The sequence below is a fragment of the Urocampus carinirostris genome, chromosome 3, assembly GCF_059441175.1.
Source record: "Urocampus carinirostris isolate Australia breed hairy pipefish chromosome 3, RoL_Ucar_1.0, whole genome shotgun sequence".
In the NCBI taxonomy this organism is placed as follows: domain Eukaryota; kingdom Metazoa; phylum Chordata; class Actinopteri; order Syngnathiformes; family Syngnathidae; genus Urocampus; species Urocampus carinirostris.
Genome location: NC_142351.1, coordinates 64,179,883 through 64,251,971, shown reverse-complemented (window position 1 = coordinate 64,251,971; position 72,089 = coordinate 64,179,883). Strand labels below are relative to the sequence as shown.

The following is a 72,089-nucleotide window of genomic DNA, read 5'->3' as shown; positions in this document are numbered from 1 at the left end:
CGATCTCACAACCTCAGAACTGTGCCGCACACGCGCTAACCACTGCTCCGCCGTGCTGCCCTTATCAAATTTATATATGGTTTAAGATCAGGCAATGGTGTAATTGTAATCATGTACAGTCCTTTGACACATTTTTGTGATTACAGGCTATATAAATGAATGTGACTTGACTTGACTTAACAAAATTCCGGATAGCGGCTAACCAGAATGTGGAAGCAAAGAAACATGTGAATCTATAAAAAAGAATGATGGTTACGTTACTTTAAAAAAGGAATTAGTTGAAGTTACTCATTCTTCTTTCAAAAAGTAACTATGTTAGTAAGAAGTTAGCCTGAAAATAATCTATTTCTGTTACTTTAAATAATTGTTGTTCTTGTATGTCAAAAAATTTGAAATTTTCTGAGCAAATACAAAACACCGCAGTGGTGTCTTTGACCAGAGTTTACTTATAGAGATTGGATATCTGACTATTTTTAAAGAACCGCCTTTGCTCACCAAAAAGCATGGCTCAGTAATCATAACGGGGTTTTAACGACAAAAAAAATAATTAGATGGCCCTGTTATTGAAAAAAGAAAATAACGCCGTTACGTAACGGTGTTGTTTATGAGGGCGTTATTCCTAACACTGTTCAAAAGTTATCATGCGTTTATTGCTTAATGAAAGCCGTTTTTAGATGATGCTTGATATGACACACTATTCCTGTTTTATGACCTTAGCTTGACCCGCCAATGGACCATGGAGGATGAAGAGGAAGTGGAGAGAGAAAGGAGGAGGAGGGTGAGGAGTGCTTGTGACGTCGACCACGAGTCCGACTCCCCACCTGAGAACTCACCGAGTTCCAGCAGGTTAAAATTTACATTAAAAGATGTTTAGTGTCATTGTTTGTTTTTTTTTGCCCGGGTTTGGAGCCTCCATTGTTTTAGGCTACCACAAATTCTAAACTACAGAGTGTACCTGATTAAAAGCAGGATGTGAAAATTTAAGGAAGAAACTAAACTTTGTTTTGGTACAAGCTGCTTTTTTTTCAGAACAACACAAACTTTCAGTATTTGGCAATATCTACCATAAATATTTCAGGATAATGTAATACTAGTTTAAAAGAAAAAAATGACATATAGGATTATAATGAAGTAGAGACTGGAACTGAACATGAACAGATTGTAAGACAACAACATAAACTGGAAATATGAACTGTTATAAATATGTATAAAAAATTTTGTCTTGCTCTCTCAGTTGTCCAAAAATTGTCAATGTTAGGTTTATTACCTTACACCTCTGAATAAAACACACAATAAAGGACAAGAGACACAAACAATTACTTATGAGGAGCTGGGTTAATTTCTCACCCTTATTCTCATCTGACCAGAACCATAGCAGTGCCTCTATTGTCTTACAAACAATTTATTCACAGAGTTGTTGGGGGAGGAGAGTTTACATATCAAGGGGGCACCATTGTTGAACAAGGAACATCAACCTGACCGGAGTCAAACAAACATGACAGTGCAACTAGTTTAATAGTTTAGTGATTCACAAGGTGAAAAGACTCTTTGAGAACGTAAATACTAAACTGAAAGGGTCTCTGTAATGCTCAATATTTGTAGCTAATTAATTATAGATTTACAATAATCCTATCAGTCAACTACTTTTCACCATGATAAGGCGTTTTATGGGGCTGTGTGGTTAGATAATGAAGCAATTCCTGTAGACAGAGACCCACATCATGCATGGCCTATCAGTACCCCAATTCATTGCCCATTTGACAATCAAAACTAATTAAGTAATATTCAAAGGATTCAAATATTTACTTTTTTATTATTTATATTACAAATAACAAAATATGCTTTACAAAGTGCATTACAGGGCGGCAGTAGCTCAGGAGATAAAGCGCTCGTCTTGGAATCAAGAGGTCGCAGGTTCGATTTCCGGCTCCTCCGAGTTATATGTCGAAGTGTCCTTGGGCAAGACACTGATTCCCTAATGCCCCCGATGAGCAGGTATTTTCCTTGCATAGCTGACGCTGCGATCGATCGGCTAGTGTGTCTCAAAGGGAGAGTGTGAAGCACATTGTAAAGCGCTTTGGGAGGTCTTCATTAACTTGAAAAGCTCTATATAAATGCAGAACATTTACATTGACTTATTATGCCTTGTTTTTTGTCAATTCTTACTTGTGATTAGTCCGTTGCTACACTTGGATGCCTGAAAGATGTCATTGTGGGAAGTTGCTGTCACCTTGTGTGTGTTTTGGAGAACAACTTTGAATGAATTTGACTTTTTTTGTATTGCCGCAAATTCTGTCTTTTTTTTTGCTTAACCCAACGTCGCAGAGCATTGGTAATTTAAATCGCGCTTGTAAAACCGGGGCACCAGCGCCCCCATAGTAATACAAGGGTTAAAATCTCCCATCCTTTGAAATAATGACCAAGTGATAGGAGGAGACCAAGTATTGCTACTAATACAAAAAAAAAATCGTCATAATACACAAATGCTTGGACTCTTAACAAGTAAATTCGGTTGATTGAATATTAAGTGTTGCAGGAGGTGAATAATTATGGGGTCTATTTTTTCAATCCGACGGGAAACTGTAATGTCATGTTAGGCCATTATTATTCCAGTAACTGTCAGTTCGATAATTATTGTGTACCCCTTTAGTTCTATCTATCTATCTACCTTAGTCATATCCCTCAAGAGGGGTGACCGACAGCAAGACACACACATACAATAATAAAGAAAATAAAAGGGAAATAAATAGCAAAAAAAACACACAAAAATTTTTGGACCATGGCCAACCCAATTGCCCAAACACCCAAACAAGTTAGGCAACTCGGCACCCAAGTTGGTCATGAAATGGGACACCAGAAAGCGGCCATGTCACTCGGGTCAGGGTGACACAACACACTCTTTTGTTCAACAGCAGGGCCCGACAGCTTTCACTGGTTTACCCCTGCCGCATCATACGGGTGCCCAGCCCATCCTTAAGAACGCGTCCACAATCCCATTATCCTTTCACAACACCTCCCCACTCCTTTCTATCACCTACCCCCTTAGTAACTAGTGTATAATGTTTTTTTTTAATTGTAATATTGACAATACTTGATTTCTTCTCTACTACTCTGTTATTTGCGCAGGAGTGGGAAAGCTTAAGATCAGTTAAATTTATATATATATATATATATATATATATATATATATATATATATATATATATATATATATACTGCGCCGCCGTGGTTAGCGCTTGTGCGGCACAGTTCATGTCATGGGAACCCGTCGTGGGTTCAAATCCAGCTCCAGACTTCCTGTGCGGAGTTTGTATGTTCTCCCCGTGCTTGCGTGGGTTTCCTCCGGGCACTCCGGTTTCCTCCCACGTTCAAAAAACATGCATTTCAGGTGAATTGGCCGGTCCAAATTGTCCCTAGGTGTGAATGAGCGAATGAGTTGTCTGTCCCTGTGTGCCCTGCGATTGGCTGGCAACCAGTTCAGGGTGTCCCCTGCCCACTGCCCGGAAATGGCTGGGATGGGCTCCAGCCCCCCCCCCGCGACCCTAATGAGGATAAGCGGTACGGCTAATGAGATGAGATGAGATGAGATGAGATATATATATATATATATATATATATATATATATATATATATATATATATATATATATATATAAATATATATAATCGTATCGGTGTGCGTATTGGTTTTTTTCAGTGTGGAGCAGATTCAGACGGAGTTTTTGGAGAAACTACGCATCCGAGAAGAGAAACGAAGATTGAGGCGCGTGGAGTCACTAAGACGTCAAAAGGGGGTCTTCGAAGACAACGAGGAGGAGTTGGAACAAGGAGGAAGATCTGAGGAGGGGCAGGACAATCCCACCACAAAACCTGAACCGCTGCAAAAAGTGAGCCAGTGCCCTCCCAATCTGAATGTGCAGTTTAGAGACAGACATTTATGATGCTTGAACGTATTGAGTTATATTTGTTTAATATTGAGCCATACTAAAAATGAATGTCCAATTGGTAGTTTCTTTTTATTAAACTAAAGTTACTTTTAATTGGCTTTGGCATCGCTTTTTTTCTTAAATAGGATAAATAATTAAGAATGATAGAAAAATATAAATTCTACATTAAATTGTGAAATTAAAATCAATATAATTTACTGTACTCTAAATCTGAGTAAAAATAATAATAATCCTGATAATATTTTCATCTTAGATGGCAATTGACAGAAAAGTTACCAATGCAGATTTTCTTTTTCATTTTTTTCCCCCCTCAAACAAGATAAAGGTATGAAATTAAACAGGACAAACTAGACGGGATCTCTCTCTCTCTCTCTCTCTCTCTCTCTCTCTCTCTCTCTCTCTCTCTCTCTCTCTCTCTCTCTCTCTCTCTATATATATATATATATATATATATATATATATATATATATATAATTAACTGATATTAAGCTTTCCCACTCCTGTGCAAATGACAGAGTAGTAGAGAAGAGACCAAGTATTCTCACTATTACAATTAAAAAAAACATTATACACTAGTTATTATAGAGAAAATAAATTTTATATTAAAATGATATATCAGCAGTTAGCTGTCATACTAAAAGCTTTTCCTCAGACAATATATTTAATATAGGACAAACTATAATGGTTTAAGATAAATACTAATAATTTGCCATATCAAGCAATTATTCTCATTTTAAATGTTGTTTATTTTTTTTCCCCAAAAATGGAAATGATAATATGGAAAAACATATTTAAAGCCTCAACGTGTAAAATTTGACTACCAGATGGCACTGTGTTTTCTGGTACGAGCGAAGGCCAGTGATACAAGGCGCAGTGTGTTGGCAGGATACCAAATAAACAGGGTGCTGACCTAAGTGGGAATTCCACGATGTAAAAGAAATACTCATTTCTCGACCTTTGATTTTTTTTATATAAAAGTTAACATTTTTGAAAATTAACAGTAATAGTTTATGTATTTTCCCCTAGTACTCAAATCAATGTTTTGTTTTTACTGGATGAAAGTTTTTAGTACCATTAGGAGGCAAAAAACTTCACACTGTCTTACACACTGTCCCTTTAAAAAACAAAGAATCTAAACATTTTTTTAAATTGACTGATGAAACGGAATCAGCATTTCATAAAAAGGCATCACTCTATGTTTATTATGTTTTAGCAAGGAAATGGAGAATCATCGGGGAATGAATCTGTTGCCAGGCAACCATCCACCCCTACCCGCAAGTTTGTTAGGTGACTTCTATATTCATGCACCTTTATTTTAGACAACAAGAATTATTTCTTGTTTTTCTTTTGTTGCAGTTCAGTCTCCATCTCCCTGGACAATAGCCCCTCAGTTAGCAGGTGCTCTAGTCCTGTGACCCCCCTTTCGCCGATGAACCCAGGGTCCCCTCAGGGACATTGGCCCTCCCCTTGCTGTAGCCCCGCCCCACAAGGGCCTACCAGCCTCACCCAAAATGCCCATGCTCTTCAGGTAATCACGTTTCACAGGTTTGTCTTGGAAAAGTACAGCCTTGCGCCTCCCATCCCTTTTCAGGCCGTTTTTTTTCTTTTTTGGGTGGGGTTTGCTCCTCCGCATGAAACAGATAAAACTGCTTTCTGTGGTTCCCAGTCGCAGGAGTATTCTTCATATACAGCACCTTTATCATCTGGGTGCTGTTGTTTTTCGGTGTAAAGCAGGGGTCAGGAACCTTTTTGACCCAAAGAGCCATAATATCAAAATATTTTGATTTTTTTAGAGACCCATACCATTTATTTTAAGACAAATTTCAGCAAAACCACCAAACCCTAAATGTTGGGGTCTTATTTAGTGTTCATCGGTTTTAAAGTCACATAACACAAGACAAAAATAATAATAATAAAATAAATTATGTCAAAAAACGTCTTTGGCGCTCAATGAGTGCAGGCTTTCAAATTTTGCTAACAATAATCCGAAAATACATCAGCAATAAATGATATAACTATCCATCCATCCATTATCTGCACTGCTTATCCTCAGTAGGGTCGCGGGGGTGCTGGAGCCCATCGCAGCTATCTTCAGGCAGTGGTCAGGGGACCCCCTGAACTGGTTGCCAGCCAGTCGCACACAGGGACAGACAATTCGCTTGCTCATTCACACCTAGGGACAATTTGGACCGGCCATTTAACCTAACATGCACGTTTTTGGAATGTGGGAGGAAACCGGAGTGCCCGGAGGAAACCCACACAAGCACGGGGAGAGCATGCAAACTCCACACAGGAGGTTCGATCTCATGACCTCAGAACTGTGCCGCACATTTGCTAACCACTGTGCTGCCGTGATGCCTGATATGACAACCATGATATATAAAATATTTCTTTGAATTTAAACCTTAGATGGACAAGTGTGTAAAATTTAGTGCCTTGTAGTAAAAAAACTTTAATTCAGTAAAAAAAAAAACATTGATTGGAATACCATGCAAAAAAAATTAACTATCATACCAATGTTAATTTTTGTTTAAAAACATAAAAATAAATAAATGAAAATCATAGGTCGAGAAATTTATAATTTTTTTACATAGTGGAATCCCTACCTATGGTCATGTTTCTCCTGCAAGTTGCTGCTGCCCTGCGCTCTGTAGCACTGGTTTTCGTTCGCATCAGACAACAACAGTGCCTTCTAGTGGTCAAATATTTCACACTGAATCTTTGAAGTGGCAGTGGGTAATAACTCCCCACTAAAAGTTACTATAACTAAGATTGGAGATGAAGCGTGTGCATGCAAATAAGACACTAGGAAAAATTTAGAAGATTACTCCCATATTTTTTGCGTGAGCAAGGATAATTTGAATCCACTGACAGGACTTGAACACTGTTGTTTAACACTAAGGGATGCTTTATAATACAAACTGTGGCTTTTACACTTTGGATTTCACAAACACAAAAGATATGGGAATAAAACAATAATTTGTTTAACTTATCTTGCTTGCTACCGCGGTCCAATTTGCCAGACCTGTGCGATGAGCTCTTCAAACAACAGTAACTCGGGGGAGACCAGAAAGCCCATCTTCATCAGAAAGAGTGCCAGAACGGTTTCTTTTCGGGTAAATCAATAAGACCATGTGACGTTTAAAAAATGAGCGCCAAGACAAATAACGGCTTCTGCTTGGTCAACAGATGATGAAAAAGAAAGAGGAGGAGAGTTTGCCTTTACAGAGAAGGTCTGGACGGATTTTTAAGAGCAGATTTTGGACTTTGCTGACGGCGAACCATTTTTTTCCCCTATTTTAGCGCAAGTGTCAGGATGGTCTCCAAAATCTCAGAATTCAGCACGGTACATCACTCAGACCACAAACTAAACAATTAGAACAAAGGTATTGCGCCGGATTTCATATGGACGGATCTCAGTAAGACTAGCAGAAATTTGTTTTTCTCTTTGGGATAATAATAATGAAAATAATATGAATACTTAAAAATGCACAATAACTGCGTTTGCCTACTGATCAAATCATGCTTCTGTAGACTGATTATACAAGAATATAAAGTCAAACGTGTCTTGGTTAAAAAAAATCACATCCTGACCCATGTAGTGTTGACTGATAGGATATTCTAGTGTGTAGTCACGTGAATTATTATATTCATATTTGGCCGATATCACTTTGTTAGCGAGCTAATTATTGTGAATCCCTACTTGGTATATAATTATCATCAGGGTTGGGTAGGGTTACTTTAACTTGATTACTTTATAGATTAATAAAATTATGACTCACAACACGTGGTAAGCTTTCTCTCCGGGCTTTGATTTCTTTGATCTCCGGCAAAACTAACATAAAATGCGACAGAAACAAAATGAAAATAAATCCAAACAGCTTGCCAACATCATTTTTGCCGTTCCATGTATTCTGTTACTCCCCAAGCCTGCATAAATTTTAGTAATTTTTTATTCATATTTAGTTTCTTTTGTCTTTTATTAGCATATTTGGTATTGGAGTAATCCAAAAGTAATTGAAAGTAATCAAGTTAAAGTAACCCTACCCAACCCTGATTATCATTTATAGAAAACGATTTTATCATATTCACCTTAATAGCTTTTGAATTTTAACTATTTAGTAGGGTAGACCCGGTACAGTTGTAATACATTTTGCGTTCTCCTTCCCTTTTATATAATCTTTGTGTTAGTCCTCTCAAAATGTTAGACACGGTACCTTAATTTGTCCTTTACCAGTAGACATAAATGGTAAAGTATTATGTATCATATTTTCACGGTCATAAGGCGCACATAAAAGTCTCAGATTTTCTTCAAAATGTTTGACGCGGCCAATTGGGCACTGCCCTTTCGGATTGGACGTCCGCCCCAAGATTAGGAGGTCCCAAGTTCGAGCCTTGGCTGGGTCATATCTAAGACTCATTTTTGAGTGAAATCTGATGTTTTTGTGAGATTGTTGGTTTAAGATCAGGTGATGGTGTAATCATAATTCTGAGCAGTCCTTTGAGACATTTTTGTGATTAAGGGCTATACAAATAAATGTGACTTGACTTAATCTGACTTCACATTTCCAACTAATTGTGACTTGTATGCGATCTCCAGGGACTTTCAAGCAACTCCTGTCTGAATGTGACTATTGTCCTGCTTGTATAGAAGAGGACACACACAATGCAATGGATGCTAACGCCGTAGCGTACCTAGCAATTTAAAAGCTATTGTGCTACTGGAGGCTGGACAGAGTTGTTCCCCAACATATACATTTAATCCAAAACCTACAATGAATGCTATCTGTCTTTTTGTCTGCCATGGTGTGTTGATTTCTATGCTAGATGGAAGAACCTGGAAACCCAGCAACCGCGAGAGAATTAAAGAATAATGAATCGATGGTTTGCAAGTGGAGGAAGCTGAAAAACGAACTCAGACAAGTTTTAGGCAAATATTTTACTTTGTAATCAATACTTAAATAAAATACAACCAAACTCCCGCTATATTTTTTTATAGGCACACTTGTATGCTTGTCTGTGTTGTCTTAAGGTGGCAGCAGAAGAGGTCACCTGCATCCGCTTGTGCGGTGCGCCCTGTGTATGTGTTAAATACAGAAATAGAACTAGCAACGGATACTGCAACTTTTAACACTGTGTGCCCTATGGTCATGAAAATATGGTAATTAAATTACTTTTTATAAACGTTTTGCAGAAAAATTAGGCTAAAAAAAGATGTGGTCATGAAATGTTGCTCCAAACAGAGAATGGCCCTGATGTCATTTGAAGTCCTTGGCTGAAGTCTCAATACCTTTGTCTGCACATTGCAAGTTTCTTGAATCACAGATGTAAAATGGCTTCTAATTATATCTATTGACTGTTCTTTGCTTTGACACAGAGTGAAGGCCTCAATGAAGACAAAACAGAACCTTTCCAGAGGAAGTGAGTCCGAATTGATCCACAGACACTTTCAGGTTCTTCGCTTGACTCACTAAATTAACTTTCGTGTAGTTCTGTGCAACGCGTCTCGTCTCGGTCCATCCAAGAGAAAATGGAGTTGCTGGCTCAGGCCGCTCAGGTTGGTTTCACCATGTTCTGGAATAAACCAGCATATAGTGATTGCATAACGATGGTGATTACACAGAAATCGGATACGGGTCGATTGCCTGACGTGTCGCAACGTAGCTTGTATCTCATGGACGAGGTGGCCAGGAGGAGGGAGATCTTTGAGAAGGAAGCCCAGGCGGCTGGACCTTCCAGACACGTAAGGATGCAGAGCAAAGTTCTTTTAAAGCCCTATTGTGTACTATATAGCAACCTCAAGTAATATAAAAACACTTCATTCATTTTAATTAAACACTATACATTTACTACAGCATAAACATAATTTTAGGTCTAGAAAAGTCTTAATTATATCACACAACTTGAGATGCTCTTTGAAGACGTTAACATGTTGGGAAGCCATCCTACTACTAAGAGAGCCTGAATGACCATTTTGCAAAGCTTGCTGGTCCCCGTGTGCATTAGGCACTTAACAGCCTCCTACTTTTGATGGTCGCTGTATCCCCTCATTCAGGCATAGAACGTTTTTTTTCCCACTGTTTCCTTCTTTAGACACTCATGTTAGCAACTGTGCTGCAGGCAATGCTTCGCCGCTAGCCACTATTGCTTTTGTAACTGCTCCTGCTTTGTAGTTCAAGGTCACTCGCATTCCAAAGCTGGCCATGCAAGCACATGTTGCAGAGTCCCAAGATTGCAGCATCTTTGACTTTTTTCTGCTGTTTTCTTCTCTAGTCAGTCATGTTAGCCACTGGACTGCAGGCTATGACTTGACGTAGACGCTATTGTTATTGTTTGCTGCTCCTGCTTTGCCTTCCACAGCTGGTCATGCGAGTAAATTTCGCAATGTCCCAAGATTGTGGCATCTTTGACTTTTTTTCCTATTTTCCTTCTCTAGCCAATCATGTTAGCCACTTGACAGCAGGCTCTGACTCGGGGGAGACGCTATCGTTATTTTAGCTACTCCTACTCCGTCCTTCAAAGTCACTCGTCTTCCAAACATCATACAAGCGACCATCTCTGAGTTCTGTAATTTACATACGCTCCGACCAACTCCACCTCTTGTCAGACGCTTTGGGTGTTGCTCAATCTTTTTTCGTCGCTGGCAAGGATCAAGATCAGGAAAATGTGCAAGTAGGATTTGGCTTCCTTTATGTGTCTTTTACCAATGCACATGCTTCAGCTCCATTCTAAGGCAAAACAAACTCTAGAGGTGAATTCTTACACACTGTTCATCCATCCATTATCTGCACTGCTTCACCTCAGTAGGGTGGAGGGGGTTCTGGAGCACATCCCAATTATCTTCAGTCAGTGGGCAGTGGAAACCCTGAACTGGTTGCCAGCCAATCGCACAGCACACAGAGACAGACAATTTACTCACTCATTCACACTTAGAGACAATTTGGACAGGCGAATTAACATGCATGTTTTTGGAATATTTTTGGAAATGGAGTGAAAGCCACACAAGCACAAGGAATGGTCTGCATTTATATAATTTTCAAGTCAATGACTTCTCAAAGCGCTTTACAATGTGCTCCACATTTCCCAATAGCGGCCTTGCAGCCATGCTAACCTGCTTATTGGGGGTATTAGGGGTTCAGTGTCTTACCCAAGGACACTTCGACATGTAACACGGACGAGCCGGGATTTGAACTAGGATCCCTTGATCCCAAGACAAGCGCCCTGAGCTACTGCCGCCCTTGAAAACATACAGACTCCACACAGGAAGGCTGGTAGCTGGATTTGAACCCATGACCTCAGAACTGTGCCACAGACCCGCAAAACAATATTGCTGCCTCTTCACTGTCACTTTATTTTATTTTTTGATGCGTCCGTAGGAACACCGAAGCTCCACTTCAGCAGTGTCGGACCGCATCAACCGCTGGCTCGACAAAACCAACCAAAATGGATTGGCTAATCCCCACGGTCAGATCTGCCGCTGTAACAATATTGACAAAAAATATTTCAAGCTGACCCTTATTAAAACACCCAATCCTCAGCAATTAATTAAGTAACTATCAAATAACCGCTGCATTTCCAAAAAGATGTGTCTCCATTTTTTTTGCATCAATGAAAATAAAAGGCAAAAAATTAAAGACTAGCAGTAATTGTTAAAATTAAGTACAAAGATTGGCCACTCTTTGTAGGCTGTCTAAGTTTTTCATCTCATCTCATCAGCTGCACCGCTTATCCTCAGTAGGGTCGCCGGGGTGCTGGAGCCCATCCCCGCAATCTTCGGGCAGTGGGCAGGGGACACCCTTAACTGGTTGCCAGCTAATCGCAGGGCACACAGGGACAGACAACCCGCTCGCTCGTTCACACCTAGGGACAATTTGGACCGGCCAATACACCTGAAATGCATGTCTTTGGAATGTGGGAGGAAACCGGAGTGCCTGGAGGAAATCCACGCAAGCACGGGGAGAACATACAAACTCCGCATAGGAAGTCCGGTAGCTGGATTTGAACCCACACAGGAGGTTCCCAAGACCTTAGAACTGTGCCGCACACGCGCTAACCACTGTGCCTGCCCCTGTCTAAGTTTTTATCATCACTAACATAAAATAAAACAACACAAGGGACGTTTGTTTTTCTATTAAAGTATATTTGATACTCTGACACACTTCAACATTACACATAGAATAATATTTTAAATAAAATCGATGAATGAAAAGGTTAAATTGAAAACTCATTCACGTCATTGACGGCAAAAAACGTCTATTTCTTTTTAAGAACACAGTAAAAAAATAGACATTTTATTGATTAGTTTATATCAAATCCAGCAATAAATACATACAAGTAAAAACATAAAAATATTGAGTCAAGTCAAGTCGTGTTTATTTGTAAAGAAGTCTCAAAGGGCTGCACAGACCAATGACTAGTAGAGACTACAGACTATTATTACCACAACCCCTAATCTAAAACCTACATGGAGTTAGGAAAAACTCAAAACCTCAGCATGAGGAAATCAAGAAACCTTGAGAAGGGGCCGCATAGTTCCCCTTCCAGGATGACCAGGACAAAATGGATGTTGCAATTCACAGACATTGCCAATGAAACATAGGTCATTCATAAGCTATAGAATGTAAGTGTGGTTTAAGCCTACATTTAAACAGTTTCACTGAAGTTCCAGATAAAATATCAGAGGGCAGGGCATTCCGCTGCACTGAAGATACAGTTGAGTGTCATCTGCATAACAATGGAAACTATTATTAGACTTGCGAATAATATCACCTCAGGGCTCAGAGGCCATTTCAGCATATCAATTTCATTTCACCAATCTGAGAGGTAGGATCGGAACTATGGGAGGACAATTTCTGAGAGACTAATCCATTTTTCCAGCCGATCTAGTTAGATATTATTTTCCACAGTTTCGAAGGCAGCACTTAGGTCCAGAAGCAGCAACAGTGATGAAGCGTCCATTGCCAGGAAAAAATCGCTAGATACCTTAATCATGGCTGTCTCAGTAGAGTGATAAGCCTTGAATCCTGATTGCATTGATTCAAAAAGATTATTCTCAGATATAAAATAATTTAGCTACTGTACCACAACTTTTTCAAGTCCTTTAAAAAAACTGTAGGTTTGACACAGGTCTGTAATTACACAGGCTTTCCGAATCGAGGTTGGCTTGCTGGAACATCTTTTGAGGGCAGTGATATGTTGATAATATTTAAAACGGAAAAACCCTAATCAACAATACCTGACAGTTTTATCTAAATATTTCGAAAAAGTAAAATTATCTACTATCATCTGATCTGATGTTTATTCCAATCATTTTTATTGTTTCACTAAAATGATTTTTTTAAAAAGATTGGAATTAATGAAACCTAATCAAATTTTGATTTAACAATACATATCTACCGATACAAATCACAAATGAAAATATAAAAATGATTAAAACCAAAAAGTTCAACATCAATACAGTTATCTGTAGTCGTTCCATATTGCTGGATTATGCAACAGAACCAATATTTATTTATTTTCCCCCCCAAATTCATAAATGCATTAAGATTAAAAAAACAAATAGCAGTAATACTACAAAATACCAGTAGAATGCGCCCTTGTACTGAAATAATCGTTGCACTCTTTTGTTGCAGGTCAATAAAAATGAGGACGTCGCCAGCAACAAGTTTCTTTCAGAAGCAATGAAAACGTCAAGAAGAATATCATTTTTTATTTTGAATCAAGTTTATTTTTGACTAAGGAAAAATATTTGAAGAACTTGGTTTGTAGGTGCCCTGCTTTAGGCATCTATTTTCACCCTCCTGGGCGGACATCTTTGAGAAGAAAAGAACATTAAAAAAAAGAAAGAAAAAAAAAAGAAAAAGTAGAGAACAAATTAATGTGAGGTGCTATTAGTTAATATTGAAGAACTTTGAACAACAACTACAACAAAAATACATTTCAAATGTAAAAAATGAAAGCCTCTATTTGTGAAATCAAACACATACAGTTTTAATTATGTTTACAATCATGATTGTGTGTTTTTAAATCTTTTTAACAGTCTTCATTTGAATGAAGTGACTAAAGGAGTCGAGTTTGCTTATAATTCCTTTCAGGATACAATACAATAACAAAAATAAATCCCATCGAACAGGATTTGATCATTTTGACTGGGAGTTCGTATTGTACATAAAAAATGATTTCTTATGCCTTTACCACCGTAGAACACACTAATACTGCAGTTGTACACATTTAATTAAAGAACATACTCAACTGGTTCATTTCAGGCCTAACAGACATATTGCTATTTGCAATAATAACAATAATGAAAATAATACTTGTTATTTTTGTGATGGGATTCATTTATTTGTTTTTGTTATTTTATTGTGTTATTAATGCGTTAAGTCAAATTGCTTTTTTGTTGACTATACATTGTTTTAGAAACCATGTATGCTAAAAGTGTGAAGCCGCTAAAGTCATTTTTATTTTATATATTTTTGTTCTCAAAAGGTTCGATAATGTTGTTGTTTTTTTCATTGGGATACGCCTATCGCATGAAATCTTTGAAATAGTCAACCAGATTTGTTTGTAAAGGTAGTTATTGGGGGCAGTACGATGGAACAGTGGTTAGCGCGTGTGCGGCACAGTTCTGAGGTCATGAGATCAAACCTCCTGTGTGGAGTTTGCATGTTCTCCCCGTGCTTGCGTGGGTTTCTCCCGGGCATTCCGGTTTCCTCCCACATTCCAAAAACATGCAAGTCAGGTTAATTTACCGTTCCAAATTGTCCCTGGGTGTGAATGCGCGAGCGAATCGTCTGTCTCTGTGTGCCCTGTGTGCTCCAAGACCCCCGCGACCCTCCTGAGGATAAGTGGTGCAGATAATGGATGGTAGTTATTGGGCCGATATTAAAAACAAAAAAAGTACCCAATTATTATTTACTTGATGCAACCCTCTGATAGTCAATCACCAGATTAAAATATGCACCTTCAAAAAATAGTTGTCTGTGAAATATTTTCTTATATATATATATATATATATATATATATATATATATATATATATATATAGGATGTACCGGACTATAAGGTGCATCAAATGAAAACTACTGTAAGGGATAAGCGGTGCGTCAAAAAAAAACAAAAAAAAAAAACATTACATTGCACATACATTTGCTGATTTTAATAAACAGAAAAAGTTTAAACTGGTAAAACATTTTTCGCTCCACTCGTATATATTTTTGGCTTATTTTGAGTATTCTGTTAGCTATTTTTCTAGGGGGAAAAAAACTGGTTAAAAATATTGTAAAATCACTTATTAGAGAAACATTTTTAAAAAACCTTTTTTACTTCCTCAGTTATGGTGACCACAAAAACATTATATTGTCAATTTAACGATAGTTCGAGATTGAAAAACATTAAACTGGTGCCAGGAATACTTTTTTTAAATCATTTTTACAGAAGGTGTGCTTTGGGATTTTTTTGTGAAAAAGTGTGCATTGGTTCAAAAAAGTTTGGAAAACACAGCTCTAAAAATGTTATCAGTTATCTGTATCTGTCCCGAATTTCAGGGGTTATCATTGGGAAAATAAGTTATCGTGCATCATAATTGATAGCAGTGTCGTAACCTGTAACAACACCTGTTTTAACCCTAAAACGTGAATAATAGCAAATTCCTCACATCATGTAAATGTCTCTGTAACAAAATAGCTTAACTTTAGACAAAAATTAAGCAACCTCTTCTCTCTGTAGATTAGAGTCCCATGCCCTGTGTTTTGTCAGCAGACGGTCGCCCTAAACAGACTTCATGTGTGTTGGCATTCACACTCCGCCTTATTTGGCCATGCCGATAAGACAAACGGCCGTTATCTTCAAAGCTATTAATAACTCGACAAAAGCTGGGGCAGTCTTTAGGCCCCTTCATTGGCTTCTCATCCTGAGTTTTGTCCTACTGCATTCAGAGGTGACTCCAAGAGACTTTTATTTTGCCGATATTGCACTTTTAATTGTGACTAATAGAAAAATTCTCAATAAACTGAGGCTTGGTGTTTTTGAAGGTTATTGAGGTCATGTCGGACAATGAGGAGGCCGTGGAGGAGTACGATGAGTGAGTAAACGCCTTCATTATCGATTCCCATGATTCTGTATCGTAACTGTGTGAAAAACGTTTTTTTTCACAGGGAGGTGGAAGGTAAGAAAAGTTGTCATTGCTCTTAAAAATGTAATGCGTCGGCAAAAAAAAAGATGTTGTATATGACTACAAAAACATGAAAAACATTCAGCAGGCTCATTTTTGGGCTGGCATCTGGAAAAACAGTATATTTTTTTTCAGCGAGAGGTAGGACAATGATTTCTAATGCATATTTAACAATTCTATACTAAAAAGAAATTGACTTACCTCAACTTTCTCTTTAAAATCATCACAGCATATAAAGTGCCGTGAAAGGAAAAAAGTGCTTCCAGAATCAGAATCACCTTTATTATCAATGCATTTCTACAATAAAATTATGGTTGCACTCCAGCTGGCAAGAATGTAAAAAATATAAAGATTAATAATTAGAATATAAAGTGTTCACCTCTAATACTAAGTATTCACATCTGTAATAAAAACTATACACAACCAGAATATTGCACTTAAAACTGTAACAATTCAACATGACAACTTCAATACCTTCCATTTGCACAATGTTAGGGGAAATGAAATCAAGTGCAAAAAAAAAGTAAATCAGGGGTCTCAAACATTAAAACTTGAGTTGGGGTCCGCTGAAGCTAGGATGAGGGTGAGGGTGAGGCCAAACGGGGTTTTCCACAAAAACAGTGCTGATGAAAACATTCCGCTCTTCTGAAAGGGACAGTGTTTTATATTTGTCCACCTATTGTTTCTTTAATTTGTAATGCAGATAAAAATGAGTCCAAAGAAGACTACAAACAACGGAGACTAAAAGTGAGCAAAGAGCACCCTTTTTCTTCCAGTTGTTACCCAGCCTTTTTCAAAGATAGACAAAAAGAAGAAAGAAAACGAGTTTTTTTCAAAGGAATAAAAGAATAGGGAAAAAAAAGACAACGGGAATATGAGAAAATGGGAAAAGAAAGCCAAACAAGAAAAATGGAGAAGGAAAAAAAGCAAGAAAGAAAATTAAAATCTAACGGACAAAAAAAACAAAAAAACTATTTTATCTCTTTTTTCTTTTCATTTTTTCTTATTGTTATTTTAATTTTTCTCTTTGTAATTTTTTCATGTATTTTTTTGTTTCCTTTTTCTTTTTGTTCCTTATTTCTCTTCTTTTCAAAACTAATAAGGGGCGTTTTGGTCACTTTGAGTCTCCATATCTTGTTGTCTTTCGTTGTGCTTTTAGCATTCATTTTTGGTGGCACGGCATATTATAGCGACATCTAGTGGGAAAATAATAGACACTGTCCCTTTAACTTTCGTATCAAAGGCGGATGCCTTCAACTGTCATTCTGGGGGGTGCAATTGTCCCACGGGTTGTAAGTTTGAGACCATGGAAGTAAACAGTACAATTTAAAAACATTATGAAAATAAAATAAAGTAAAAATACTTATTTTGCATAAAATATTTCCACTGCAAATAAAATATTCCAACAGCAGAAATGTTTTAGAACCGTTTAAACAAAACATCTAAAATAAAAAGTGTACATAACCGGAATACTGCACTTAACCGGGATATTGCATTTAAAAAACAGGGTATTGCACTTAAAACCAGGGTATTGCACTTAGAAACAGGGACCTGCACTGTGTTTCATCGGTGTGGTTCAGTGTGCTGATAGCTTTGGGGAAGCAGCTATCCCCCAGGCTGTTTCTTCGGGCCCTGTGGGATCTGAACCATCGGCCCAATGGTAGCAGTCCGAAAGAGGGTTGCCAGCGTATGAGTCTTCCAATAAATGTAGGTGAAACAACAATAATGTTTAAAATATAAATACGGTAGACCCCCTTTCTGAGGTGGGGATAACAATCTAATATTGCCGTACAGCGGGGGATTGAAAACCTATGGAAAATGCGTTATGGAACCCCTGCACCTCAGGTAATATGAGCATAACAAAAGCAGTGTATACTAAGCACTACTTAAATGCAATGTACGTGAATATGATCATACATTATAAATAAACTTACATGTAAAAGGAAAAATGACATTTGTTTACCTTTAGTGGTACGTGATTTGAGCCGGTCCAGTGGTGTTAGCGGGTTTAGACAAAAGCAAGGTGAATGAAAACTGATTTTAAACCTTCCACTTGTAATTAGATTTCCTTGATTCAAACGCCTCTTTATTAGCAATAATAGTCCAAAACATCGATTGGTTACAACCATAATTCTTAGCGAGGGCAGCACGCAAAATAATCTGTTGTCGTATGAGGGAAATGCATTAAAGGGGGGCTAAAAAAACGGCAAATTCCACACCATTAATTGAAAATGCTGTAAAGTGGGGTCACCGTATTCTGGGGATCTACTGTTTTTTCCATTTAGGCAAATAGATAATTAAGCTTGGGCAGCACGGCGGATGAGAGGTTAGTGCGTCCACGGCAAAGTTCTGAGGTTATGAGATCAACCCTTCCTGTGTGGAGTTTGCATGTTCTCCGCATGCTTGCGTGGGTTTACTCCGGTTTCCTCCCACATTCTAAAAACATGCATGTCAGGTTCATTGGCCAGTCCGAATTGTCCCTAGGTGTGAATGAGCGAGTCAATGGTTGTCTGTCTCTTTGTGCCCAGACACTGGCTGGCTACCAGTTCAGAGTGTCCTCTGCCCACTGCCCGAAAATGGCTGTAATTGGCTCCAGCACCCTCGCGACCCTACTGAGGATAAGCGGTGCAGATAATGGATGGATGGATGGATAATCAAGCTTTTAAAAAAAGAACAAGAAACTGTTCCCAGGGATTAATTATTTTTAAAAAATACGGACTGTGTGCCTCACGTCAAGTCAAAATCAAGTCATGTTTATTTGTATAGCCCGTAATCACATGTTTATTTCATGAAAAAAAGTTTGCCTTAGTTGGAGGAATGTTGAGAAACACTGTACGAGCTGGGTAGATTTGACAATCTTAGAAATAAAGAAGTTTGAAGTTGACTTATTTTTTGTATGGGTTCTCACTCACATAACATCAGAATGTTCTTCCAGAGGAAGAAGAGGAAGTAGAAGAATTGCAAGAAGAGGAAGGTATGAGAAAAGCTTTTTTTAAAGGGACAGTGTGTCATATCAATTGCCTCCTAGTGGTCCGAAAACTTCCATCCAGTAAAAAAAATACAAAATGCATGGGAGGACACAACTATCATTACCCCCCCAAATGTTTTTACACAGCACCAATGGACGTTAAACATAACCAACAGCACATCCAGCAGCAGCTTACATCAGGTTTCAATTTTTTGAAACAATATACAGCCTGCTCACTTCTAGACCTTTTTTCTCTTGTGATTGGTCAATATGCAATTTTCTATTGATTCTTTGTTTTTGACTTTAAATTTGTTGAGTACATAAAAGGTTAAAAATGTTTTTTGTTTACCGTGTTTTTTATTTATTTATTTTTTTAGATTTGTAAATATATTTTTATGTTTCCAGTGTGTTGGAGGGGTGCGGGGTGTGCTTTTTTGCAAAATTGTATCGTTTATTCTTATATTTCGTAGTTTATTTGTTGTTGTACTGAAGTCAATCTTTTCAATTGACATTTTGTTGTGTCACGCAGGAATTCCAGTTGCTTGATGTAAAAGTTGGTTAATATAAAAAGGTTCAAAATTTAAATGAGTTAAAAGTTCACTAGAGAGTAAAAAAGTGGATGCTATTTTAATTTAGTAGAATTAAAAAATATATATTATAAAAAAATAAAAAGTAAATCATTAATTATTTTTGTGCATAGTATTACAGTACAGGGCGACACGGTGGGATGGGTGGTAAGCACACAGCCGCACGGTGCGGAGGTTTACCGCAGCCTCCCTGTGTGGAGTTTGCATGTTTTCCCCGTGCCTGCATGGGTTTTCTCCGGGCACATTCCAAAAACATGCATGTCAGGTTAATTGGCCGGTCTAAATTGTCCCTAAGTGTGAGTGAGCGAGCAAATTGTCTGTCCCTGTGTGCCCTGCCCACTGCCCGAAGATAGCTGGGATGGGCTCCAGCCCCCCCACGACCCTACTGAGGATAAGTGGCGCAGATAATGGATGGATGGATATTACTGTACATTATCATTGGTAATATACTCATGAAGTGACCCCCAAAATTCTGTTTTTTTTGTTTCTGTTTTTTTTTCCTAGCTTTTAACTTTATTTGCGTTTCCTTCCTCTCTTGTTCTTCATTTTCCCGTTTTCTTTTTTTTTTTCTTTTGTTTCAAGTTTCTTTTGTGGGGTCCATTGTGAATGATAGCTTTTTGGAACAGTAACACACATGAGAAGGGAAGGAGACATGAAGAGCATGCTGGGATTGATGCATACGCAGCGGTACACCTCTGGGAGCGCATATGGCAGCGTGTAATGTACAGTTTGACTTTGTATCCTGGAATGCCTTTGTAACTAGAGGCAATATTTTTCCGTTCAGGTACTTTTTCACCTGAAACTTTTGTATATAGAGACATTTGTCAATTCAAGTCAAGTCATGTTTATTTGTATAGCCCCTGATCACAAAGAGTCTCAAAGCGCTGCACAGATCAAAGACTATTGCAAACTACAGACTATTATGACACCATCCAATCATCTAAAAACTTCATGAGGGCAAATAATACACATATTATAAACATAAAATATAGGTTATTCATATGCCATAGAGTAGAAGTGTGTTTTAAGCTTAGATTTAAACATTTCCACTGAGGTTGCAGATCGAATCTCAGGTGGAAGAGCATTCCACAGCACCGGGGCCCGGATGGAGAATGCTCTCGAACCTGTGGATCTCTTCTTGGCTCTTGGGATCACCAGTAGACCAGCGTTTTCAGAGCGAAGGCTCCGGACCTGAACATAGGAGGAAATTAAATCTGAAAGATATGAGGGAGCAAGTCCATGCGTGATTTTGTATACTACCACCAGAACCTTAAAATCACATCTTAAGCCAACAGGGAGCCAATGCAGGTTAGCTAAAATCGGGGTAATGTGATCAAACTTTTTTGTCTTAGTTAAAAGCCTCGCTGCAGTGTTTTGTACCAGTTGAAGGCTCTTGATTTTGGACTTCAGGAGACCGGAGAGTAGTGCATTACAGTAATCAAGGGGGGAAGTATCAAACACGCAAATTATAATATCCGCATCTGACTGAGACGGCATAGGACGAATATTAGCAATGTTGCGAAGATGGAAGAAAGCTGTTCTAGTAATATTCTTCACATGTGTTTGAAAGGACAGATCGGGGTCAAATATAACACATTTGAAAGCAAAGGTACCACTGTATATAAAATGAGCAAAATACAGTGACAGTGTATTATATATATATATATATATATATATATGTGGTAAAATAAGCAAGATTATTTCCCATTGCTACATGATACATGCTCTCATGAGTGGAAAGATTCTCATTAATATAGGATTTATTTTTTTACCAGCAGACCAACCAACAGAAGAAAAAGGAGATGAGGAGGAGGAGGCCGGTGAAGAAGAACAAGAAGGTATGAGAACTTCCAGGTGCAGAATAAAAGCCGACTTGTAAACAAAATAATAAGATGAATGCATCATGAAAGTTGGCGTATCAGAAAACGAGTAGAGAGTTTTGAGTTTTCAGGCGTCACTTTGGTATGTGAGAGTTTGCACACACTTTCCAAGCCTCGGGCTTCACTCTCCTTACTATCAATCATCACTATCCGCTGACTTCTTTTTTTTTTCCATTCCAGTCAGGGGCAGTTTAACACATCCCGGAGCCCCTCCTTCTTTTTATGAAATACTTGAGATTGTCACAAACCAGAACATACACAGGACTCAATTGCATGCGTTTCTCAGATTTTATTGAAAGAGAGTGAGATTTTAGGCTTGCTTGATTGCTTGATCCGAGGACCTGCGGAGAGCGGAATCGAGCAAGGCGGGGATGACACTTCCGTGTCGGAAGAAGGCAGGCGGGAATGGCACGTCGTTTGACCAGAGCTGGAGATCAGAGGCGATGTCGAGTTCGTAATAGTGGTCGTAGGCAGGCGGCAGGCAGAACAGGCGTAGTCAGGTTCAGAAATGGGTCAAAAACGGGGATCAGGCAGAAAACAGGTTTAACAAGGATAGAGTAGGACGAAAACGCTCACTGAGTGAAAACACAACAGCTCGCAAACGATCTGACAAAGTTTGAACAGAAGACAGGGGCTTAAGAAGGGTGTGGCCACCAATCAGCTTGTCCGGGCTGTTGGCGCCAATCAAGCTGCCACAGGTGTCCAAATAGGGCAATCATGACAGAGATATGATAAAGGTAACTTCCAACTTTTAAGTGACAGTGTGTAATATTTGACCACTAGATGTCACTGTATTTTGTTGTGCAACCGGAAACGAGTGCTAGAAAGCACATGGAAGAATACACAATATAGACAATAAAATTCTACACTGGTTTTCGGTTCAGCACAGTAACACCATTGTCAGTAAACCATTTACCGTATTTTCCGCACTATAAGGCGCACCGGGTTATAGGGCGTACCCCGAAAAAAATAGTTTTTGGTCCTATTTTTGACATACATAAGACGCACCGGATTATAAGGCGCTACAATGGGAACGTCGACAAAACAGTCAGATAGTTCAGTCCAACTTATTACCCCCTTAACATTCCGAAAGCTTGCAAAGACGCAAATACGTGTCGAGAACACGTGCGGATTGCGGTGTCCGTACGATGTCACTCAAATGCATCGTTCCATCATTCGGAACGCTAAAGTGTTAGGATTCAAGAAATGCCAACCATTCCTTAGTTTCTATTTTCTTTTTCGCTCGCAACTTTACTGTGCATATTACAATAAACACTTGGAATTGAGTTTAATTTAAAACTAGACACTCCACTCCATTCCATCTGCACCGCTTATCACAGAAACATCGAGTTCACTCTGAAACAAGATACAGGGATAATATAAAAGTAGCTCACCGAAGTCGTTGTGTTCATAATAATGTGCAGCCAATGTCCTCTTATATCCGTGAGTGTAGTAAATCCAGGAGAATAAAATATTTACAAATACAGAATAGTAAAAAACGCTTTCTGTATGCCGTCAACCACGTGCTATACACATTCATCTTTTTCGGCCAATTGCAGGCTTTGTTTTGCCGTTTAAGCCAATGCCAGCCTGTAAATGATAAAAAGGATCCGCTCCTTGACCTCTGAATAACTTTAGCCAATAGTGACTGATGATTGACACAACTTTTTCAGCCAATTGCAGGCTTTGTTTTGCCGTTTAAGCCAATGCCAGCCTGTAAATGATAAAAAGGATCCGCCCCTTGACCTCCGAATAACTTTAGCCAATAGTGATCGATTCAAATGATGATTGACACATTGGTTAGACAATGAAACGCCGGTAAATAAATCCCAGCATACACCGCGTACTACTTGGCGTTCGGGGGAAAATCTAGTCGGCGGCTGCAAGTTAGTTGGAAGACTTTGCGACTTAATGTGGATCCATAAATAAGGCGCACTGTATTATAAGGCGCATGGTCAGCTTTTGTCCACTGCTTCCTCTGGCCCCCCAAGATCTGGAATCGCCTCTTCTGGTTGAGCGGAGTTTTCTACCACACTTTTTCCTTCCCTATTGAATGCTGGTGTTAATGGTGGCCCTTTGAACAGCAGCCAGGTCAGCAGTCTTACCCATGATTGCGGTTTTTAGTAATAAACCAGGCTGGACGTTTTTAACAGCCTCAGCAATCATTTGAAGGTGCGATGACCCAGATGATTAAGTCAGTAGCTTGTTTGAATAACCTTTTCATTATATGCTCATTTTTTAAAATAGGAATTTGGAGTTTTCATTAGCTGTATGTCAAAATCATTAATATCAAAACAATAAAAAAATTGATATATTTCAGTTGGTGTGCAATGAATCTGAAAAAAATGAGTTTTATTTTTATCACCACACTTAATTACCTTTATCGAAATATGCTATTTTTTTATATTGTATGTATATATATATATATATATATATATATATATATATATATATATATATATATATACTGGACTGTCTCAGAAAATTAGAATATTGTGATAAAGTTCTTTATTTTCTGTAATGCAATTAAAAAAACAAAAATGTCATACATTCTGGATTCATTACACATCAACTGAACTATTTCAAGCCTTTTATTATTTTAATATTGCTGAATTTGGCTTACAGCTTAAGAAAACTCAAAAATCCCATCTCAAAATATTAGAATATCATGAAAAAGTATACAAGTAGGCTATTCAACTAATCACCTGAATCATCTAATTAACTCGAAACACCTTGCGAGGTTTCCTGAGCCTTAAAAACACTCAGCTTGGTTCAGTAAACTAAATCACAAGTATGGCGAAAGACTGCTGATCTGACTGCTGTCCAGAGGACCATCATTGATACCCTCCATCAGGAGGGTAAGACACAAAAAGAAATTTCTCAAAGAGCAGGCTGTTCACAGAATGCAGTTTCAAAGCATATCCACAAAAAGTCTGTTGGAAGGGAAAAATGTGGCCGGAAACGCTGCACAACCAAGAGAGATGACCGCAGCCTTAACAAAATTGTGAAGAAGAGCCGCTTCCAGAATTTGGGGGAGCTTCAAAGACAGTGGGCTGAAGCTGGAGTCCAGGTATCAAAAGCCACAGTTCACAGACGTGTCCGGGAAATGGGCTACAATAGCCGTATTCCCATGGTCAAGCCACTTCTGAACTCAAGACAAGGGAAGAAGCGTCTGACTTGGGCTATGGAGAAGAAGCACTGGACAGTTGCAGAGTGGTCCAAAGTCCTCTTTTCAGACGGAAGCAAGTTTTGCATTTCATTTGGAAGTCAAGGCGCCAGAGTCTGGAGAAAGGCTGGAGAGGAGCAAAATCCAAGTTGCTTGAAATCCAGTGTGAAGTTCCCACAGTCAGCAATGGTTTGGGGAGCCATGTCAGCTGCTGGTGTTGGTCCACTGTGTTTCATCAAGTCCAGAGTAAATGCAACTGTGTACCAAGAGATTTTAGAGCACTACATGCTTCCATCTGCTGAAAAGCTCTATGGAGATGAGGATTTCATTTTCCAGCATGATCTGACACCTGCCCACAGTGCCAAAACCACCAGTAACTGGTGCACTGACCATGGCATCACTGTCCTTGATTGGCCTGCTAATTCCCCTGACCTGAACCCCATCGAGAATTTGTGGGGTATAGTTAAGAAGAAGATGAAAGACACCAGACCTGCAAATGCAAATGAGCTGAAGGCCGCTATCGAAGCATCCTGGGCATCAATAACACCTCAGCAATGCCACAGGCTGATTGCCTCCATGCCACGCCGGATTGATGCAGTAATCCCTGCAAAAGGATACCCAACCAAGTACTGAGTGCATCAATGGACATTTTCAAATGTTTGATTTAGTTTTGCTGTTATAAAATTATTTTTTTACTTGGTCTGAGGAAGTATTCTAATATTTTGAGATAGGATTTTTGAGTTTTTTTTCATCTGTAAGCCAAAATCAGCAATATTCAAATAATAAAAGGCTTGAAATAGTTCAGTTGATGTGTAATGAATCCAGAATGTATGACATTTTTGTTTTTTTAATTGCATTACAGAAAATAAAGAACTTTATCACAATATTCTAATTTTCTGAGACAGTCCAGTATATATATATATATATATATATATATATATATATATATATATATATACGAATATGTATTTATATGTACAGTGAAGAAAATAAGTATTTGAACAATCTTTATATTTTGCTATTCCTCCCACTTAGAAATCATGATTTTCATTGTAGGTGCATGTCCATTGTGAGAGATATAAACTAAAAAAATAATCCAGAAATCACAATGCATGATTTTTTAAAAATTTGTGCGATACAGCTGCAAATAAGTATTTGAACACCTGAGAAAATGAATGTTAATATTTGGTACAGTAGCCTTTGTTTGCTATTACAGAGGTCAAACGTTTCCTGTAGTAATTTTTTTAACAGCTTTTATTTTTCCAGACGGCGAAGCGGAAGCAGACGAAGGAGAAGGTAAAAGTCACACGAGACAATGAGTTGAAGTCTATCCAGTGAATTTCAACATGTATATTTGTCAACAGACGCTCTTAACTCGCTCACTCCCGTTTTTATATCGCATTTTTTGCTAGATACTTTGGCAAAACTCTTTAGCCACAAGCATCTTTTTAATAGTTTATGCTTGATAATTTAGCACTTAATACTATCTTCATGAACCATAACTACCTAAAGGTACAGTGTGTACTATTTAGTGCCTCCAAGTGGTTCAAAGACTTTCAGTAAACCATGTTTTTAATACTATTCAAAAATACATTAACTATTATACTTATGGTATTTTTATGGGAAAAAAAAATATCGGTCAAGAAATTGGAATTTCTTTTATATAGTTGAATCAATATCTAAGGTCGGTGCTATGTTTGACTGGTGCCTTGCTCCTTGCTTGGCCACTGGTTTTCATTCGCATTAGACAACAGTTACATCTAGTGGTTAGATTTTACACACTAGGGCTTTAAGAGATAGTGTTGTGGATACAGCCACTAGTCACTAAAGCTTTAGCACACCGTAGTCTCTAATTTGGGGGCCTGGAAGTACTGCATTTCCCGAAGAGCATCATTTTGGTAGCTAGCTCAAGTTTATCTCTGGAGATCCATGTCGAATCACGTTGTGAACATTGTTTATTACGTTGTTATCAATAACAAAAAATACCAATTCTAATGTTTAGCAGCTAACGCCAGTGTCACAAAACTGCTAGTTAATCGCATTGCAGCATCTATCTTTCCTTCAGCTAATACCATCCTAATGCTATTTAATTTAGCTGCTCATTCCTTTTCACACATCTCAACTACAAATGCTAGCAATGTGGAATCACACACTAATGTAACTGCTGGCTGCATGACTAAATGGTATTACTTTTGTATCTATCTTTGCTTTAGCACCATTAGCAAAGAGTATCACTTGGTGTTGTGTGCTAGCTCAAGTTTTTCCCCGGAGTTCCATGTTTAATATCATTGTAAACAATGTCTACTACGTTGTAATCTATGACAAATAAGTCAATTCTAATGCTTAGCAGCTAATCTCTCCTTCGGGTGGGGGGACGGGTCCTGACTGTTGTTTGTGCTTATGCACCAAATAGCAGTTCGGAGTACCCTCCCTTTTTGGGGTCCTTAGAGGGTGTGCTTGAGAGCGCGCCCCCTGGGGACTCCCTCGTACTGCTGGGAGACTTCAACGCTCACCTGGGCAATGACAGTGAGACCTGGAGGGGCGTGATTGGGAAGAACGGCCCCCCTGACCTGAACCCGAGTGGTGTTTCGTTATTGGACTTCTGTGCTCGTCATGGTCTGTCCATAATGAACACCATGTTCAGACATAAGGGTGTCCATATGTACACTTGGCACCAGGACACCCTAGGCCGTAGTTCGATGATCGACTTTGTCATCGTTTCGTCGGACCTGCGGCCGCATGTTCTGGACACTCGGGTGAAGAGAGGGGCGGAGCTGTCAACTGATCACCACCTGGTGGTGGGTTGGCTTCGATGGTGGGGGAAGATGCCGGCCCGACCCGGCAGACCCAAGCGTGTTGTGAGGGTCTGTTGGGAACGGCTGGCAGAATCTCGTGTCAGAAGAAGTTTCAATTCACACCTCCGGCAGAACTTCGCCCATGTCCCGAGGGAGGCGGGGGACATTGAGTCCGAGTGGACCATGTTCCGCGCCTCCATTGTCGAGGCGGCTGATCGGAGCTGTGGCCGTAAGGTAGTCGGTGCCTGCCGCAGCGGCAACCCTCAGACCTGTTAGTGGTCACCGGCGGTGAGGGATGCCGTCAAGCTGAAGAAGGAGTCTTATCGGGCCTTCCTGGCCTGTGGGACTCTGGAAGCAGCTGGCAGGTATCGGCTGGCCAAGCGGAATGCGGCTTTGGCGGTTGCCGAGGCAAAAACTTGGGCATGGGAGGAGTTTGGCGGGGCCATGGAAGCAGACTTCCGAACGGCTTCGAGGAAATTCCGGTCCACCATCCGACGTCTTAGGGGAGGGAAGCGGTGTGCCATCGACACTGTGTATAGTGCCGATGGGGCGCTGCTGACCTCGACCCGGGACGTTGTGAATCGGTGGGCGGAGTACTTCGAAGACCTCCTCAATCCCACCGGCACGTCTTCCTCTGGGGAAGCAGAGCCTGAGGTCTCTGGGTTGGGCTCTCGTATCACTGGGGTTGAAGTCACCGAGGTTGTCAAAAAACTCCTCGGTGGCAGGGCCCCGGGGGTCGATGAGATCCGCCCGGACTTCATTAAGGCTCTGGATGTTGTGGGCGTGTCATGGTTGACGCGCCTCTGCAACATCGCGTGGACATCGGGGACAGTGCCTCTGGACTGGCAGACTAGGGTGGTGGTTCCCGTCTTTAAGAAGGGGGACCGGAGAGTGTGTTCCAACTACAGGGGAATCACACTTCTCAGCCTCCCTGGTAAGGTCTATTCAGGGGTACTGGAGAGGAGGGTCCGCCAGGAAGTCGAATCTCGGATTCAGGAGGAACAGTCTGGTTTTCGTCCTGGCCGTGGAACACTGGACCAGCTCTATACACTCTTCAGGGTCTTTGAGGGTGCATGGGAGTTTGCCTGTCCGGTCTACATGTGTTTTGTGGACTTGGAGAAGGCATTCGACAGTGTTCCTCGGTAGGCCCTGTGGGGGGTGCTTCGGGAGTATGGGGTACCGCACAGTCTTATCCGGGCTGTGCGGTCCCTGTATGCCCGGTGCCAGAGTCTGGTCCGCATTGCCGGCAGTAAGTCGGATTCGTTCCCGGTGAGGGTTGGGCTCCGCCAGGGCTGCCCTTTGTCACCGATTCTGTTCATAACTTTTATGGACAGAATTTCTAGGCGCAGCCTTGGCGGCGATGGAGTCCGGTTTGGGGGCCTCAGCATTGCGTCACTGCTTTTTGCAGATGACGTGGTGCTGTTGGCTTCCTCAGGCCGTGATCTTCAGCTCTCGCTGGAGCGATTCGCAGCCAAGTGTAAAGCGGCCGGGATGTGGATCAGCACCTCCAAGTCCGAGGCCATGGTTCTCAGTCGGAAAAGGGTGGTATGCTCCCTCCGGGTCGGGGAGGAGGTCTTGCCCCAAGTGGAGGAGTTCAAGTATCTTGAGGTCTTGTTCACGAGTGAGGGTAGGATGGAACGGGAGATCGACAGACGGGTTGGTGCAGCGTCTGCCGTCATTCGGACCATGTACCGGTCTGTCGTGGTGAAGAGGGAGCTGAGCCGAAAGGCAAAGCTCTCGATCTACCGGTCGATCTACGTTCTTACCCTCACCTATGGTCATTAACTTTGGGTCATGACCGAAAGAACTCGATCCTGGATACAAGTGGCCGAAATGAGTTTCCTCCGCAGGGTGGCTGGGTTCTCCCTTAGAGATAAGGTGAGAAGCTCAGTCATCCGGGAGGGACTCGGTGTAGAGCCACTGCTCTTCCACGTTGAGAGGAGCCAGTTGAGGTGGCTCGGGCATCTAATAAGGATGCCTCCTGGACGCCTCCCTCGGGAGGTGTTCCGGGCATGTCCCACCGGAAGGAGGCCCCAGGACACGTTGGAGAGACTATGTCTCTCGGCTGGCTTGGGAACGCCTCGGGGGTCCCGTCGGATGAGCTGGAGGAGGTGGCTGGGGATAGGGACGTCTGGGCTTCCCTTTTAACGCTGCTGCCCCCGCGACCCGACCTCAGATAAGCGGAAGACAATGGATGGATGGATGGAGAATAGAATAGAATATACCTTTATTGTCATTGTTACACAATGGGTTAACATGTTGTGACAACGAAATTGGGCATGCTACGGTCTCTGCGTTAATGCATTATTTCAAGTCAACTGGTCTGATTCGAGACCCCAAATCCTACCCTAACTAGAAGCCGCAACCCAAATCAAGTAAAAATTTCCACTTCCGAAATGTATTAAATGGAAGGCTTAAGAAGTTTGAACCAAAATTAGTACAATAATTTCTTAATTTTAAGAATTGTTCCTTGAATGCTGAAAAAGCTTCATTATTAATGAAATCCAAAACGCTTCACTTCAGTAGCGTCAGCAATTTTTAACAGACTCGACATGCTCGGAGATAAAATGAGAACTTGCAAATACTGAAATATATATATTTCAAAACAATATGACAAGTTATGTGCTTGAACATAGAAAGCTCACCCATTGAACTCCCCCAAAAAATAAACACTGGGTAGAAAAAACAATTTCTTCAGTTGCAGTTACTATCCACAGAGTCCCAATATATTACATTATAGAAGAAAGTGTCATTAAAAATTATTCAAGTTCACAAGATGAACTTTTTTCTAATTCGTTTATCAAAAAAAAAATACGGAAGATTGTGCTTTGAAGAAAATTAAGCAGTACTTATTTCCGCATAAGCTGTAACACAAACCTGAGTTTAGAAGGATTAATGGGAGAACTGAGAATGTTTGTTATTATTATTATTGTCATCTACTGTTAAAGAGTGTAATCAACACTCCAATTTGTTTTCTTGGAACTATTTTGTCAAGGCAAAGACCTGCGACACACTCAAAATGGATTCGCCACCTACTTTTGCGTTGCGACCCACCAGTTGAGAAACACTGTCGCAAAAAATGTAATTTAAATCGAAAATTTACATTAAACCCAGTCAAAACATTTGCTACAGAAAAATAGCTAGCATTGCGCTAATTGGAAGTAAAAGAATGGGGATAGAATCAAGATCATAATTGTGTTTCTATTAAAATCAAACAACATCTCTTTCTAGCCTAGCATTAGTTTAGCCAGTAGCAATGCTTTTTACTTACCTTTTTCCTTTTCATTTGTATTGGCTGAGCAATTGCTTTGTGTTTGTTTGTGTTTCAGACGGCGAAGGAGAAGGTAAAAAAATCACACAAGCCAATGACAAGTTCGAATCGAATAGACTTAAACTTGTATGATGCAGTGCCTTGAAAAATAGTGCCCTCCCAAGACGTTTTTGGCATATTCCAACATTTAAGGCTTCAAACTTAAAATATAAAAAAACTCGAAATATTTTCCAAGTTTCTTGCAGAATCCAACCAATTTCTGTCAAAATCCCCCAGTTTTTGGCTCCATCCATCTCCCCATAAACTCTAACCAACTTCTCAGTAAAACAACCCAGAGCATGGTGCTGCCACCACTGTGCTTGACAGTGGGAATGGTGTTTATAGGTTGATGTGCAAATGTAACACTTTGCATTGAACCCTAAAAGTCCAATTTTGATCTCATCTGACCAGAGCACCTTGTTCCACATGTTATTTGTGTCTCCCACGTGGCTTCTTGCGAATGCCAAGCAGGCCTTTTTATGGGATTCTATTAGAAAGGGCTTTTATCTTTCCACCCTTCTATAAGGGGCAGATCTAGACAAAGTACGACTAATAGTTATGGTATGCACAAATTGTCCTACCATAGCTGTGTATGCCTGCAGGTCATCCAATGTTATTATTGGCCTTTTGGCAGCACGGTGGGGCAGTGGTTAGCGCGTGTGCGGCACAGTTCATGTCTTGGGAACCTCCTGCGTGGGTTCAAATCCAGCTCCAGACTTCCTGTGCGGAGTTTGTATGTTCTCCCGGTGCTTGCGAGGTTTTCCTCCGGGCACTCCGGTTTCCTCCCACATTCCAAAAACATGCATTTTAGGTGAATTGGCCGGTCCAAATTGTCCCTAGATGTGAATGAGCGAGCGAGTTGTCTGTCCCTGTGTGCCCTGCGATTGGCTGGCAACCAGTTCAGGGTGTCCCCTGACCCCTGCCCGATGATTGCTGGGATGGGCTCCAGCACCCCCGCGACCCTACTGAGGATAAGCGGTGTAGCTAATAATAATAATGGCTGCTTCACTGATTAGATTTCGCCTTGTTTGGCCATGCCTCGGTAGGTTTGCACTGGTTTTATAGTCTCTCCATTTTGATATTATTGCTCACACAGTGCTCCGGTAGATGTGTAAATGTTGCAAAATCTTCTTACATCCTATTCCTGCTTTGAACTTTTCCACAACTTAATCCTGGACCTGCCTGGTGTGTTCTTTGGTCTTCATAATGCTGTCTGTTTTCTAGTGACATTTTCACAGGACTCTTATCCCATCAGAAAACAGGTGCAATTCAATTAAAATTAATGACACACTGTTTGCCATTGTTAGTTATTTAGGTTGACATTGGATTGTTCAGAAGTTTACAGTAAACCTCTGGAGTCTGTTGGCTGAGCTCAGAGAACATTTTTTGTTGTAAAATATGATATTAAATGTTGGAATAATGTGTTTCCACTTCATGATTGTGTCTCCCATGTTGTTGATTCTTAGAAAATCTTTTCAGTTTTTTAGCTTTAAGTTTGAAGCCTAAAATATGGCAATATGACAAAAAGTTATTTTGTTGCGTGGGGGGCAATACTTTTGCTATGCACTGTATATTCGTCGATTGTTTCAACTTGTCCGCATGCATCGTCTTGACTCGCTCGCTCTCATCGTTCTTCTTCTTGTGTCGCTTTCTCAACAAAGAGGAGAGCAAACCAAAGTTCAAGTAAGCATGCACTCATATTGCAGATTACGTCAGGGTTGTTTTATTTTATTGATTGTATTCTGGTTGTTTAAAGGCCCTTTATGATGCCCAACCTCATCTCACCCAAGATTCCAGATGGAGAGAAGGTTGATTTTGATGTGAGTTTCAAAATATTTCTGCTGCAGGGCTTATTATGCAACTATAGGTACAGTCATAAATCTTTAGTATGCCTCCACGTCAACTTAAACTTTATTATATTGAATTATTTTTGACGGGGGTTGACATTTTGGAATGCATTTTATTCCGTTCTCCAAACGATAGGATTTAGTGCTGTACTGCAGAAAATTATATTAAAATCTAGCCAAACATTTAGCTGATTATATATAATATATACATACATATATAAATATACATATATATATAAATATATATATACATACATATATATATATATATATATATATATATATATATATATATACATATATATATATATACATATATACTTATTCGTAATTTAACATTGACTTTTATATAAAAATCTTGTTTTACTGGGACAAATAGTTTTGTTTATTTAAATGTATTTGTTTTAAATCGATATTTTTTAGATAATTCTGGTGATCATTTTAACAACATTCAATAATTTAACGACATGTTCCTCTGGCAGATATTTTTGCTCATTAAAAGTGTTTTTATTTGTCGTATATTAGCCATATTCAAAATATGGCAGTATCCTTATTTTTTCCTATTTCTCTTGTCAAATAAGAGATAATTGTAGTTAAAATTCCAGGTAATTTTGCCTGTTTAAAGTGTTGTTATTTTTTCTATATTACTATTTTTTTTGTTAATCTATTTTTTGTTAATGTATGTTTTTTTTTGTTAATCTATTTTTTTAAACTAATAAAACATTTACCTAAAATGTGAATTATTTACTAAGGCAGATTTGTTCATTCTAGGTATTATGTATTCTTTAGGAAAATAAAAGTAAATTAAAAATACAGATATTTACAAAGGCTGATTGTTTTACTCATTTTAGCTTAAACAATTTTTTTGAATTTAAAAAATAATTGGTAAAATGATAACTATGATACTCAGAATAAACGACGTTAGCTGCTTACAGAGCAATATTATTTTACTTCATTTTCTAATTGTATTTTTGCTCAATTTGCTCATTCTTGGACTTTGGTATTATTTAGAATTTAAAAAAAAGAAAAACAATTTAGAATAAAAAAAACACATTAAAATATTTTTAAGTAAATATAATCTTGTGAAGGACATCCATCGCAAACGGATGGAGAAGGACCTGATGGAGCTTCAGACTTTGATTGAGGTTCATTTCGAAAGCAGGAAGAAGGAAGAGGAGGAGATCGTTCATCTGAAAGAGAGGATTGTGAGAAACGCCCCCTCCCAAAAAAAAAAAGGGGGAAAAATGCCCCAAATCAAGAGCGGATTCTCGTGTTTTTCAGGAGCGGCGCCGTTCCGAGAGATCCGAGCAGCAAAGAATCCGCAGCGAGCGAGAGAAGGAGCGACAGAAACGATTGGAGGTCCACATAGCATTGAATAAGAGCATCATTTGCCATTACTTCTCACACAAATGATTGAGGCACTCTAATGAACACAACATATCATGAATTTGTATGAGTGCATTTTGACTTTAGCATACTTGATCAGAAAATGTGGTGTGTTGTCATGAGATTTGAAATTTTCTGCGGGTGAGAGTTTTCTGTGAAAGTGCTTTATTGTGAGAGTGTTCATGATTTAAGAGGGTATATAATGTAATGTTTCAATATTATGCGTGAGCGTTTCAGTCGTGTATGAGAGTGCTTTAGTGCAGTGTTTTTCAGCCACTGTGCGGAACAGTAATTAAAAGTCGTACTGTGCCATGGGACATTTGTGTGCCTGTGCGGTCTAGCGAAAGCTATCTGCCATTAGTATTTACTTTTACCGGAGATGCAGTGGCACTGACTGGTGGTGTCCCGCAGGATTTTATTTTCAGTGAAAGAAAAAGGCTGAAAAACATTGTGTTAGTGGCCTTTGAGAGCACTTAAGTAGTAAGTAGGAAAAGCAACAGAACATATGTATGGAGCATGTAAAATTAGCACCAAAAAGAAATAGTTTGTGAGAGATATTTTCATCAGTGTGTGAGGCGGTTTCAATTTTGTGACTGAGCAAAAAAAAAAAGAAAACTTGGATTTGTCTCGGTGTTTTAGTGGTGTGAAAATAAGACATGTTTTGAAACGAACAATATTACATGAGAGCACATACATCAGCACCAAAAAGAACATGGAGCAAGAGTCAAAAAAGAAAAATTGGGATTTGTACAAGTGCTTTAGTGCTGTGAGAATGAGATGTTTTATTATAAGTAAGGGATCCCAGTTCAAATCCCGGCTCGCCCGTGTTACATTTCGAAGTGTCCTTGGTTAAGACACTGAACCCCTAATACCCCCAATAAGCAGGTTAGCGCCTTAGATGGCTGCAAGGCCGCTATTGGTAAATGTGGAGCACATTGTAAAGCGCATTGGGAAGTCATTGACTTGAAAAGCGCTATATAAATGCAGATCATTTCATGAGAGTGTATGCAAGTGATTCAGTCTAATGTTTTCAAAACATGTGAGTAAAAAAAATAACAATGATGCATGAGAGTGTATTTAGGAAGCATCTAAAATATACAAGGAGTAAGACTTCAAGACTTTTAATATTGTATGCGAGTGCTTCAGAAGTTTGTGTGAGAACAACTTAATAGTATGTAAATGTTTTCAAAATACATGTGAGTAAAAACAACTCGACATTAATACATGAGGACTTATTGAAGGAGCATCAAAAATTACCAAGGATTAAAACAGGTTTTGTAATGTTGAATGTGTGGGAGTACTTCAAAAGCTTGTGAGAGAAAAAAAACAACAACATTAATGCATGGGAACGCAATTAAGAAACATAAAATTAAGCAAAAGAGTAAAACTTTTTAAAGATTTTGAATTTATGTGCGAGAGGGCTTCAAAATCTCAATAACTGAAATCTGTATTTTTTATTTTAGGACGAGCGCACTCGCAAAGAAGAAGAGGAGGCCAAGAAAAGAGCCGAGGAGGACGCCAAGAAGAAGAAAACCTTGACCAGTCTTCATTTCGGAGGGTACATGCAGAAACTGGTGAGAAATTGCCCAAAATTGATTGCCAATGTGCGTACGAAATAAGGGCCAATACCGATATTATTATTATTTATTATTATTATTAAGAGGAGGCTGATAACTGATACTTGGACCTGACGTTCGTTTGCTGTAAAACCTTAAAAAATGACATAACACATTTTTAATACACAAAAATAAACAAAGGATATTAGTAATAAATAAGAACGAGACTTAAATAGCTCTCTAAAACATTTTTCAGTTAAGAAAAATTAGAATTTCAACACAGCTAACATGACTAATCTTTCACCTCAACCAAAAATTGACAGTGAAGGAAATACAATTTGGCTTAGCAGCAACTCGTATGAAGGTAACGCCCTGATCTTTTTTATACAATAGATAAATACAAATGCCAATACATCAAACATGACTTAAATTAACTTAAAACCAAAAGTACATCAAAATTTCAAAGGAGATGGCAAATTGAAATGTGTGGGCACTCCTGTTTTAGCCAGATTTAGAAACTAATGTGATGATAACAACTATACACTCTGCCTTTCACTTAAGTGTGCTTTTTACGCTCTTTCTCTAACTCACAAACACGCACACTTGATTGACCAACTCATGTTATGATAAGAGCTAATATATCAGCCTCCACCTGAACGTGCTTCCCTAAGACTAGTTAACTACACTTTTTACGCTATCTCTCAATCAAACACACACTTTTCTAGCACTAGACTTTTTAAAATCTAATCATTATCAGTTGTCTTGTCAGGACTCAGGAGTTAGCCGAGCCGCCTTAATTTTCTTCGCTGTAATGTTATATTTCCTGCTTCTGTGGCTCCGCCCCTCCCCCCATTTCTTATCCAATCAGAAGGCACAGGTTGGGTAGCGTGTGAGACAAAGGGAAAAGAGAGGGAGAGAGAGGCTCGGCTGTGTCTGAGCCTAGATAAGTGGCCCGTGGAATAAATACAAATGCCAATACCGATATCTGTCAGATTCCTTAATATCAGTGTCGTTAATCGGCCTGCCTGAACAACGTTGCCATTTTTTTCCTGAAAAAGACGGAGAAACGCAGCGGCAAGAAGCAGACGGAAAGGGAGAAGAAGAAAAGAATCCTTAGCGAAAGACGCAAAAGCTTGGACGTTGAAAACTTGAACCAGGAGCAGCTCAAGTTCGTATAAAAAATAAATTAAAAAAAATAATAATTTTAAAGAGAGAGAACATCCCTAAGAATGTTGATACATATTTTTGTCACAGGGCAAAAGCGACAGAGTTGTGGGAGTGGATGAAAGAACTGGAAGCGGAGAAATTTGAACTGCAATATCAGATCAGCTCCAAGAAATATGAGGTGCACAAATTCAGCACATTGGAAAAAAGTACAAAAACGCGGTAACTGAGAAAATATAATCAGTTAAAATATAATAATATGGTGAAATATTATAAATCTCATAACATTAGATTATTTTGATGAAAATCAATAAATTGTTTGGATTTGAAATTTTATAACATCCTTTTTTATCATCAAAACAAGAGATTGCCATTCTACATTGTCTGAAAAAGTTTTCCTTGAATTCTGTTATCTTATTTTTTTTAATACTACTTTAACTTATTTTTCATGTTTAAAGTGAAAAATATGAATTGGAATTTAAGTGGCAGAAAAATAATAAAAAAATAAATTCCAAAATAAACACATTAAGAATACATACATTATAAATACATTTTAAATAAATTAGTATTTATATGTTATATACAGTAACAATCAAATAATTTAAATATTGGATTAACTTATCTTACCAAATATATTATAGATATGTACATCATAAATACATGGAATATAAAAATCTTAGAAATAAAAAAAACACGATCAATAAAAAGAAAAAAGATTTAAAAAAACAAGAAGATATTATAAGAAAATGAACATGATTTTAAATAAATTAGGCATAAATGAATAATTTCTTTATAAATAAGATGTTATGAATCAATACATTTTTAAATAAATATCTTTCGATAAATAAGAAACAATGAAATACAAATATCAAAATACAATAGGAAACAAATAATACATTATACAAATTGATACTTTAATTATAAATTATTTGTAAAATGAACACTCACAGGCTGAGCTACATCTAAACACTGTTTCGTGTTAACCGAAAATGTCACCGTTAACTGTACATTCATTTTACCTTTTTTTCATTGCAGATCAATGTACTGAGGAACCGCGTCAGCGACCACCAGAAAATGTACAAACACAATTTAAAACATTCCTTTTAAATTATTTCAAATCATTCCTGATCGGAACAGTAAGTGTGCAAAGAGGACCCCTCGTACGACTTTGGCACGTTCTAGCAAAATTAAATCTATGACGCTGCCACTAAAAAGGGGAGTAGCTACGATATGCTGCATTCCTTTGAGCGCTACGCTAACTGGCCTAGCCAGATGATCACTCGGGCGTGGCACGCCTATGAAAGATTCGGCTGCGCCACAGAATGCCTTTTGCTATCTTACGTGTTATTTTTGGGAGGGTGATGAGAACATTTCGCTACAATAAGTTTTGTCTTCGCCACAGATCCAAGAGGACCAAGAGAGGCCTGAGGAAATAGGAAGAAGTTTGCTACCGCTGATGGTGACATACGTCGAAAATAAAACTTATCAGTCTGATGAAAGTGTTCTTTTTGTTCCCGATTTTGTAAATAAGGGGGAGGAATGAATGGGGCCAGAAGGAAAAGATGGTTCATTTAGAACAGGGGTCTCCAACATAGTTCTGAAAATAGCTCACCAGTGCTGGCTCATTGTGTTTCTCCAGTAAAATAATTTTTTTAATGGTTGACTTGAGTGTATTCAAGCCTCTTTTTAATAATTAACATGGTAATAACATAGTAACAACATGATATGTTGTTATTATAGAATGTCAAAATTATTCAAGTTCATGGGCTTCATGGACCCAAAAAATCTACTCAAGTATTGATAATCATTTTTAGGCAATTAATTGATAGAGTAGAGTGAGAATGTATTCATAAATTAAACAAATGTATTTATTCATCTTTTTTTTTATTTATTTTACAGGAAACACAACAAACTAAATTCCAATTTATGAGTTTTATAAAGCGAATGAGCCAAAATTGTGCGGTTTTCGTTGCTTGGCTTTACATGGCTACCTTTTTAGCTTTGTAGCTAGCTGTCTAGCTTTGTTTTTTAGCATTCTATCCGGCAATTTAGATGGCTGTTTACTCTTTTAGTTAGATTTCTTGCTCCCTTATAGTTGTTTTACCTGTTTATCTTTCAAGCTTTATATTAGCTATTTAGCAAACCATCTAACTAAGTTGCTATTTTTATAAATCAAACTGGGTGCCCTTTTGCGTTAATTTGTAGCAAAAAGTAGCTCTCAGCTTGAAAAAGGTGGGAGACCCCTGCTAAAGAATGATTTATCGGGATTGTGGTCTCCCAAAATAAAGGATCGTCAGCTTTTGCATGATTTTTTACTTAGCTGCTAGCTTTGTTTTTGCCGCTAGCATCAATTTTGTATTTAAAGTTAAATAATTTATTTAATCTTTACTCCTAGAGAAGAAATTTGAACAAAATATTAAGAAATGTGCTAATTACCAGCAAAACCATTTTTAAAAAAAGAATGGGGATAAAAGCAAGATCATATTTGTTTTTTGAGAAAAAAATCAAATAGCATCCCTTTAGTGCCTAGCGTCACTTTAGCCGCTAGCATCACTTTAGTAAAGCTAGTTACTTGTTCGCCTAATGTTAGTATCACAAACATTACCTACTCATGCTATTATTTCATAGACAGCCAATGTTGCGAAAACAAAGACGTTAAAACGACTCCAAGGTTCTGTCAGGAAGATGTTTTAATTAGGTTAAAAAGTGACAGTTAAAATAATGTATTTTGCAACACGTTGATAAGGCCTCTATTAAGTGGGCTGAATTTGGACCACTTTATAGCTTTTTTTTTGTTTTTGAAATTGCATTAACGGCCAAATAATTTAGACCTACGGTCACAAGAATATATATCAATATCATTTTAGTCCTCCCCGCGACCCTAATGAGGATAAGCGGTGCGGCTAATGAGATGAGATGAGATGAGATTTTAGTCCTTACTTTAATTGTATCAACAAAATATAGATTGCATAAAGTACAACAAATTACAAATTTCAAAATCCTTTTTTGTATTTTCTCATTTTATTCAGAAAACAAGACAATAATATTAAAAAAGCAATGACGTACATCTTAAAATTGCCTTTTTAATAACAATAACACAAAAGGATGATTCAATGTCAATCGTACACATTGGTAAATATGTTGCGGGTTAAAAAATTGTTGTTGCATTTTCATAAAGAGTAATTGGTAGTAATTTATGTTTAAGAAATACAGTAGACCTCTGGGTTACGGTTAGCTTACGATATTTTCATGTGACATTGTGGAATACAAAGTTTTTTTGTCCCTGTGTTACATTTTCCCTCACAATACGAAATCAAGAGCAAATTATTTTCTGTACCTTAGTTTTCAAGATTCAAACATTGCTGCCTTTATACCTACCTCACTTGTCTCTAAAATGCTTCTCTGCAATTGGTCGATGTCATATAATATACTGGTCTGCTATTGGTTGGCATGATGGACATGCCAAATTGCTATTGTCTGAACTTCATCTCATAATGTTCCCTTTCTTGCTTAGTGGTGCTAAAGGGAGAATCAAGAAGATAACCATGGAAACAAAGTTTGTGATTATCAAAAAATACCAAGTATCAGGAATCGCTACAATCCCAGAGATATGTTACCTTAACCAATTGACAATTGAGACAATTATTTATTAAAGTGCATGACCATCCTAATTTCAAATCAGTTTTAATTCCAATCCGCTGTCTCCTCCCCCCTCTGAATCCACCAAGTACTCCACTCAGCTCAAGTCACGTCAACACGAAAGGTCAGAACAAATTCACTTTTCCTTTACATGTACATTTATTTACTCTTGTATGTATGCATGTATGTTTATACCAGAGCCATACGCCCCTAGTGGGGGGTGACTAGACTCAATAACACACTGACATTCTTGACTATTTCTGTGGAATTGATAAAGAGCAGAGGGTTACCAGCCCCCTCACACAACCCAACCAATGTGTCGCAACACCTGACGTTGGGAGTCATTAGCCATGAAGTGAGTGAATTGTATAACACATGTGAGTAGTACTTAAGATGCACTATTTTTGTACTAATGATTAAAACGGATAGTATGTATAATTTTAACATTTTTATCCGAAATATTGTGGGGTCAGAACCTTTTAGGCGCTACTAAAGGTTTTTCTATCCCTCGCTATATGGCAATTTCCCCTTGAAATATGCACCTCGGTACAAATTAAAGGCGTATCCCGGAGGTCTACTGTATTTAAACATTTTTAATGGTGTTTATTTTTGAGTAGAGAGTTAATTTTCTGTATTTAGAGACTGGCGCTAAAGGGTGAGTGCTAGGAAACCCGAAAAAATAATTTGACCTTATTTTCAACATTTTTTTTCTTATTTGAAGTGATTTCTCTAGTTTTAAGATGCTTTTCCATGAAAATAAAAACAAATGTCCCTTAAAATATTCAAATAAAACTACCATGTACTATACCAGGCAATTTGGCCCATATTTAGGATCCCCTCTCCATTTTCATCAAGAAATACGATAAAATATCCTCAAACAATGTCATAGTATTTGCTGTTCGATACATTAAATGAACAGCATAACACACATTCCCATTGTTTTTTCTCTCATTCACATTTTTTAACCTCCCCGTGTCCTCAAGACAAAAACAATCTTGATAACCGTTTTCTCTCCATTCATTTCCGACACAACTGAAAGCAAAAAATAAAAGTTGACACACTCGTTACCAAAAGATTGACATACATGGATGCAAACCAGTTCAAATTAAATATGTCAAACACCACGGGATTAATACAAATGTTCTAAGCTTTTTTTTTTTTTTTGCTGTAACATTATATGAACAGGAATGATACAATTCACACTGCAAAAATAAATAAAAGCTACCCTATTGGAAGAATTTCATCTTTTGTTCTAATTATTATTCAAGGATCTTACACTGTTTTATTGGCCAAATTCAAGCACTTTCTAAGGACTTTCAAAGACTGTTGTCCAATTTTTACAGTGCCAATCAAAAGAAGTCTCAAACCTTAGGTCTAACACCAAAATTATTTCAGAATCCAAAAATCGGTTTACTGTAAAACCCTAACTTGCAGCCCAAAACCTAGCCCTAGTTCAAACTGTAACCCTAACTCTAGACATATTTTGGAACCCTACATTCAGTTTAGAATCCTTATATGGAGTATACAACTTAGTTCGTAACACTAAACCAATACCTAACTCAAAGTGTAACCTAGCCCCAACCCTATTTCAGAACCATAAGATAAGTTTAAAATCCTTATTTCGAGCCCAAGCACTAGCTCCTAACCCTAGCCTAACACCTAACCTATGAGCCATTTTTAAAAATCGATTTGACCACTTGGGTGCGACGAGTAGGGGGCAGTGACGCTTCACATGACAAAGCCATAATGACAAGCCACCAGAGCAGACATGTCAGCGTCATTTTTAAGTACTTTTAAAAATTATTTTCTTCATTTATTACGTGGTTTATAGAGTCAGACTGCAAAGAAACATGGCAATGGCAACAATTTAAAGCATTTAGAAACACTTCACCTAAAATTCAAGCACTTATAAAACCTTGAAAACACATTAAGATTTAAGCATTTTCAAGGATTTCAAGCACTGTACGAACCCTGTATTATTTTTGGGCGTATTTCACTATATTATCAATTTATTTTCCCAGGATAAAATACCAAATATCCTGCAATAGGGGAATCATATACAGTTTACGAATCACATTTTTTATTTTGATTTAAAAAAAATAGGGATAAAAACATGAAATACAAAAGATTCTTCTAACGGGTTATGGGTTTTTTTGCAGTGTAAACACACTAAAGCTCTTTCAAAAGATAACAGTTGCAAAGACCAGGGTGTGGCGCCGACGCTGTCTTAACACGCCGATTTCCATCTAGACAGACACTAAAGTGGCAGACATACACAGAAAAGGAAAGAGTCTCAATGATGCTAAAAAGAGGGCGAGCATTCCTTCAACGTACCTGTGGCGAATCCCGTCACTCGATAATCTGCACCGACCTGTATGCCGCCGTGGTGCTGTCGTTCACGAATAGGGACTTGCTCATTCCGAGCTGCAGAGAAAAATAATGCAGAAAAGAAAGCTGTAAGAAGAGTTTTGATAAAAAATAAATAAAAACAACTCGGCTATTAGTAGGGGTCGGCGATATGGCAAAAATATTGGGGATGTAGGATCATTATTGATCTATTAGTTATTTGACAGATTATTTTATTTCATTTATACATTTTTCTCTTATACTTATTTTTCTCCCAAATCTGCAAAATGCAAATAAAAAGTACTTTAATTATTTACTTTACGTGTTTGCAATCATTTAACCTATAATGAAATGCATTTCAAACATTATTTTGTATTTTAGATAACTTTTTGGTGACACACATGCTCAATTGATTCCACAGAGCAATGTAATCAACTTCCTCATACGGTGTAGGCCATAAAACTATAAAAAAAAAATCTAAATTACACTTCACTTAATTTCATTATGTTATTATGATATGAATTCTTATGAATTTCTATTTTTATTAATTTATATATTTCCATCCATTATCTTCACCGCTTATCCTCAATAAGGTCGCTGGGGTGCTGGAGCCCCTCCCAGCTATATTCAGGCAGTGTGGGCAGGGGACAACCTCAACTGGTTGCCAGCCAGTTTCAGGGCACACAGGGACAGACTCATTCACAGCTAGGGACTGTTTGGACCAGCCAATTAACCTGACATGCATGTTTTTGGGGAAGAAACTGGAGTCCCCGGAGGAAACCTACGCAGGCACGGGGAGAACATACAAACTCCACACATAAAGGCTGGTGGCTGGATTTGAGCTATTTATATATTTATTTATATTTATTTAGTGACATTATTTGATTTTTGCGAAAGTTTAACTCGTAACCATGAGAACCCGCACATCTGTTTCATGTGATTGAGCAAACGCCTACTCAAAAAAAGCAGCCTGGAGAGTAGGGCTGCACGATTGACCGAAATATTGGTCGGATGGAAAGCAGAAAAAAAAAGGTAAAACGTTAGCTAGATAGCATGAAAAAAGTGCCTAGATAGCTTGCTAAATAGCTACAAATGTAGGAAGCCAGATAGCTATCTTGAAAAACTGCATTTTTTGCTTCTACTTTTCAGAAAAGATCCAGGGGCAACTCGACTGTCCTCAGGGGGCACCCTGGCACCATGTTGGAGATTCCTGCTTTATGGCTAGCGACATAAACTAATAAAAAGGCCAGGAAAAATTGCAGACACAAAGCAGAATTTGTCAAGCGTCAGGACCCATAAACAACCGAACACAGCTTTGGATGGCGACCGACTCTCAAAGATATATGATGTGCAGCTGATAAGGACAATAGAGGCCAGCAGTGCAGCCAAGTGGTTAAACAAGTGGTCAGAGGAGGAAATAATGGAAATAAAAAGTCGAAAATGCCTGAATCAAGGACTTTGGTGACGTTTGCTTGCATGAACTGCTGTGAAAGGGGAGTATGACTATGAAGGGTGAAACAGCAGCAGCTAACAATAACAATCAGCTAGCAGCGAGCCACGAGCCACTCAATTATACAATAATGTGTTAAATTCACAGATAAGTCTTTCTGGGGTATAAATTGCACACCTAGCCAAACTATGAAAACAGCTGCGACTTATAGTCCGAATTTTGGTGCTGTAGTGAAGAGGGAGAGGGGAGTGGCGCCGGCCCGTACCTGCCCAAGACACACCACAGAAAGTGGTGTCCTGATGACCCAGATGGTTAAGAGATCTTTGAACCATGAACACTTGTATTGGAGTTCAAATTACAGTCATACTTAATGGTACTGAGGGGCTTAGATTCGTTTTTAAAGTAGAACACAATCGATAGCAGGGCAAAACCAATTTCAGATTTTGCCGGTCTTTGTCTTTTGTGTAACTTTTGTGCAAGCATTTTTTACTTAGGACACAACTCTTTTAAGTGTCCTTGACAGTTTTATTTTGGAATTCCGGAGTCCTGACCTTTCTACAATGGGAAGGACTCCTCCCACTCGGGACAGTGAGCGAACCAGTCAGCCGAGATTCCAAACAGACTGTTTGCCGTTTCCACTCAGCGGTTTGAGACGGGTGCGGCTCGACCGAGAAAGTGAATTTGCAGGCCCATGCAAATACGCACGCTTGTTATTTACCTTTTTCATAACACCCTGCAAGTTCTTGTCATTCCATAAGTGGTACAGGAGCACTGAGGCTGCTTTGCTGCCTTTGGGAAAAGCACTGCAAGAGAAAAAATGATATTTTTTAAAATGTTTTATTTGTTTTTTGTTTTTTATAATAAATTAACATATTTCAGTAAATATAGTTTTTGTTCTTTGCTAAAATGAAAACACAAAATAACACCCATAAAAATATAAAAATATGTTTTAAAATTGTTTTTTATTTTACTCTTCATTAATTAACATGAAAAAATATTAAAATAATTTAAAGTATTATTTTTCTTCATTTTTGATCCTTTATTGTCCTTGGGCAAGACACTGAACCCCTACTGCCCATGATATGCATGGCTGATTTTGCTATCGGTGTGTGAGTGGGTAAAGTGTGAAGTCTATTGTAAAGCACTCTGAAAGTCCTCAATGACCAGTTAATGTGCTACATACATGCAGTCCGTTTACCATTTAACCATCTTAAATCTACAATAAAACGCACAGGATATGGTAAATAAAATCCTCAAAACAAATAATTGTAATTATTTTAAGGATGATTGTACTTATTTTCAACCATAGACTAGAATACAATTTTAAAAAGTATTCCTAAAAGAGATGTTGCTTAGCAAATAGTTTTGCTCATTTTTTTGATATTATTTATATATTTTTTGTTCTTGTAGTATATTTCCAAGCATTTTTATTATTTTTTAAAAAACTGTTTTCACCTTCTTTTGTTCTAAAATTGTATTCTTCCCTAAAAAACGTTAATGATTTTGTTCATTTTAAAGGATTATTTATATATATATATATATATATATATATATATATATATATATATATATATAAATTTTTTTCTTGTAAAATGATAAAAGAATCTTCACTATATATTTGTACATTATGTTTAGAATAAATAAAAAACAATCCCTAAAACATTAATTGATTGTCATATAATTTTGGTCATTTTAAGGATTTTTTTAAAAATGTGTACACTATATATTTTTGTCATTTCAGTAAGAGTATACATTTTTAGAAATAAGAAAAAAGTTACTGAAATAATGACCTAATTTGTACGTTATACTTTGACTTCAATTTAGTTATCCTATATAGTAAAATATAATGATAAAATAAATGGAAAATAAATTAAATTACAATTAAAATAAATACAAATAATCCCTAAAAAAGATAATTGTTAAATAAATTTGCTCATGTTTGTATTATTTGTATTATTAAACACTGGTGTTTGCAATTCAACACAAATTACTCAAGATTCAGAAAAAAACTTACGGATTGGCGCTGAGCTCGGCCAGTGAGGCCACTAAATCGCCGTCTACGAACTTCTTGTTGCTTTCGGTGTCGGCCATGACCAGGTTGCGCACCGTATTGCAAGCCGTGGCGATGCTCTCGTCGTTGTTGCCCAGCTCTCGGGGACCGGCCGAGAGGAGGCCGCTCAGCTCCGGCAAAACCTGCTTGGCTGCAAAACAATAGAGAGGAGAATGTAAAGGATGCCCGCTGCAAACTTCAAGACCACATTTGACAGTTGGGCTTCTCACCCATGGCAGCCTGTGCACCACCGGTTCGCCCGATGTTGCCCAGCAAGGACACAGCAGCTTTCTGCAGGCTCAACTTGGGCGATCTCAACAAAGGGGCGATGTGCCCCAGAGCTCCAAGTTTTTGGACCAGGATCTGACTCATGGCACTGGAGCCCTGCAACTCAAATCATTTACAAAATAGTCTGAGATGTGTTCCCTTTTCCTTTTATACTGGGAATGGGCTCTCACTTGGTCTTGCTGGGCCATGGTAACTCACGACCTATTTAATTTAAAACTTTACACGAGAAAAAAATATTTGTTTTAGGCTTTACACCTTGTTTTATTGTTAGAGAGTAATGTGAAGTATGGGGGGAAAAAACGCCCCAGAAACTGTAAAATAACCTATATCACAGAACAAACCATGTGACGTTTTCTAGATCGAATAACAAATGATTGTAATAATGATGTAAAATATGATGTTTTTATGATTGAGAGAAGAAGCATCCAAAGTTATTTTAATGAAAGGGTCTCTTATTAGCCTTTGACTTTAACCAGTCCCCCTTTTTTTTTTTTCAGAGGATTAGTTCATTTTCTGGAGTGATGTTTGTTGCATCATGATTGAAAAGGAAAAAAGAAACGAGAAATACAAATACTTCTGGCCAATATGAAGTGAATATATAGGAAATACAAATATGTGTGGCCAATATGAAGTACCAAGTAATCTGTAAATAACTGAGTTTTTTAACTATTTGAGATTTTCTGTGTTTTTATTTATTAGGTGCAACTACTTATTTGAGTGCATTAATATTATGAAGCTGCGACTGCCTGGCAACCAGTTCAGGGTGTCCCCTGCCCCAGATGGCTGGGATGGGCTCCAGCACCCCCGCAACCCTACTGAGGATAAGCGGTGTAGATAATGGATGGATGGATTATATTATGAAGGATCTCTTTGTGCTACAATCTTGATATTTATGGCTCAAACCGAATATCAACTAATCGTTCAAAAAAAACTGTAGGGGATATTGTATAAACTAATATGAAAAACAAAAAGTGAAAATGACTGCTTTTTAGTTCTTACTATAAATTTGGATTGTCACCTCTTCATAATGTGTGTGAGGCACTGAAGAGCTTTACTCAGGATGTTTACAGTCTGTTGTTATTGCACAGGCTTCTGAATTTTATTGAGTACATTGAGGGTTTTTTTTAGACCTTTTTTCTTCTTCAATCGGATTCCTGCATGTCTGTGTGTTAATGCCGAAAAGATAAATTGACAGCTCATTGTTTAAGATCCAAGTCCACAAACAAGGTTCATAATCGTAAACACAATGTATTACTTTTCTGTACTAGATATACATGAGGTGTAGTGTACACATTTTCATGATTTTTGCTCATTTAGCAACTCATCAATGCCTAAAATTTGCTTCACATGCAACTCTATGAGATACCTCAACGTCTGTAATCGACCAAACGTTACACTTGCTGATGTAGCATTTGTATATATACTTTTGTTAAATCTGGCTGCATGATAAGAATGAGTGATATATTTTTTCTTAGCAAAGGAATGGGTGACATTAGCTATTGGAGCACTTGTATAACGTTTAGAAATGACGCATTTTAACATTGTGAAAACCCATAACTGTATTCACTCTGCAATATTTATATGTTATGGTGCTCAGAACAATATGTTGTCATTGTAAAACAGAGTTAGTTTATAAAGCTGTGAAGAACCAGCTTGCATTTAGTTCAATAATGGCACCCTCTGTGCGGAGGAATTTAAATTTTAAGAAACATGTAAAAAGAGCCAAATGAGCTGCTATCGATTAAAGGCAATGGGGAATATTTGAATAATCATACCTCTTGAACGCGCAAGAAGAATCAATTGTGCAGTCTGATTCCCTAATATTAAAAATGTTATGGGTGAAATAATGAAATATTTGGTGTAATACTTCAGAAACAACAAAAAACAGTAATAGTGGTTTGTTATTACTGAAATAAACGTTTTCATTGGAAAGACCCCAGGCTCAATGCCATCCTGCTACCCTGTTCTGCTCTGAGAAGCAAGTGAGGACATTTTATCGTCCGTGGACTCACAAGTTCTTTGCTGGCAGTCAGATTCTGCAAGGCGCCGCAGCAGGCTTCCAAGGTAGCGTCTTTCTGGGATGAGCTGAGCAGGGATAAGTAAGTCTGCATGGCTTTGGGGTGGCACAACCACTTGGCACCTTTAGGGTCACCTTCGTCCAGCATTCCTTGCATGCTATCGAAGGAAAACTGGAGAAAGAAGGAGAGCCGAGTCACAACCAGGGATCGATCCATATGGGTTTTATTAGGGCCGATACCGATGCCGAATATTCGTATAAAGGTACACGAAAACGTAATTAGCTCCCCGATTATTATAATTTTTTTTACAATAAATACATAAATAAAAACGTCAATTCAACCAACATGACTTAAATTGGGAGCGAGGCAGAGGGGAGGGGATGGAGCGAGTGAGAGATTAACCCCGCCTTAAAGCAAAGCTCTCGCCAGCTCCTCTCCCCCACTTTTAAATATATTTAATTGGCCGATTGAATAAATAAACAAGGCGATACCGATATCCATCAAATCACCAAATATTGGTCGATAATCGCACAGGACCATAATCGATTGACCTCTAGTCACAACACCTTCACGAGGCTGCAGGATATTATCTGTTTTTTTTACCTGCTTTTGAACTTTGCCGCTCTTGGGGCTGAAGCATCCAACCGTGGGGCTTCTCCTTCCTGACTGGCCCTCCGACAAAGGTATATAGTCAGAAAAGCACTTGGGGGACTCGGCCTCTAGCTGGTAAGTCAGATTGTGGAGGATGCATGCGCAGTTCTCCACAGACTACAAAAAGGACATAAAGGGAGATTTCAAATTTATTCTATTTGTGTACTGACACAAGTTAATACTAAGGATTCACAGAATTTCTGCACCGAGAGTTTTTCTGCCAAAAATTACCAAAAATGCGTTTGTGCGGTTTCGAAGGAAAGAAACAGGATAACTGAGAAAAAAACACAGTAAAAACAATATAGTGATTAGAGGATCAGGCCTAAAAATTCCATACCGACCGACCCGGCCCAAGGGAATAAATGCCCGAACCAGACAAATTAAATTGAACGACCGAGCGCGACAAAAAACCCGAATTTTCACATGTCATTTGTGGGGAGGAAATGTGATTTCGCTGTCTTAGACAACTAAAAGCTTGGCGCCGAAGTGTGCAGCATGCACGTCACCCTGACGACCTCGCAAAAGTCGCACTCTGGCTCCGAAGTGCACAGATCCCCCACATAGAAAAAGAAAAATAGAACACATGACGAGTGAATAATTAAAGAACAAAATTAGCGAGAGAGCGAGAATCTTGACCCGGACCGGACTTCATGATTTACATTTTATGTCCAATACTCGGGCCGGGTTCGGGTCCAGGCCCAAGATCTTACCTCTACTCTATAGTGATGGTGACACATCTAATGTGACGCGAGCTATGCAAAGCTTGCTTTCACTCTTTGGCAAGTTTTTGCACTTTATTTTCTAGAAGGAATTACACTCTCAAAACAAGAGCTTTGTCAAGCTATTGCCAACAAGAAATAGTGCTAGCTGCTAGCTAGACTTTGGCTAATGTTTAGATCCTAACATTACAGAGCTAACGTACCACAGTTGTGCGGTTTTAAAACTATATGCAAGAAGATGCAAGAAGAGTTTAATTTACTACTATTATTATTATTTTACTTAAAAGACTATGCGAGTACGACTCATTTGTTCTATAGACTGCGCCTACTACCACACCATTGTTATCAGTTCCTTTCTCCCTTTTTTAACACACCTGACCTAAATTGTGAGGAGAAAATTGGTTGGAATTGCTCTTTAAGTCTGGTAAGCACAGGGTAGGTACTTATTTCTCCCCCTTCTGTCATATACTGCATGCTACACTATCCTCATCAAAGTATGGAAACTATAAATATTTGAGTGGTTTTAGTTAAAACAAACACTGTTTTTTTTATTTGTGAGATTTTGACAAAGATCAGATCGCCTGATTTTATACAGAAATGTGGCCAATTAAAAAAGGTTGACAAACTTTCCATTCCAATGTAGACATATACTGGTATAGATTTATATATTTGGGAGGGCTAAGCATTTCACATTCTAAGTTTCTGTTTTACGGCCCTAAATTTTAATTTGGGCGCATCCCTAGTAAATAAGGGCGAGTGTGCCGATAGCTAGATGGACGGGAAAAGCCAGTGCGAGTCAATACAAAGCAGCCACATGTGCGTGCAAATCAACTCAGCCGTCACTTTATTATATAAACTGTGGGAGTCACATGATACACAGGAGTTTACCGCCGCGACTCACTGTACTGAAAATACCAGTCAGACAGCCAAATAATCACAAGCGTGTAACAGGAGTGTCAACCTTCAAACGTTTTTTTTCTTTACTTATATAATTGTTAAAAATTGTACATCCCCAACTGCAATAAGGCAGCAGTGTGAGATGATTTGTGGCCTCCACGATATCATATGTACCAAATCCCCGAGAAAAAAATTCTCAGAACAGGATCCCTTCCAAAGAAGCTGCACCAAACCTTTACACTGCAAATTTTTTTTACCCAGTTGGTAGAAGGTTCTGTTCATTTTAAGTATGCTATTTCTTCTTTCAAGATACATTATCCTATTTCCAAAGGTTTGAACCCCAACGCAGCCCGCTGATATGTTTATAGTTCAAAAGACACCCAATTTAAGGAGAGAAGACATCAATGAATGTTGAGCTTGCAGGGAGAAGGGGAGAAGACCTTACAAAATCGTCAAGGTTCTATAGGTCCTCCCCTCGGCCCTCACTTTTTGTAAAATCTCAAAGGCTACAAAAAGCAGATCAACCCTAAAGATTGTGGTAATCAAAGAACCCCAACATGATTGGCAAATAGTGACAATGACGCAACAGTACACAAGCTCTCAATACTAGTCAAACTAATCCAATCCTGGATTATCAATAATGTTCTTTGCAAGTGTTCAATAGTCAAAGATAGGAAATAACAGTGCATAAGCGCTCAATAGAAGTCAAAATTACCCAACCCAATAATAAGCACTATTCTTTCAAATGTTTGATAGTTAATATATAGAACTGTGTGTAAGCTCTCAATAATAGTCAAAATAATCCAAATCTGCTTATAAAAGCAATCTTTGTGCAAGTGTTCAATACTGAAAATAGAGAACTACACTGTACAAGTCAAAATAACCCAAACTTAGAAATATAAGCAATGTTCTTTGCAAGTGTTTAAATAGCCAAAATAGTAAACAACAACGATGTACAAGCGCTCAATTATAGTCAAAAGAAACCAACCCTGACATTATTACCATTCTTCTTTGCAAATGTTCAATAGTTAAAATACAGAAGTAGGGTGCACACTTGCTCAACAATGATCAAAATAACCCAAACCTGGCAATATAACCAATCTTCTTTGTAAATAGTGACAATGACGCAACAGTGCACAAGCTTTCAATACTAGTCAAACTAATCCAATTCTGGATTATCAATAATGTTCTTTGCAAGTGTTCAATAGTCAAGATAGGAAATAAGAGTGCATAAGCGCTGATCTGCTTTTGGTTTGCATCATGGTATCATGAAAATTCTAATATGCTATTGCAGGGGTCGGGAACCTATGGCTCGCGAGCCATATATGGCTCTTTCTATGAGTATCTGTGGCTCAGAGACAAATTTGATTGCATGCAAAATTTCTCCATCTTGTTCAAAACTCGAGTAGACTATCCTGTTCTTGTACACGCAAAGCCAAACCAAGGCTAGATTACAAGGTGTTACTTCGCAGTATATATAGGGCACGTTTTTCACTACAATTTACAGTCAAGGTGTCACACAAAAAAAGGGGGGAAAAAAACTCGTTTTGGCTGTACAACGCTAAAGAGCTAAAGAATCCTTTATATAAAAGTTCACTATATAATCTGTGTTCAGTGTTCAGATACCTTATGATGAATCCACAGAACTGCAAATACGCCAAAACACCGGAAGAGAATCATTTGATTAGGTGAGTGGGAGGGATGGGTGGAGCTATGCAAAAAGTGCAAGCACTCCCTCCCATCTCTCGCCCTACGCCGTCTGCGCCAAAAGTGAGCTCATCAGGCTCCCTATATGCAGAATGTTGTGACGTTTTTACACAATAACTGCTTGCATCTGGTTTTGAAACCAATATGTATGAAAAAAAGGGTCAAAAGGAGTTTAACCGATCTTGAGTAATTGCAAGAAAGAGACAAGTTTAAAGTGGTATGTTTGTTGATTTTGGGACACGGGCTCTGGCATTAGTCTCTTTTCATAATTTTTATCAAATCATCAAAAATAAATGTGCTGAAGACTAAGCTTTTGTCTGGGGCGCGGGTTTAGCAATTTAGTAAATTTGTCTCATAATATATGGTGTAGCACGGCGGCGCAGTGGTTAGCGCTTGTGCGGCACAGTTCATGTCATGGGAACCTGTCGTGGGTTCAAATCCAGCTCCAGACTTTCTGTGCGGAGTTTGTATGTTCTCCCCGTGCTTGCGTGGGTTTCCTCCGGGCACTCCGGTTTCCTCCCACATTCCAAAAACATGCATTTTCAGGTGAATTGGCCGGTCCAAATTGTCCCTAGGTGTGAATGAGCGAATGAGTTGTCTGTCCCCGTGTGCCCTGCGATTGGCTGGCAACCAGTTCAGGGTGTCCCCTGCCCACTGCCCGAAGATGGCTGGGATGGGCTCCAGCCCCCCCCGCGACCCTAATGAGGATAAGCGGTACGGCTAATGAGATGAGATGAATATATGGTGTGGCTCTTTCCCAAAATAAAATTAATATTTTTTGCTTATATGGCTCTTTGAGTCAAAAAGGTTCCCGACCCCTGTGCTATTGGTTGGACTCCCTCCCACACATTTTACATTCCATTCAGAATCTTGTGTGCTTTATAAAAGGCTTTGTGTTCAATAGTCAAAACAGAATAACTGTGCACACAGGCTCAATGATGGACAAAATTACCCAGCCCTGGAAATAGATGTAAGTAATTTATTTGAGTGAGTGTTCAATGGTCAAAATGGACAGCAACAGTGGCCAACTGCTCAGTAATAGTGAAAATAACCCAACACTGGAATTAATAGCAAACTCCTTTGCAGGTTTTCAATAGTCAAAATAGAACCACCCTGGCATTAGAAGCATTCTTCATTGCAAGCAAGCAGAATAAAACCCAATGTAACACTAATTTGGAATAAACACGGTTTTCTGATCACCCATAAATTAAAATGTTTTCCCACTGCCCTATTATTCCCATTTTCAAATAGACAAACCTTGTCGTCGGGGTTGTTGTCGGCAACACAGGACTGAAGGTAGCTCATGAGCGAGTCGACGAGTCCGCGGCAGTCCCTCATGGCTGCCCTCTCTCTCAGCTGAGCGCAGCTTAGGTTGCTGCACATGTTTCAATCAGAGTTTCAGGTATGGCAGAAAATTACAAAATTTGGGAGTAGAACATAGCTTATATAATACAAGGAAATTTAAGTGTACAGTAGACCCCTGGATACTGCATCTGTGCCTCACAACATTTTTGACTTTCCAGTATGGAACAAGATGTTTTTCAGGGCACTTTATCTCCACCACTTTATTTTGTATGTCTGTAAACATATACATTTCAAACTTTGTCATGTTTCTACGCATGAGTTACATCTCTAAGATGCATATCTGCTATTGGTCAACATCATATGAAATGTTGATCTGCTTTTGGTTTGCATCATGGCATCATGAAAATTTTAATATGATATTGGTTGGACTCCCTCACATACATTTTCCATTCCATTCAGAATCTTGTGTGCTTTATAAAAGACTTTGCATGTTGAAAATGTTATATTGTGTTTTTTGTACCATATTTATACGTTATGGGTCCTAAGACTTGCAGTGATGCTAAATTGAGAAGCAAAACAGAATAGCCATGGAAACTCTGCGATTGTCAAGAAATACAAAGTAGACACAAAAATCGTTACCCTCACTAAGGAATAACTTAATTTGTGACTATTTTAGTCACTGTCCTCATACAACTCTAAGATGTCTGTCTCCTATTAGAGCAGAAGCAAGAAGATGATAACACTGGACAAAAAGATTGATATAATAAGATAATACAACAATGGTGCGCATTGTTACCATTGCTTACTTGCTCGCTTGCTGTAAAGAATCAATAGGGACAATTATTAAGAATGAGGAGGTGATCAATGTCTTCTAAGGGCATGACAATCCTGAAAATGTAGATGTGTTAAAACTACTTTTCAGTTAAATATGCTGTCTCATCTCCCCTCTGCATATGCTCAATACCTGTACCAGCTCAAGTCCCATGTCAAGTCAAGTCATATTTAATTGAATAGCCCTTAGTTACAAAAAGTCTCGAAGGGCTGCACAGACCATAATTACAACTTCCCCTGATCTGAAACCTACATGAGGGGAGGGAAAAACTCAAAATCCTCAGCATAAAAAATATTAAGAAACCTTGATCACTGCTAAGGTCAAATACATTTTATTTCTCCTTTACATATATTTTATTTATAATAATAATGAATCATAATCAGGTATATTACATAAAACTAATACTACTATGTACTATTTTGTTATTTTAAATGTTTTTATCTGAGGACTTGGCAATTTTACTTTCAGATTCTACTTCAGAATAGATGCATGTTGTAAGAAATTGTCAAAAAAGCTTTTCCCATAATGTGGTGCTCTATCTCACCGCAGGCATCCTGTAGTGTTATAGAAAACTTCTGGGTGGATGTTGTTGGAGGCGCTGTCGTCCGACCAGCGCGTGAACGGTACAACCACGTTCTCCGTCAGAGTAGGCAGCGCCGTGGCGATAAGTTCTCCCTTCAGCTCATCGGCAGAGGACAAGTTCCACAAAAGGCCTAAGAGCGTCAAAGAAAAATTTAAGTTCTTCTTCCCAGTTTTCAAATGTCAAAATCTTTGCACCTGTTATCTGCTTCTGTGTCTCACTACATTCCGTCTCCTTGAGCAACTGCAGGGCTTTGGCTATGCCGCCACAGTTTTGGACTTGCAGTTTATTTTTTTGGTTCTTGAACACCAGGTTCCTCAAGGCTCCAGCGGCAGCCTGGCTCACAGCGGGACTTTGGCTGCGGAGCAGTGTCACCATGTTGGGGATCCCCCGCAGCCGAAGAACCTGATCCAAAAACATTTCTATCTCAGATAAGGGTGGGCGATATAACAGTTATTAGATTGAAAAAAACGAAAGATTATTTGACCGTCTCAAACCTGAAAAAATGTGCCGGTCCTTTTTGAGGTTTCTTCCACATAAAAGAAATACAATAAAACAAAGTTTATGGCATGATCTGACCTCTTCTTTGGCATGATCATCTTTAAAGGTGGTTTGCTGAATGATGGTGGCACCACACTGCTGGAACTTCTCCTCAGGGTGAGACAAGAACTCCACTGCTTCCTTGATGGTAACTTCTGACGCATTCAGAGAACTGTTCAGGCTGTAAATGCATTATTTTTAAATGTTTTTAAAGCAGAGCACAGACTTTTAGTCTGTTATTAAACTCACCCTGATTGATGCTCCATCTTTAATGTTTTGACACCTGGGTCCTGAGGCGCCTCCAAAACCCGCTGTTGGCCCAAGGTGTTGTGAAAGCCATTGCTTGTGGAGTAGGTGCTGATTCTTTTAACTTGGGTGGTCTGCCCTTTGGCCCGCTGCAAAACAGATGCAAATGTTTGAGAAGGAGAGTGTGGAGGGTAAACATTTATGCCAGAAGAGGCAAAGCTCACCCTGCTGCTGACAGGAGCTAAAGCAGGATCACTGCGGCTGGGTTTGATGCTCACGGGACCTTGGGGCCAGTTGGAAGCATTGATTTGTTGTTCCCAGGCCCCGGAACTGACATGTCTAGATCCTAAGCTTTTTGTCGAAAGGGTTCGACTCTTCTGGACTGGTTGCTGCAAAAAATAGAATAGAATGGTCTTAATTGGCATTAATTAAAACCATATGGCGCACATAAAAGTCTTAGATCTTTTAAATCTGCAGCGCGCCCGTCTGTGGATTGCGCCCTGTGTATGTTGTAAGGCAGACGTGAGGGACAACACCATGCAAACATTAAATGGTGAAGTGTGGGTGTGTATATAAAAGAACAGGTATGTGTGTTATGCAGACAACTATTGTTTTAACAAGCCTAATAATTGCAGAAACACACCTCTGAAATACAATTTAAAATGACGGCCATCAGCTACGCTGAGGAACATGGAAACCTAGCAGCCGCGAGAGGATTGAAGATTAATGAATCGATGGTTCACAAGGGGAGAAAGCTGAAAAACGAGCTCTGAAAAGTCAAGAAGATGCAGCTGAGCTTCCATGGAAATTAGGCGCGGTGGCCCAATTTGGAGGAAAGACTCGAGCAGTCGATCATCAGCCTAACAAAGGAACTTAAACGATTGAACATTGGTGTAAACCAGCCATTCAAAGCAAGGCTGGGAGCAGCGTGGGAGCGATGGATGAGCGATGGAGTTTCACTAAAAGTGGAAAGCAGCACCGGACGGGTAATGCCACAATTTGCAAATGGATTGTAGATGCTTGGGCTAACGTGTCTGCTGGGACTGCTGTACGAGCTTTCGCAAAAGCTGGCATCATTTCCGAGCACCTGCACGGCATGGAAAGTGACTGACAGTGAAGACAGTGAACCTAGCATGTCTGATGGAGATTTGATAGAGTTTTATCGGGAGAAATCCAAATAACAAACTCAGTTCTGTGCCGGCTGTTTTAAACAATTTGTTTTATCCCTGTGTTTTATCATGCCTGTAATTTCTATCTATCTATCCACCCTGGTCATATCCCTCGAGAGGGGTGACAGACAACAAGACAAACACATACAAAAATAAAGAAATAAAAAAAGGGAAAAAGTAGCAAAAAACACACACAACATTTTTTGGACCATGGCCTACCCAATTGCCCAAACACCCAAACAAGTTAAGCACTTCGGCACCCAAGTTGGTCATGCTTTCGACCCTCCAGATAAAACGGGACACAAGAAACAGCAGGGCCCGACAGCTTTCACTGATTTACGCCTGCCGCATCATACGGGTGCCCTGCCCATCCCTTCGAACGCGTCTTAACATTCCACTATCCTTTTACAACACCTCTCCACTCATTCCTATCACCAACAAGAGCTCTAGCTTCCACTATAGTTAGACCTCTTTCTTGCAGTGCACTCATAACACTATCCATCCATCCACGTCAATCGCGGCCTTCCTCTTAGTCTCTTTCCATTTACTTCTGCTCTGCAGATCCTCTTAAACGTTCGTTCCTCATCCATCCTGTCCGTGTGTCCACACCAACTGAGTACTCTCTTATCCACACGCTTGCTCACAATTTAATTTCTCAATCGATCCAATCTATCATGTAGTTGCATCACTACTTAAACCACAACCAAACTCAGTTTTGCTCCCGCTATATTTTTATATATTTACAAATACAAACAATTTTCAAGTTTTGGATAAAAACATTCTAGTTTTATATATATATATATATATATATATATCCATCCATCCATCCATCCATCCATCCATCCATTATCTGCACAGCTTATCCTCAGTAGGGCCGCGGGGATGCTGGAGCCCATCCCAGCTATCTTCGGACAGTGGGCAGGGGACACTGAACTGGTTGCCAGCCAGTCGCAGGGCACACAGGGACAGACAATTCGCCCGCTCATTCACACCTAGGGACAATTTGGACCGGCCCATTAACCTGAGATGCATGTTTTTGGAATGTGGGAGGAAACCGGAGTGCCCGGAGGAAACCCACCGAAGCACGGGGAGAACATGCAAACTCCACACAGGAGGTCTGATCTCATGACCCCAGAACTGTGCCACACACGCGCTGACCAATGGGCTGCCGTGCTGCCCATATATATATATATATATATATATATATATATATATATATCATCTCATCTCATCTCATCAGCCGTACCGCTTATCCTTATTAGGGTCGCGGGGGGGGGCTGCGGTACGGCTGATGAGATATATATATATATATATATATATCTGTATATATATGAATGATTCCCAGCACAAAATAAGATCTAAAATGATGATAATTGTAATTAAAAGTTCATGTCATCAGTAGTTTGCAATAATATGTGGTTTGTGCAGCCCTCTGAGACTCGTTGTGATAAAGGGCTATACAAATAAACAAGACTTGACTTGACTATTATTCTTTATCATCGTACATTAAAAAAAAAAAAGAATAGTGATTTAAATAATGAGCAAAAATAAATGAATTTAACTCAACAGTGTTGGGTCATTGTGATTTATTTAGAAAATCATTCTTTAGTGGTTGACTGAGTCTGTTAAACCCCACTTCCAATAACTAACAATATAGTAACAACATAGTAATAACATGCTTAGTTGTTATTTAAGAAATGCATATCAAACTTTAATTTGAAGTAGCTTTCGGCCTGAAAAAGGTTGGAGACCCTGCCCTGCCCTAACTTGATCTATCATATAGATGTGATTTTTTTTAGATACTCATACGTTGAGAAACTTCTATACATTTCACATAGCATGAGGCTCATCTAGATGGAGATGACATAATTGTCTGACATCTTGCTACTATGGGTACCAGAAAAAAAAAAAAAAAACTGTCCAAAGCCTCGCCCCAGAAAATATAAAAAAACGGTGCTTTAAAGTTTCTTAGAGATTTTTAGCACACAGTTTTGGGTTGCACGACAGAAGACAGCAACATCTAGATGTCAAATAATACACACATTCCTTTTAACTTTCATATTAAGGGAGGGGCAAAAACTATCATCCTGAGGCTGAAATTGCCGCACAGGATGCAATTTTGAGGAAAAATATTGCAAAATATATATATTTTTTTTAACTAGATTCAAATGTCATACAATTTAAAAGTATTCTAAATATCCTGCGCATGGGGTAAAAAAAAGTTTATTTTGCAGCGTCCAAAACACCAGAAGAAAAGACTGGGAACAAAAGCTGCATGATTTTTGCTTATCCCCCTTCAGTTTTTCTTTCTTTCCGCAAAGCACTGAAGAATCCCACAGACCAAAAACAGGGAACATAATACGTGCAACCGGAGACTCTCGGCCGGGCCACTAAACACAAACGTGCTTTGTGTGCAACCTGAATTCACATTGCAATTAAATGTGCTTGCTCTCATTGAATGAAGGCTCTTTGCATCATCAGTTTATTTTGTCTGAGAGTGGCTTGATTGACAACTAATTTAAAAAGTCACCTGATTAGTTAGTTAGTGCAGCAGTACACTATGTACGAATCTGCCTATAAACAATTAAAACCTAATTTAATTGAGACCTGTGGGTTTTTTATTGCATTTTCCATCTTTGCTTTGATGATTGTTGACAGGTGATAATGCTGTTCATAAAATTGATCTTAACTTGACTGCAGTAAAAGAATAATTTCTGGGAAGTAAAAGCCGACAAGATTGCAAAACATATATTGTATAGACGAATCTCCTCTGTTGACTTCCTTTCATGTGTTATTCACTAAAGATTTTTCTAATTTTACATTGAATTCTATTATCTATTACCTTTGAGTTGCATTTCATTGCATTTCATTTCATGGCACTCTCATTGTTCTGTCCACTTGTGGGAATCTTTCTTGTGTCATCTACGTTCATGTTTTATATAGTTATGATTTACCTTACTGTATATTTTATACAGCACTTTGCATTGTATTTCAGGGTTTGATAAGTGCCATACTAATACATTTTTATCTTTGAATTTGTGATGTCCTACTTTCATGTTTTGTTTTGTTTGAGTCAGTTAGTGTCCCAACATATCCTGCATCCTCTTCTTTCATGTTTTTGCTCAGTTTTAGCTAGTAGGCGTGCCTGTATTATATTTCTCGTTCTATCCACATGTGGAAATTTTTGTGTGTCGTCTTTCTTTGATGTTTTTTTCTGTTGTTGTGCAGGTATTTCCATGTGTATGTTCAGTTACATTCCAACATATCCTGTGTCACCTTTTTCATGTTTTGTTCAGTTATAGATAATGTTCCAACTTATTCTGAGTTTTCTTCTTTTAACACTTTATTCGGTCACAAGAAGTTAGTTGCATTATTATTATTGTCTTGTTGTCGTTGCACTCTTGTTGGTGGTCTGTCCACATGTACAAATGTTTCTAGTGTCATCGTTCTTATATGTTTTGTTACGTTAAAGTTGGTGGGTGATGCAACATTATGAAGTTGTTCATTACATGCATGAGTGTGTTCGATGTGTTATATTTCTTCTGAGTTTTGTACAGTTAGAACTGGTTTGTATTTCTGTATATCTGCGTTGTCTTACTGTATTGTTTTGTTTAGTGTGGGGCATATTCTGTTACAAAATACATTTCCTTTCATGGTTTGTTCATTTAGATGCAGTTTTAACAATATATAGACGGGATCAGGTGTTGTATTAGCCTTGATGACTTTAAAATTCTGATGATCCAACTAAACTTAATTGTTCTATATATGCATACTTTCTGATACTGATAACTTTTCCGTAAATAAATCATTTTTTAAAATCTTATTTGGTGTAAAACATTTTTGGAACTGCTTCTCCGGGTATTCTGGATCATGTCAACTTGTGGGTTAAAACAACTCGTCAAAAACTAGGTAGCATTCCACACCTTTTCAACTTTTGCCTACTCCATTACTCCATTAAATAACACAGAACACCACCAATGTATTTATGTGTTACAATTACAGAACAAAATTCAGATACTGTCAGCGCATCACATTCTCGAGGCATGACCAACTTCTTGAGCACGTAGGCTACTGCTAAAACTCTTTGCTTGTTTAACCTGAATTCAACGCAGCTAAGTCAACCATCCCTTGTTTAATGGATACCATTTAAAATCAATAGCATACTTTCCAAAGCCAGGAGAAATAATACATGGAGTGAAAGCTGAAAGGATGTGAAAAGTTTGCAAGTGCTGGGACTCAAGATTCTGCTGGACTTGAAAATACAATTTTACATAATATACTGTCAGAAATTTTATAAAGGAAGTGCCAAGAAGTTCATGACATCAGTCATAGGAATAACTAAACAACAACATTAAGATGGCAAATCACTTAGTTGTGGTGGCCAAGGTGGGCACATTGGAATGAGCACAAGAGCTGGAACGATTTAAAAAATATATATATATTTATATCTAAATAAAAAAAGAAACTAAAAAAATGGTTGCAGATTAACAAATTAATTAGTCGTGAAACTCTCCTTCCTTTATATATAAATTATTGTATTACATTGCCAACTGGTGGCTTAGGTGAGGACACCAGAGTGAGCAAAATAGCTGAGACGATTAAATTCATTTTCAATAATTAAGAAAAAAAACATCCGAGCAAGTGGTTATGTAAATTCTAAGCCAATCAGGATGAACGTAAATAATGAGTATTGGGTACTCATGCAAGATTATAGGTAAATCTTTCCTTACTGCTTTAGAATTTCCCTCAGTGTTTATTTTTAGCCACATGTGGTAGCAGCTAAATGAAAATCACTTTCTTAACTAAAGCAGCTTTAAATAGATGTAAAAAAAAAGTATATTGTTATCACTTTCTACTTCACACTTTCCCCAATCGCATATTGCTTAACCCGTAAGTCAGCAGAGTGCACTTGCTGTCGGGCCTGGTGGCTTGTTTTTTGCAATTACTGTATCAAGGACTAAATTAAAATGTACTCCTGCGACTGCGATTCATTATCTACAATCCCATGTTGCTGAGAGTGAGGACCGGTGTTGCAGGTGTTGTGCCCAAATCCGACTCCTGTGCAGATTCCTCCCCCCCTCGCGTGAACGCGCATTCTGCTATTCTGCTGCACAGGTGTTGTGCCCAAATCCGACTCCTGTGCAGATTCCTCCCCCCCTCGCGTGAACGCGCATTCTGCTATTCTGCTGCGCTTCCAACAAAAGCGATCGTATTCTATATAAAACGCTTATTAAAACAATAAAGCGAGCTAATTATAACAATTGGGAGATCCTAGTCTATATAACGCGTTTATTTAAACAATAAAGCGCGATCGTATTCTACAAATTGCGTTTGTTAACGCGGATGCAAAAATCACCAATGTCAATGTACGCTTCCGACAAAAGCGATCGTATTCTATATAATACGCTTTTTAAAAAAATAAAGCGAGCCAATTATAACAATTGGGAGATCCTAGTCTATATAACGCGTTTATTTAAACAATAAAGTGCGATCGTATTCTACAAAATGCGTTTGTTAACGCGGATAAAAAATTCACCAACGTCAATGTACGCTATGATTTCCGCAATCACAACTAATTGTACACAAATAATATTTATTTGATTTACTATAATATCCGTATGTAATGTCTTTTTTATTGTGAATGAAACCCTGGTTGCATTGGATCCCGCGGTGTAAACAAATTGTTGTTTTTTTTTTTCATTTAAAATCGGACTTCCCTGTCTATACTGTTTGCAAAATAAGACACGCTTTAAACCTTATTATGCTCTTTGGTTTTGGGATCCAACTACAGAGGAATACCTCCACTTTGTGATGTGTTACTGAATAGGTGTTCGACCAATCTAGTTCGTTTTTATTACTACTATTAATAATAATAATAGTAGTATTATGAGAAACGTCTGAAAGTTTTCAAATTCACTGTGCTGACATATTGATGCCACAGAAGTTTACTCTACAAGTTACAAGTCTGTATCTCCAACAGAGTCTGTTTTAGCAGGGGGGGGGAGGATTTGGGCAGGCATTTTGCCTGTCGTTGTGTTTTTGTTCTCATCAATTCCAGCTGCTGATAATGGCCCAATTGCCTCCATTTGCAACAAGGCCATGATTGGAGCTGGGCCCTTTTAAAAAGAAGATTTATAGAGGAATGTGGAAAAGGGCTGTGAAAATTACGGTTTGAGACACTTCTGTTTTGCTACAATTTTTATCAACATTCTTTGCTCTTCCAAGCAACCGTTTTGGCCAAGCCCTATTGTTCGTTTGCCTTTTTTTTGTGCATTAAATTTAAAAGTAACCAAGTGCCATAGTTTTGATGTGCGTGGTTTTATTATGAGGACATAACAAGCAATATAGAAAGTACAAAAAAATAAGCATTTAAAAATGGGTAAATCTAGTTTTAATGCTGTTTGCATTAAATAGACAATTTATTGACTATAAAGTTGTGATATTGTACTTGGAATCTTGGCAGAAGGCACTTTTGTCTGGAGGCATGCCACTCTGCCCCACCGAAAATAAAATGCACAGTGTTTGCTGAGAGCCTAGCAGAGTGCATTTTTTTGTTTTTTTCGGCTTTTGAGTGTGCAATTATGGCTCACCTAAAATAAAACACCATTGTTTTGACCAAAATCTATTATCCCAAATTGACTTTTGCAGGGAACGGGTCCGGGCAGAAAGCATGCTAAAATAGTTTTTTTTTTCCACCAATTTTCGCATATCACGGGGTTCCTCATTAATCGAGTTTAACGAGGTATCACTGTAATATTTGAAACACATGAGTCTTTAAAACTGCCTGATGTTTTAGGTTGTAGTTTCTGTTCTGATGTATTTACCGGTCGAACGTAGGACGTCGACTTGGTGGAGACGCTTCGGCCGAAGGTGCCGTTAACTTTGCTGGGCGAAAACTGGAACGTTCCAAACTCTTCCAGGGGGGACAAAGAGGGGCCTGAGGAAAGACGACAATCATGAGGCTCGTAAAAAATTCTGCTCATTGATATTTTTCTCATTTAACTCCTACAGTGCAACGGAAGAATCCTTTTTTCCTTCCCAGGATAAATGTGACAAATTCGCCCAAAACTTTGCGAGATTTTGTGATATGCTTTCATATTCTGACCTCATGAATTAGGCCCAACCTTTCCTTTGGTGAAAGAAAAATCAAATTTCGTCTGTTGTGTTTTGGACGTAAAGGAGTAAAATATTTTATTATTTGTAGTACATGGAAAAATAACTTAAATCGTATGTATTTTTTTAAATTTGGCCATTAAAGGTAGTTGAAATATAGTAAAAAAAGATGACTATTGTTATCCAGTTTTCCTGGTAGTTAAATGTATTACACCAGGGGTAAGATATTTTCCATTTCCCTGGCAAACCAAGTTCGAATGTAGTTAAACCAAATTAATAAAATTAACTACAAAAAAGATTAAATGTAGCAAACTACAAAAAATAGTGCTTAAATTGAGAAAAATGGGTTGGGGCTGCAGCCCATCCCAGCAATCTTCGGGCAGTGGGCAGGAGACACCCTGAACCGAGTGCCAGCACAAAGAGACAAACAACTCACTCACTCATTCACACCTAGGGACAATTTGGACAGGCCAATAACCTTAAATGCATGTGTTTGGGATGTAGGGGGGAACCAGAGTGCCTGGAAGAAACCTACACAAGCATGGGGAGAACATGCAAACTCCACACAGGAAGGCTGATAGCTAGATTTGAACCCATGACCTCAGAACTGTGCCGCGGACACGCTAACCACTCAGCTGCCGTGCGGCCCTTAATTCTTATTAGTTTTTCATAAAATTACAACATATATTTCAGTTGATCCAACCCTAAAATAGTTTTGCAGCATTGTGAGGTATCAAACAAAAAAATACACAACTTGACCCGATAAACCAGTCTAGATTTGAAAGGGTAAGAGCTTGGTTGTGGTTGGTCTTAATTCTTATTGTTCTTATTGAGTGTTAGGCAGTAGGCCAAAACTCTTAATGTTTATTCTAAAAGATAAAAGCAGTGCTCCCATTGCATGATTACATAATTTATGTTTTAAACCCCACCAAAAAATAATCCTCTTCGCAGTCTTGATCCTGGAGAGGATGTTTAGGAAACGCCTGTGGTGAACTTATCAACTGGACGCTACATTTCACACTTCACACCCACATTTTCTGAGGGTCCGCATTCCTTTCTTTGGATAGGGCAAAACAGAAGCATGAAGAGATTGAGTGGCAACAGATCGCATTCACACAAGCACACATTCAGTCTCAGTTGGAGTGCATTGCTGTCTCTCCATGTACAAATGCTCGACTATACTGGCACCAGAACCTTTTAGATTTCCCTCATTGGCCCCGAAGCAGTAAATTCAACAATCAAAAGATACTAAAGAGATTCTCAGAAAAAAGGAACAATGCACAAAACGGCATAATTGGGCATGATTGCACTTGCTACCAATGTCTTCATAATACTCTCTTTTAATATAATTTAAAATAAATCGAAAGTTCTCGTATTAATTCCAAGACAAATTAGTATCATACTTTTTGTAGTAAAACAAGTACACAACATTAAATCTACATACTCGAGTACTAGACCAGTAGTGATGTTTAATATACAAAAATGCCTTATCTTTGACATGCTTATCAATAACATAAAATAAAAATATATATATTATTGGTTTCCTTAGCACTATGTATTATTTGTTTGAACAGGAATTACATTTTGTAATTTTCCTCCATAATGTACAGCATTTTATGGTTTATTTTTGAGTGCTCTAGCACAGAGTTTCTTAACCAATTAAGCCAAGGCACATTTTTTTATAAAATCCCAATGCACCTTCATAAGTATATACTGTATATATCTCATCTCATCTCATCAGCCGTACCGCTTATCCTCATTAGGGTCGCGGGGGGGCTGGAGCCCATCAGAGCCATCTCTGGGCAGTGGGCAGGGGACACCCTGAACTGGTTGGCAGCCAATCGCAGGGCACACGGGGACAGACAAATCACTCGCCAATTCACCTGAAATGCATGGTTTTTTTGGAATGTGGGAGGAAACCGGAGTGCCCGGAGGAAACCCACGCAAGCACGGGGAGAACATACAAACTCTGCACAGGCTGGAGCTGGATTTGAACCCACGCAGGAGGTTCCCATGACATGAACTGTGCCGCACAAGCGCTAACCACTGCGCCGCCGTGCTGTACTGTATATATATATATATATATATATATATATATAGTGAAAGTTGTCATATTCAAATACTTTCAAAAGTGTTTTAGTTGTTTTAATAATAATAATAATAATAATAATAATTTCCTTTGTATTGTCATTCTTTGTAACAATGTACACAGAACGAAATGTCGATACACCTGTACCGTTGTAGCGAGTCGGTGCAGCCGCAGATTATTACATTATTGAGATTGTAATATAATAGCCAATGTAGAGAAGTGGAAATTGTCGTGTACAAAGAGTACAATTCAACTTAAATACAAATAAACTATGTACACAATGTTATTATTTCATGTTATTGAGTTATGAGAAACTGGAATATATATTTGTTGTCCTGGCAACAATATGTTATTAGCCTGAATATGGCTTCTCTTTGAGTGCTCTAGCAGACTTTGCAGTATTAGGTTAAGGGTTTTTGCAGTACAAAATTGAAAAATAAACGTATTCTTTCATACTATTATGTCATAAGAAATTTAAATAGATATTGGTTGTCTTAACCCTATACGGTAACTGGTAAATGGACTACATTTACTTAGGTCACTGTGGACCTTTAAAGCACTTTAACAAAACACTTCCCACTTGACCCATTCACGCACACACATATATACACACACTCACACACCGATAGTGGAGTCAGCCATGCAAGGCGTCCACCTGCATATCTGGGGCATTAGGGGTTCAGTGTCCTGCCCAAGAACACTTTGACTTTTAATGTGGAAGAGCCGGGATTTGAACCTGCAACTTCTTCGGTTTTAAGACGACTGCTCTATATGATATGGTCTTAAATTGAAATTACATTTTTCTTAATGCAGAGCATTTTATGTTTTTTTAGTTCTTTAATAGCCTTAAAAAACATTAATGTCATAGTTTGAAGTAAAAAATAATAACGACAAAGCTTAGGTAGGGACAGTAGTAGAGTAATATTTTTTTAAAACCCATCTAGGATTGATTTGATACTGGAAATAATATTGTTACAAGCCAGAAGCACCTGGAGGGAAAATAAATCAGTGACTGATCCGAGGTTAATGTGTTTGAATTTACTGTACCACGAAAATATGTCCCCACTTTTTCCTTAAAGGGACAGTGTGTAATATTTAGTGCCCCAAGTGGTACAAAAAAACTTAATCTAGTAAAATGAAAACATTGATTTGAATACCAGGCCAAAATAAATCATATCAAAGTTTTTTTTTTTTTTAAATCATTGGTTGAAAAATTTGCATGTATTTTACAATGAGGAATCCATACCTAGTCGTCGCTGCTATGTTTGTCCGGCATCTTGCTGCTACGCTGTGCTCATTTGGCACTGGTTTTTGTTTGCAACAGACAACACAGGGCCATCTAGCTGTCAAATATTGCACGCTAAGGCTTTAATTTTTACATAAGCAACATTATTTCCCCCCTTTTTTTGCAGGATTATGTAATTATTTTCATCTTTGCCATATGAATTCAAATGTTTTTAATAGATGAAACACAGAGAAATAATTAAACACACAATACTAATGGATAAAAAGTTAATAAAACCAGGACTAACAGGCTCATACATAGTTTATTTTTCAGGGGCATCACTACCCTAAACAAGAACACAAACCGGTGAAGATTTTTTTTCATATCTTATCCATGTATAGAAAATACCGGTTCGTATCTTATTTTGCTGCTCTTATGTTTGAAAAATGTTGCTGCTATTGACATAACACTTTTTTAATTGAACTAGTGTTGTGATGCACTTACAACTTAGGCCAGTTTGCAAGAACGACCTTGAAAAAAATCTTCCTAACATTCTTCTTATGTCATTTTTACTTTTTTTTAAAAAATGTTTATCCTGTACCGCGTCCAATCTCGTTGTAAACAATGTTCACTACTTTCTTATCAATTACATGAGGATTCCCAAAAATGTTTTTATCTGCCATATTCTTGTATCATAAACTGTAAAACATTTGGGAAAAGCACAATTACAACTAAAATGCAGGAGTTGAATTTTTAAGTGATTGAAAAATAAATGCAAAAAACGACTCGTGAGTGTATCCAAAATGATCGTGCCCTTGAAAAGTGATTGATATCAAAGTAGGTTGCAAAGTAATGACATACTTGAAGGAGACGCGTTCTTGCTGTGCTTGGACTTGCTCCTCTTGACAGTCTGCACCTGATCCAGGACGCGATGCGCCCCCGTGTGCAGCCTGGCGTCTGAAGGCAGAGCCAGCGAAGTGTCCTCGGCGTTCCCGACCGTTGTGGCCGAACGTAGCGGTTCGGCAAGCATCATCTCCGGTTCGGTTGTCCTCACTCGGAAGCAGCAGGCCAAGGAACTAAAAGACCCACAATAAAGACCTGGGCACAAAAACAAACCGGGCGTAAACGCGGCTCCGCCCTGCGCATGCGCCACGCCCTGTCTAAGTTGGAGCTGTATCTGTCACCTTTGAGTGACAACAAGTTTCTTTTGGATTTAAGTTTATAAAGATCTGGTCAAATCTTAAAAGGGAGGTTCTTGATATTGTGGGCCTCCTACTGGTACCAAAAAAATAGACGAGAAGAAGGCAAAAATACATGAACTATCATCCCAATGTTATTTTTATCCCCCCCAAAAAAACATAGGTTGAGAAATTTGTTTTTCTTTTACAACGCGAAATCCCCACTTAAGTTGGTGCCATGTCTGTCTGGCATCCTGCCACTAAGCTGTGCTGTGTATTACTGGCCCTCGCTCATGCCAGACAACACAGTGCCATCCAGTGGTCAAATATTATACATTTGGGCTTTAACCATTCATATTTCCACCCAGGGCTATTATTATTTTATTTGAGGTTTTGCGTTTTTTAAAAAGGTATTTAAGACTTATTGCAGAACATCATCAAAGGTGCTGAAAACTCTTACACTTGTCCTATGGATTTCAAATTCCTGGGGGGTGCAAGGCTCCGTCAAAGGGGGCGTGGGTGCGTTTGACTTTGTTGATTTTTATTTTTACTTTCCCAAGTAAAGTCCAGTTGCACCTCCACTAAACTGGTGTTGTGTCATGTGTTGCCTTTAGGCGGCACTGTCTTTTTTTGTGATTTTCTTTCAAGACTTCAGTTTCTGCACTGTTGCTGCCTTGCTCCACTTCCTGGTTAGTTGGATAGTGCTTTCCTTGTTAGCCATTTTGTTGATATATTTGTTTTGGCATACATCTACTGGTCCCTTGGCCTGGGTCTGTGATTTTTGCAAGTGTCTGCTACTCAATACATCTACATCTTGTTATATGCTTGCCTTGTTTGAATCCGTTCTTGCTTTAGCGCAATCAGGCTCCTATTTTCCTGTTTTAGGTTATTTCTGTTAATCGTTATTTTAAAACCTGGTTAGACTAGGCTTACAAGTTGTAAAACTAGGGAGAAGTGGCGTTCTCAGTGGCAGAGTGTTTTGTTTGCATTTGACCTCCATGCAGTGCATTAAAGGTACATTGTGTACTATTTTACCACTAGATGGCACTATGCCAAACAAAAAAAAACGCTCCAGAATGGGCAGTGTAGCAAGATGCCAGACAAACATGGCAGCGACCTAGGCATGGATTCCACTATGTAAAAGAAATACCATATTCTCAACCTACGACTATTTATAAAAATTAACACAGGTATAGTAGTTCATGGATTTTTGCCGATAATTTGAATAAATATTTTTTATTTTAACTCAATGAAGGTTTTTTTATACCAACTGAAGGCACTAATTATTAAACACTGCCCCTTTAAGCACACAGTGTAAGCATTAAGTATGAAGTGTAGACACGAAATGTAATATTTTACATGTATACGGAAACACGCGAATAAAGACTGGGTAAAGCACTTCACTGTGACCTTGGAGAGAGACGAGCAAAGATCAGTGTGCTAGCTTTGTTCAACATATTGGCAGCCCAAAGCACAAAACCAAATCAAGTAAGCTGTCACCTAAACACTTTAATTATCATGATTGGGTTAAGTTGTAGAGGCTTGAGCTTCCCTAGCGAAAAAGTGCCGAAAGGCGTAGATTTGGCATGGGTGGAGGTGACGTGTTACAATCAATATCAAGAAATCAGTTTTTTCCCCACCAGTGTCTTGTGTTATCGGGATCTTGAGAGAGCAGGAGCAAGCCCAAAAAATGATCACATAGTAACACTAGTAAGTGAGTAAATATAAAATAAGTACATGCCTTATAGCTCTTGAATTTCTTGTGACACCAGAAGAGGGTCAGAAGAATGAAGCCTGTAGTAATGCTACTAAAGGGACAAATATATGATCGTTAAGTGCGTCATGCACTCTGAATGCCTTTTTACACCAGGAAAAAGCCAAAAGGAATGAAGTTCATGAGAATACTCTGAAACAAGTAAATATATGCTTACTATTTCAAGTACACAAAGTTAATGTCTTGTGATATCATGGTATTTGGATAAAATTTTGATAAGTTTTAAAGTCAATTCATTTATCTGCATGTATAATCACACAAAAGAACTCAGACGATTAAAACACCAAATAAAATATTTTAAAATACTTGTTTGTTTGATAACCTGAAAAAAAACAACACGAGTCTCTCTATAAGATGCAGTGTCAATAATTTGAGAAAACCACCGCGCCCAAAGTGAAACAACTGATCACAAATAGAAGGGACTAAATAATTTCATTCCTCAGCACTCATCATTGGGTTGGGCTGCTGATCTGATGTAAACATTTCAAAATTTAGTGAGAAATGAATGACTCCTCTTTAAACTATCCCTGACTTTGCACTCCAATTTTGTGTGTGTATCCTAACACTTGGTTATGATAAATTCACGTTAGCCTTGTAGCAGCTATGGCAATCATCGGCTTTTTGAAAGTGTAAGAAACTGATGTAAAATATGTAAATAACATAGCTGATTTTACATTTTTCAATATCGAAAATACTCACTATGATGGCGGGATCAAATCCAGCTACCAGCCTTCCTCTGCAGAGTTTGCATGTTCTTCCCTTGCCTGCACGGGTTTCTTCCGGGCACTGCGGCTTCCTCTCACATCCCAAAAACATGCATGTGAGCTTGATTGGCAAATTGTCCCTAGGTGTGAATGAGCGAGTGAGTCGTCTGTCCCTGTGTGCCCTGCAACTGGCTGGCAACCAGTTCAGGGTGTCCACTGCCCGAGGAGAGCTGAGATGGGCTCCAGAACCCCCACAACCCTAGGGAGGATAAGCTGTGTAGATAATGGATGGGTGGACTATGATGGCCGGTAATAATGTTAAATTGACATTCATAAAGACGCGTCGACTGAAAAATACTGCTATTCCTAAAAAAACTATCACTACCAAGATTGTTAAAATGTGTTTGAAGATGATTATTTGAGCAATCATTTGAAGTTCCACTTTCACCTCAGGCCTTTTGTTGAAGGCATGCTTTCAGAGAAGGTAAACTACGCCTACTTTAATGGCTTCTCTCCGATTGGAACCCTTTCTTACTCTTTGCAGGAACTTTTTTTTTTTTTTAACTTGAAACAACGAAGCTCGATTTACGCCAGCTTCGTCTCTCTCATTTGCTGCTCCCAACATTTTATTGACAATAGTTTAAAGCACATTAACATTAGCATAAGACATCTTAAGGTTCCAACCTTAATAAGGAATTTCCTAAGACGTATTCAGACAAATCTTTAACATACATCTTTTGCATACATTGTTATGCCAGCACATCTTGACACTAGGAGCAGGTCAAAAAGAA

General features: G+C 38.5%; 3 protein-coding genes across 7 annotated transcripts in view; 2 read left to right on the top strand and 1 right to left on the bottom strand.

The window, feature by feature from the left end:
- Positions 1 to 14,916, top strand: part of lad1 (ladinin) — an 18,674-nt gene extending 3,758 nt beyond the window's left edge. Inside the window, exons 3-14 of the mRNA XM_088330124.1 lie at positions 718 to 846; positions 3,698 to 3,887; positions 5,161 to 5,234; positions 5,304 to 5,475; positions 6,971 to 7,063; positions 7,137 to 7,180; positions 7,251 to 7,293; positions 9,325 to 9,368; positions 9,438 to 9,504; positions 9,571 to 9,690; positions 11,324 to 11,411; positions 13,580 to 14,916. Coding sequence (XP_088186250.1) covers positions 718 to 846; positions 3,698 to 3,887; positions 5,161 to 5,234; positions 5,304 to 5,475; positions 6,971 to 7,063; positions 7,137 to 7,180; positions 7,251 to 7,293; positions 9,325 to 9,368; positions 9,438 to 9,504; positions 9,571 to 9,690; positions 11,324 to 11,411; positions 13,580 to 13,587 — 1,072 coding nt within the window. The 3' untranslated portion in view covers positions 13,588 to 14,916. The remainder of the gene's footprint in view (positions 1 to 717; positions 847 to 3,697; positions 3,888 to 5,160; positions 5,235 to 5,303; positions 5,476 to 6,970; positions 7,064 to 7,136; positions 7,181 to 7,250; positions 7,294 to 9,324; positions 9,369 to 9,437; positions 9,505 to 9,570; positions 9,691 to 11,323; positions 11,412 to 13,579) is intronic.
- Positions 14,917 to 19,045: 4,129 nt separating this feature from the next.
- Positions 19,046 to 38,277, top strand: tnnt2a (troponin T type 2a (cardiac)). 4 transcript variants are annotated; one of them, XM_088332971.1, is made up of 13 exons: positions 19,046 to 19,093; positions 21,450 to 21,512; positions 25,987 to 26,016; positions 30,845 to 30,859; positions 32,487 to 32,508; positions 32,582 to 32,645; positions 33,761 to 33,877; positions 33,954 to 34,031; positions 35,522 to 35,632; positions 36,673 to 36,782; positions 36,869 to 36,959; positions 37,814 to 37,854; positions 38,181 to 38,277. In XM_088332971.1, the coding sequence occupies exons 6-13, from the start codon at positions 32,589 to 32,591 to the stop codon at positions 38,212 to 38,214; spliced, it is 639 nt and encodes a 212-aa protein (XP_088189097.1). In that variant the 5' UTR covers positions 19,046 to 19,093; positions 21,450 to 21,512; positions 25,987 to 26,016; positions 30,845 to 30,859; positions 32,487 to 32,508; positions 32,582 to 32,588; the 3' UTR covers positions 38,215 to 38,277. The 4 variants fall into 4 exon arrangements, with proteins under 4 accessions (XP_088189097.1, XP_088189099.1, XP_088189098.1 ...); XM_088332972.1 differs by having other exon boundaries at positions 19,059 to 19,093; positions 21,453 to 21,512; XM_088332973.1 differs by lacking the exon at positions 30,845 to 30,859.
- Positions 20,598 to 68,744, bottom strand: pkp1a (plakophilin 1a). 2 transcript variants are annotated; one of them, XM_088332970.1, is made up of 15 exons: positions 68,504 to 68,744; positions 64,040 to 64,152; positions 56,271 to 56,435; positions 56,050 to 56,195; positions 55,840 to 55,981; positions 55,458 to 55,665; positions 55,225 to 55,393; positions 53,801 to 53,918; positions 49,173 to 49,337; positions 48,564 to 48,740; positions 46,494 to 46,647; positions 46,228 to 46,414; positions 44,932 to 45,016; positions 42,752 to 42,841; positions 20,598 to 20,865 (listed from the first exon to the last, which is right to left on the bottom strand). In XM_088332970.1, exons 1-14 carry the CDS (start codon positions 68,673 to 68,675, stop codon positions 42,767 to 42,769), a joined length of 2,076 nt encoding a protein of 691 aa, XP_088189096.1. In that variant the 5' UTR covers positions 68,676 to 68,744; the 3' UTR covers positions 20,598 to 20,865; positions 42,752 to 42,766. The 2 variants fall into 2 exon arrangements, with proteins under 2 accessions (XP_088189096.1, XP_088189095.1); XM_088332969.1 differs by lacking the exon at positions 20,598 to 20,865 and adding an exon at positions 39,778 to 42,674.
- Between the last annotated feature and the right edge of the window lie 3,345 nt (positions 68,745 to 72,089).

Excerpts from the sequence above, each read along its gene's own strand:
- pkp1a (XM_088332970.1), bottom strand. The coding sequence starts at position 68,675 with ATGATGCTTGCCGAACCGCTACGTTCGGCCACAACGGTCGGGAACGCC. Across the intron at positions 53,919-55,224 it reads AACACTACAGGATGCCTGCG|CAACCTAAGCTGCGCTCAGC; the intron begins GTGAGATAGAGC and ends AAACATGTGCAG. Across the intron at positions 48,741-49,172 it reads GCGGCAAAGTTCAAAAGCAG|TTTTCCTTCGATAGCATGCA; the intron begins GTAAAAAAAACA and ends TTCTTTCTCCAG.
- tnnt2a (XM_088332973.1), top strand. The coding sequence starts at position 32,589 with ATGATGCCCAACCTCATCTCACCCAAGATTCCAGATGGAGAGAAGGTT. Across the intron at positions 33,878-33,953 it reads TTCATCTGAAAGAGAGGATT|GAGCGGCGCCGTTCCGAGAG; the intron begins GTGAGAAACGCC and ends CGTGTTTTTCAG. Across the intron at positions 37,855-38,180 it reads GTCAGCGACCACCAGAAAAT|ATCCAAGAGGACCAAGAGAG; the intron begins GTACAAACACAA and ends TCTTCGCCACAG.